General features: G+C 43.1%; 3 protein-coding genes across 12 annotated transcripts in view; 1 reads left to right on the forward strand and 2 right to left on the reverse strand.

The window, feature by feature from the left end:
- Positions 1 to 1,546: 1,546 nt before the first annotated feature.
- CPSF3 (cleavage and polyadenylation specific factor 3) lies at positions 1,547 to 28,052 on the reverse strand. Its single transcript, XM_040348629.1, has 18 exons — positions 27,886 to 28,052; positions 26,935 to 26,998; positions 24,986 to 25,083; positions 23,364 to 23,492; positions 22,205 to 22,382; positions 21,381 to 21,470; positions 20,937 to 21,087; positions 19,485 to 19,660; positions 18,857 to 19,015; positions 15,819 to 15,965; positions 15,343 to 15,495; positions 12,238 to 12,346; positions 10,234 to 10,332; positions 8,686 to 8,780; positions 8,270 to 8,357; positions 7,207 to 7,276; positions 3,593 to 3,689; positions 1,547 to 2,736 (listed from the first exon to the last, which is right to left on the reverse strand). Exons 1-18 carry the CDS (start codon positions 27,954 to 27,956, stop codon positions 2,632 to 2,634), a joined length of 2,079 nt encoding a protein of 692 aa, XP_040204563.1. The 5' UTR covers positions 27,957 to 28,052; the 3' UTR covers positions 1,547 to 2,631.
- ITGB1BP1 (integrin subunit beta 1 binding protein 1) lies at positions 28,051 to 51,109 on the forward strand. 6 transcript variants are annotated; one of them, XM_040348630.1, is made up of 8 exons: positions 28,051 to 28,153; positions 31,250 to 31,345; positions 33,008 to 33,107; positions 35,837 to 35,915; positions 41,533 to 41,669; positions 43,208 to 43,300; positions 46,655 to 46,804; positions 50,454 to 51,109. In XM_040348630.1, exons 3-8 carry the CDS (start codon positions 33,036 to 33,038, stop codon positions 50,535 to 50,537), a joined length of 615 nt encoding a protein of 204 aa, XP_040204564.1. In that variant the 5' UTR covers positions 28,051 to 28,153; positions 31,250 to 31,345; positions 33,008 to 33,035; the 3' UTR covers positions 50,538 to 51,109. The 6 variants fall into 6 exon arrangements, with proteins under 6 accessions (XP_040204564.1, XP_040204565.1, XP_040204568.1 ...); XM_040348631.1 differs by having other exon boundaries at positions 31,250 to 31,311; XM_040348634.1 differs by lacking the exon at positions 31,250 to 31,345 and having other exon boundaries at positions 28,061 to 28,153.
- An 18,071-nt stretch (positions 51,110 to 69,180) lies between these two features.
- The window catches only part of ASAP2 (ArfGAP with SH3 domain, ankyrin repeat and PH domain 2), a 344,117-nt gene continuing 341,208 nt past the window's right edge, over positions 69,181 to 72,089 (reverse strand). For all 5 annotated transcript variants that reach the window (XM_040348639.1, XM_040348637.1, XM_040348638.1 and 2 more), the window contains one exon: positions 69,181 to 69,811. In XM_040348639.1, the coding sequence (XP_040204573.1) occupies positions 69,737 to 69,811 (75 nt within the window). In that variant the 3' untranslated portion in view covers positions 69,181 to 69,736. The remainder of the gene's footprint in view (positions 69,812 to 72,089) is intronic.

Raw genomic sequence — 72,089 nt, forward strand, 5'->3', positions numbered from 1 at the left:
TATATATACATATACATATATATATATATATATACATACATACACACACACACACACATATACACACACACACACACACACACACACACACACACACGTGAGGGAGGATAAGACTGTACAGGCGTTAGGGGGGCTGAGAGTGTGCAGGTGTGAGGGGGGGCTGAAAGCGTACAGGTGTGAGGGGGGGGGCTGAGAGCGTACAGGTGTGAGGGGGGGCACAGCTCTCTCAGGGAGTTTTTATACCAAAGACATGTAGCAGAATACATTTTGGCCTACATTTATGAAGACATGTTTTAAATGTTTCTAAATTTGATATGTTTCATAGCAAAAAGTAGAAAATATTGTACTTTATTTCTTGGGAGTAGGTGTGTAAATTGGGAAGGCTTGTAGGGGCCCCATAACATTACTTTGCCCAGGGGCCTAAGATACTATTAAGATGGCCCTGACTATAGTATACTCATGTACATTGTAGAATTGATTTTATGACATGATATACAACACGTCTTAGACCCCATTCACACCTTCGCGTTTTGTCGCATGTAGCGCGACGCGAACAAACGCCAGAGGGACAAAATACAATGTTAGTCAATGGGGATGGTTCACATCTGCACGCTGATGCGCCTAACGCGCATCGCCTGTAGTCAAAAGAAGTTCCGGACCCTTTTTTGTCGCGCAATACGCGCGATATGCGCGTATTTGAGCGTTTTTGGTTTTCCATTGAAATCAATGTAAAACGCCAGATACGCGTGTATTGCGCGACAACAAGCGTTTGCTACGGGCGTTTTGTCAATAGAACTTGTCGCCCATGCAGAAGATTAAAAAAATCTACCAACATAGCAACAAGTGATGAAAAGATGATAGTTTTTCCTATTGGCTAAAAAAAAAACGTCTAAGTACAAAAACGTCGGACAACGCTGTATGCAAACGCGCATATTAGCATGAATACGCGCGAAAAAAACGCCTAAAAAAAACGCCGGAAAACGACGCTATTGCCTACGCCTAGGTGTGAATGCAGCCTTACATTATGGTCCAATGTTATGCGTTATTGTTTTTAGGAAATATTCATGATGTGTTTTGTATGTAAAGGATTACCACCATATATGTATTTACTCATTGCCAATGTTCTTTTTATTTTCTGTTATTTCTTGCCTCAAAAAAAAAACCACAAACCTACGATTTTATTTTTAAGATTAGGGATGAAAGTGCATTCCCCCTTGTGTACCTCATTTAAATTCCCAATATATACTCCCTTTGTATTCTTGACTCAAAGACCCTAAGCCAGAGAGGCAAATGAACAGGGTATTAAAACTGCAGAAATTTCCAAATGCAAGATAAACCATTATTTGTTATAGTAAAGTGACACTTTTGACCTTCAACAGATTGTCCAGACGACGTCATGGTTACAGCACTAATCTATGAGTGCATCCATTTGAGGCCCCTCATATAATTTTTGTTTTATGGAAACGTTATATTATTAATAAATAATATTGTATATCAGGATAATAAAATGGAGAAAGCAGAGCAGAAATCAAAAACACAAATGACAGACTTGTATAAAATATTTAATGTTTTGCTGATAATTATTCACAGATCAGGCATTCATAAGAAGAAATTTACAGCATGGAAGATTTTTTAAGGAATCCCATGTGGGTTTGATGGTGGGTTTTCAGCAAGCAGAGCAGTACTTATTTGAATGCACACCAGGCTGAACGAAACAAAACTTGTCTTTAACAAACATTTTAGTAACAAAAATGAAAACCACTTGGTTGTCTTATGGAAATGGAGAACATTTTTCCCCACAGACACCATGAAGTCATGCCCCTTTTTTTCCCCCCAGAGGTCACTTTTACCGTTTTGTGTCTGGCTATTTCTTACACTAGTCAGTAAGCATACCTGGTAGACAGTAGAGACAGTTTTTCTAAAACTGGTAAGGCGGAGGCAAGTTTAAATCTTGAGCGCAAATAATACAATATAGAATAATCAAACTACCCCTCCAACAACCCCCCCCTTTTTTTTCTTTCTGAGAGAATAGGCTTATAATCCCATTATATGTAAAGCAAAATCTAACACGTTCAATCTGAACTACTACAAGACACTGTATTGTATTTTTGGAACTACTTTATTAACGTGTGTGCTCATTGTGCTCATGTCCTAAGCTCTGCATTTTGAAAGCACACAGCGTGTACTGTTCTGCCCCAAATTCTTATCTACCGGTATTTTTGTGGTGGTGGTTGGGATCAGAGTGGAGGTAGAGTGAAGTATAAGCACAAGGTACCTAGTACAGGGTGGGGTGAGGGCTGTGTTTTTTTTTTTTTTTCACATTTGCTTTAACTCAATGTAAATGGGCTCAAGGACAAATATAGTATATACACTAGGAATAGGTAACCTTTGCATACTGAAGAACTATAAATTCCAGTATACTATTCCATTCTAAAGAGACACTTTGAGGGTGGAACAACCATTCATTAGAATTCAGCCTATGTACAAGTCTCTGATATCACTAAAACATGTGATATCATTTGTTTTGATGATTTACAGGATGGTTCATAAACCTCACATACATACAAAAATATGCAAGAAAAGCAAAATTTAAGTTAAAGGATTTCAAAATTAAACATAGATCATGTGACATTAAAGGTTTGCTGGGCTAAGGGCATCATATAATCTCTGTGCTGCCAACTGTACCAATTCCCGCAGTGTCTCATCTTCATCCAGTCCTTCCTCACATTCCACAGTCTATGGGGAAAAAACAACAGTGACATATTAAAATGTTTTCATTAATAAGCACATTGTTGCACAAAATCATGCAATGACTCAAATTGATTGCATAACATTTGCTTATCCTGTCCTCTGATCTCTTCCAAGTGCCCATAAACCTCCTGGTTTTAAAATGTGCATATAGTCTATTGGCCCAGATCATACATGACAATTGGGGTGGGACACTGCAGTTGTCCATTGTTTCTTATGGCTTTCCTGGCAGGCTTCTCAACTAACATCCAGCTGTGGACAGAGAGCTGTCCGAGTAATACACTGCACTGGAAGATCTTTGGCATCCACAGTGGGAATGACATAGAATTTATTATTAAAACTTCATAAAAGCATACAAATAATTCCAAAAATATATATCAAATGAGAAAAACACAAACAAGGTGTCCTGGGTTCTTGGGGTGCAATCACAAATCATATAACTTACTGCTTGGAAATGATCATGCATTTCAACACCTGCTGCCCACTAGCCCATTGTTACTGAATGGTCTGCTACAGTGGAAGCCTACTAAAATCCGATTGGCTATGAGTTTATGAACACGTGTGTGTGTATATATATATATATATATATATATATATATATACATACACACATACACACATATATATATATATATATATATATATATATATATATATATATACACACATACACACACATACACACAAATTACAGTGATTGTTTTACCAATTATATGTTTAAAAGGTATTGGGGGGTCTGTCATTTTAGTTAAGTCCACCTTAACAGAAATGACACAAAAGTACAATCCCAGAGGAGTAGTGTTTTATGAGAGAAGATATATTATTGGTTGTAAAAGTCACCTACCCTTGTTTCCACAGACAAGACAGCTGTCTTACCATCCACAGTCACGGTGATGGTGGAGTCATTGGTATTACTCACACACTCCTCACCAAACATATCCCTGATAGCAAAAGCAGAAGAAAGATACTTTTAAAATGAGGTCTATGAAAGTCCAAACTATGAATCTTATGAGATAAAAGAAACAGCAGATGATGTCATTAGAGATGAAATAAAATAATAAAACCAGTACAAAAATAGCCGTATACTGCTTTACAAACTATTTGCAATATTTTTCTTTGTTAAACCCTAATTGTAGTAGAAATGTATCACTAATTAAGAATTCAAAAGTCAGTTGGAATTTTTAGAGCCCCAAGACTACTGATGGAAAATGTGAAAATAAGTAAAAGGTACTTCATTAAGCACAGTCTGAATCCTGACCTTCCCTATAAAGACAGACCAATAATGTTTGAGAGAGAAAAAAACAACCATTTCTGTACACCGTTTTATGGGCAGCCCTCCAGCTCTAACACAGGAATTAATAGCAGCTTTCCTTTGTATGCTTCATGTGTCAGTAAACCTATAATACTTAAGCTGGTCATATAAATTTTAGTGAGTGCCCCTGCTGACACCACTCGACTTGGCAAAAGTTTAATCTTAAATCAACTTTTGTTGAAAGAGCCGGGTGAAACAATGGCAGCCAAATAATGACTATCTAGTCAGATGCAGTCACTGTTCATGTATACAGCAGCCATGAGCCCCACTGGCTGTTGAATAGAATGCCAGGTATGAGAGATTCCTTCATCCATGCTGTTTAACATGGTCGGAGGAATCTATTAGGCTTCTAATGTTTAGTCTGTGAAAGCGAATCTATACGTGTATGGCTAGCCTTAGAGCAGACACAGCTTGGCTTCCACAGATCTTCACAAAAAGTCAGGCATGAAACAAAAACACTCTGTCCACTTGGTTTAACGGATCAACGCATCTACATATCAGCAACCCTTTCGGCTTCAGAAACAACATTTTTGATCTTAAGAGTCCTTCCCAAAACTAGTGAAATGGTTAGACCTGATTTTTTTTTTTAAAGACCTAAACAAACTACAATTGTGTTTCCACTCCCTCACCGATCCCTAAGCCAGCCTAGTAGTAAAGGGTTGTATATACTTACCTTCAGGTATGTTAGGGCTTCATCCAGGGCAACCATTTTTTTCCAGAATGGAGCCATGTAGGCAGTGGGATCTATGTGCAAGTAGGGGCAGCCTTTGCCTGTACACTGATTCCACACCTGCCATGTGGCAAGTTGAAGAAGCCTGAACCTGCTGAAATACGCATAGCAGCAGCTTTGGTACTAGTCGAGGTAAGAGAGGGCGAAGTAGGGGTAGTGTTACACACCTATATTTTTTTGGATTCAGTCTGCTTTAAGCCTCTACCTAATTCACGAGGCTGCTCAGTGCTGTGTTACATACAGCAGGTTTAGCTCTGGGAATTATACAGATACATCTATTCTCAGCAGTAAGAAACAAAATTCAAGGACACAAGTTGATTTATTTTGTCTTTAGGGTGAAAAACAAACATTTCATATTTAGATGTTTGAATTTGAAGTGATTATACCTGTAAAGCCGATTTGCAGTCCACTATACTAGCCAGCTTTGTGTTGCACATACTTCTGTCACACTGCATAGCTAAAAAACGCACTTTAGTGTTTCCTGTTCTATATTTCTCTTCCTTTGGTGAAACGCAGGGCCGGTGCAAGGATTTTTGTCAACTAATGTAAAGGTGCATTTTGCCGCCCCCCCCTCCCCAGGGGGCGCACGCACACACCATATATTATATCTGTGCTCCATTAAGCTTTAATGGTTATGATGCTTAAAGTGAAGGTTTAACTTATTTATCTTTTACAGAGAAAGATAGTATAGATGGCGTTATTCTGCATTGCGTTGTATAATGTACTATTGCTGGGATTTGTAGTCCACTGTAACTTGCTGGTATTCTGCATCGCGTTGTATATAATGTACTATTGCTGGGATTTGTAGTCCTCTATAGCTGGTGGTATTCTCTATTGCGCTGTATAATGATTATACTTGCGCAATGCAGATTACCACTGACCAGTTATAGAGGAACTACAATTCCTAGCAATACATAATATAAAACACAATGCAGAATACCAGCAGCTATAGAGGAACAACAAATCCCAGCAATACATTATATAAAACACAATGCAGAATACCAGCAGTTACAGAGGACTACAAATCCCAGCAATAATACATTATACAGGCTGCTTAATATATTATTGGAGGGATTTGGTGTTTTTTTTTTTAAACAGAAAACTTTAAAACAGGTCCTCCTTACCTGTTTCTGAAGCCTTGTAAGTCGCGGCGGCGGCTCTGCGGGCGTGTGTCCGGCCTGTGTGGTGAGCGTGGCGTGGACTCATTCTTCAGATGCCGCCCACAGCGGCAGCCCACACACACTGCTGCCCCCCAGGACAAACCACCCCCCCTCCATTAGTACAGACCCCCCCCCCCCCCCCTTCATTAGTATAGACTTCCTTCATTAGCAAAATAATATAAATGTCACCGGCAGAGAGAGAGTTGATAGTAACAATCTGCTGCAGTACTATATGCACCTCCAAAAGGAAGTGAAAAAGTATGTACCAAAAAATGTTACTGCGCTGATTCACTCAAAAAATATTTTTAAACATACTGTAAAATATATTAAATTAAATCCGGTGAAAGTGTTGGAACTACGTACACAGTGTGCAAATATATCCTTAATAAATATTAGGTTACGTGCAAAATAAGCATAAGAAAAATGTGCAAATAATATTATTTTGCACATTCTTTGTACATAGTTTAGGAATAGGGCATATTTGCACATTTTTCTTATGCTTATTTTGCACGTAACCTAATATTTATTAAGGATATATTTGCACACTGTGTACATAGTTCCAACACTTTCACCGGATTTAATTTAATATATTTTACAGTATGTTTAAAAATATTTTTTGGTACATTCATTAGCAGTGCCCCAACCCTCCCACCAGCCCGCCTCCCCTCGCGACAAACCCACCTGGGTGGCAGCTGGAGAGGAGAGCCTGAGAGGACAGTGTGGGGAGCGGCGCCCGGCTGGAGAAGAAGATCGTGTCACTGAGTCTGATTGGCTGGCGGCGGAGAGAGAGGCTCACGGTGGCTGGCGCAGAGACGCCGACAAGGAGAGGAGGAGGAGGAGGGAGGGGAGCAGTGAACACTCTGGCGCTTGAGCGCCCTCACCTCTGTGGTGCCTGCGTGAACTGCACCCTGCGCAGCCGTCTCAGATCAGCCCTGATTTTTCCGCCCTGTTCCCCTGTCGGCGCTGGCGCCGTAAGGCAAGCGCCAATGTTGCCTTGCGCTAGCGCCGGCCCTGGTGAAACGCAGAGATAATGCCAATTCACTAGAGACAGAAAAGTATGGCAAACAGAACAAATACAATAGGGTTGTTACCCATCTGGCTATGCAGTGTGGCAGGAGTGTGTGAATCATCAGACCGATTGCACAGACTAACAAATCCTTCAGCAGGCAAAAAAGAGTTGCCATTCCATGCATTTAGTGGTTTGCTTGACATTGTTCTTTAAAAGAAACATGAAGCTAGCTTTTATTCATACTCACTGCAGCATGATCTCCAGTCTTTTGTAGTAGGCTTCCTTGTCAACTTCTTTACTAGGTCTGTGTGATATAGCTGTAACAACAATCATCTTTCAGAGAAACAGCCAAATCCAGTATTAACTCATATTTCATTTTCATAGATACATGACCTATTGCTTAACCAAATTTGCAGAGTCTGCCATACTGATCACTTGAGGTACATTCTTCCAGAGAACCATGCAGGGAGACGGGATTCAAATGCCAATCAGCTTTTCACCACTATACTAGCACAAAGCTGATTAAACCAATCTGAAGCAGTACACTTGTTACAAAGTCACATGCAGTTCAACATCAGGATCGTTTTCGTAACACAAAAAAAATCACAGTATAACTAAACCCAGCAGCACAAAAATGAGGGGGGTATCACCTGGGCACCTTGCACTCACAATGTAATGATGCAGAAAGCAGTGCTAATGTCATCACATGAGCACAGTTCTATGTATTACTGAGGACCCCCCAGTCTAAGAAAAAGGAAGAGGACCCAGTAGCAGCCCATGAGTAAGCTGAAGATTTCTGAAAAAGGGAAGTGTTAAAAAAAAACACGAATCCCAAAGGTTTAATGTGCCAGTCTCCTCATGAAACGACAGGCATACTCTTTATCCCTGCGCTCTTCCACAATTTTTTAAAATGTATGGATCCTCAGGTAATTTCTATGCACAACCCTCAACTTCATCTAGGCTGGTGCAAACATTTCAGGGATCTTAAAAAATGCATTGTCCTAATAAATGAGCATTTGCATATCACCCCCCCTTTATCCCACCCAAACCTTTTTTGTCAACTACTCCCTCGCTACCTATTATAAATATGTCTCTATTCATATTTTTTGTTATAAAAATATATAAAATATATATATATATATATATATATATATATATATATATATATATATATATATATATATACACATACATATATACACATACATACATACACATACACACACATATTACATATACTGCCTGGGGGAAAGCCCAGTAAAAGAGAAGGTGCAATAAACGAAGAAGAAAAAAAAAAAAGCCAGTAATACCTTTATGTGTCCGGGGGTTGGACTGCAGTTCCAGGATGACACTGGCAACAGTGTCAGCATACATGTCATTCGCTGGATTGGCCACCCACTAACAGGAAGAAATGACAAACAGATTATGGAATATTGTTTTTAGAATGCGATTAACTGTTTAAATGAAAACTTGGGCTGAGAGAAATGTTTTCTGAAAATAACAGTTGGTTGGCTATTTTAATGCACCACTGACCTGCAACAAAAGCTGCAGAAAGTGAAGTCAGAACTACTGACCTACAAACTTATTTGGAGTAGTGACTTGAACTCCATGGATCGGCATGTCTGTAATGCAATCAGCATTTTCAGAAGGAGAGGTGAGAAATGGAAGCCACCTATTATTCTCAGCACAGGTTTTCTTTAAGTAAGATTAAGTAGATGGTGCTCACCTCCAGCATCACCATGCCGTGCTCCTTTATCACAGAGATTGCTTTAAAGACTCTTAAACAGTCCTTCTCATTACCTTCCATCTCATCCACTTCTCCTGAATAGAGAAAAAATGAAAAAATAAATCTTTTGTATATCAACAAAAAATTGTAATTGGAGTCTATATAATGAGGTTAATGAATAGATAAAAGTAGAAGAGAAATGTTGTATAACACAAACATAGACTACAAAAATCTATTTTTGGTGGACTCTTGAAAAAGAATACACTGTCAGTTCACACAAGCTAAAATTACAGACATAACCAACTTTCGGATAAATATGGCTACTTCTATCACGTATTAAACTCACACACCATTGTAGAAATACACTTATCCGTATCTTCAGTCTTTTTTTTTAGAAGAAAACATTTTCTAATTCAGAGATTAGAATATTTTACCTCCTAAGAACATAACTAAAACTGATCTCTCTCTTCCTATAGAGAGGGCAGAAGTAATATCTTTTCTGGTTTTGCACATACTGTCTATCCTCCTAGGTGCAGGGCTTATAGCCTAGAGCAGGGGTCTCTAAAGTACGGCCCGCCAGGCCATTTATTCTGGTCCTGGCGTCTCTGTGTTGGCTGCTGGGACCGCAGGCATCCTAGCAGCCAATGAGGTGCTTTACTGCAGACCTGTTGCCACCTCCCGGCTCCTGCCTCGCTGTTAACCAATGTGTAATACCAGGGGGGTGGGAGTCGGGAGGTGCAGCAGGTCTGCACAGCCAGTGTAACGTTTGAGACGTGCTGGTATAGTTAAAGTACACGTGCAAGGAGGGGGGCTGTGATGGTTACACATGTGTGGGGGTGGGTTGAATGGCTCTGGATGGGGACACAAAAATTTGGGGGGAGGGCTGATGGGGACACGGATGTAAGGGGAACATGATGGGGACACGGATGTAAGGGGAACATGATGGGGACACGGATGTAAGGGGAACAAGATGGGGACACGGATGTAAGGGGAACATGATGGGGACACGGATGTAAGGGGAACATGATGGGGACACGGATGTAAGGGGAACAAGATGGGGACACGGATGTAAGGGGAACAAGATGGGGACACGGATGTAAGGGGAACAAGATGGGGACACGGATGTAAGGGGAACAAGATGGGGACACGGATGTAAGGGGAACAAGATGGGGACACGGATGTAAGGGGAACATGATGGGGACACGGATGTAAGGGGAACATGATGGGGACACGGATGTAAGGGGAACATGATGGGGACACAGCTGTAAAGCCTCACGCACACTGGAAGTTTAGCCCCACTGCATGGTGCTCCAGCGTTAAGGTGCCAGCAAAAGGATACAGGAGCACCATCCAGTCCTGCTGTCAGCAGTAAGTCAAATTCTATTCTACTCTTACTGTGGATTTATTTATAAATGACTTTTACGGCCCGCGAATATGTGTAAAATATAGAATGTGGCCCTCAAAGTAAAACGTTTGGAGACCCCTGGCCTAGAGGAATTCTGTCCCCCTAGGAAAATTAATAGAAATATAGCTGCATTCCGAACTCACCTGTGAGCTGCTGTAGCTGGTAAGATAACAGATTAAAGGGGCCAGTATATGGAATGGCTTGCGTTTGGGTGACAGTGCTCATGGCCAAGTCAGTATAACCTGTAGGGAAAAATAGGCTATTTAAATACATAACATCTTATATACCACACACTAAGCAGATATACAACAATTTCATCCAACACCCACAGTGTGCTACATCAAGTATGGGAAACTCAAAAACACTGGTTAGTAAAACCTTTAAAATTATATACAAAGATAAATACATTTCTAATGGGCATGCAATTGTGAACGTGAACTAAGAAGTGTTAATTAAATAAAAATTTTAGTCAAGAGTGTTTTTTTTTCCTCTCTCTTTCTGAAGGCTGTTGGGTTGCATTTTTTTTACTTACACCTCCAAAACATGAAATTAGTGGAAGCCTTGAATGATATAAAACCCAGCCAAAAAATTCAGCAGCACGTGGGCAGAGCTAGGTCCGGTATAGAGATTTCACCATCAGGGTAAACACAACAAATGAATGACTTTTTTTTTTTGAGACAGAGATTGCTTTCTTTTGGCAATATTTAAAGACCACTGGCATTTTTATTTTATTTATTTTAAAAATAAAAAGACCAAAAATATTGGCAAAAAAATAAAAAAGTTTCCCTTACTGTCTGTTATAATGGCTTCAAAATACAGAAAATAAAATGCCAGGATGGTACCAAACACCCCCCAAATTACCCCTTTTTGGAAAGTAGGCACAACAAGGTGATCCAATTTCTTGCCCAAATTTTCTGGAAATTTAAAAACACGCTGGTAGTGAGGCGATTAAAGCAAAGGTTGGTTGGGTCCCTGGATACAGCAGCATCATTGGTCATACACAAAGGAGATGATATTGTTAATGTACTGGTCCCTTACAGTGGAATGATGATGAAGAAGATAAAAATGGGTTAATGTTTGAATTTGCAGGATAATAGAGGTAAAGGATACAGAGAAACAGAGTGAGATCAAATGTAATGGAGGGGGAGGAGAAAAGGTTAAAAAACAGTCCCACAATCAAACCCCCTCCTATCCAGAGTCTGCTTTTTCTTTTGCTCCAGAACTAATATATGATATGATATGATCTTTCATTCATTAGTTAACCCTCATTTGTAAACAGACGTGGTGTGCTCACTTTGCGATTGCTGTGATTAGTCATCACGGCGTTACAGAGCGTCTTGGAACAGCCCTTTACACTTCTCCTTTGGAACAGGTTACAACCCTTGTATTTAGGGTGGAGCTTGTAAAATGCTCCATCTTCTGCCACCTCTACCCCCGATTCCCATCTACCTGTGACAGTGGGCAGGAATTATTTTCTCCACACTCGTCACTTTTTAAAAACAGTTTGACTATGCAGGGCTCAGCCCACACAGCCCCATCTTATATTTACAGATATTCGTTAAATCGGTTTCAGATGCAGGTCCCGGCATCTTAAAGTAAGGGAAACCAGCAGTGAATCCTTGCGGTTTCAAAGCCAGTTTTAAAGTATGAATGCGCAAGCCGTGCTGCACTTTGTGCATGGTCCTGCAGTGATGTGTTCCAGAAGGCTGCAGGTGAAGGAAGGGGGGCAGAATTTCCCATTCCGATTAGATGCGCCGTAGTGATCTGAAGTGGGAGTGGGTACCTGTCAAAACCAGGTACCTACTCCCCCCCCAAAAAAGTACCAAATGTGACCATAGGGGGGATGCAAACAAGCGGAACTTCCCCTTTTGGGTGAGGTTCCGCTTTAAGTGTAATTTAGAAATGGCACTCCAGAAAAAGGACAACCACCTTCCCGTAGTTCTTTTATAATATGGCAGTATGGAGGCGGCTAAAAGGGCAAATATCCAACTTTACATTGTACAATACAAAAATGACCTGTAAACTGAATGTTTAATAGGTTATATTCTGAAGTTTCTAATATTCTGAAGTTTCTAATATATGATGGAGGACACAGGTATTCATATATTCAGGACTACTACAAGGCAGAATTCTGCATATGTACTTACTGGAAAGGTCATTTGGAGAAAGGATGTGATAGTTAAAGTTTCTCTTAACAAGGATTCCCGAAATCCTTTGAGACTGTTCTGGTTTCTTATCTGCGAGACAGCCCATCACCTTTAAAAAAAATAAAAAAAAATAAAGTACAGTACATCTTTGCAATACATGCAAGTGTTCCAATGTTTTATCTTTATAGGCTCTGCAAAAAAACAAAAACGTACAAATGGCCACTTCCCTCACCTATAACTGGACTTTGCAGCAAAGAGCACATGGAAGGGTGAAGCATGTCAAACAAAACTAAAGAAATTCTCAGCTCAACTTACTGACCAGCCTGTAACCAAAATTGTCCTAACAGTATGTTAAAACAAATTAGGGGTTTAGTTGGCACACATTTGCAAATACATGCGCAAGCTACACGGCACCCCAGTATTATCTAATGCCAAATTTTGAGAGCCTACACAGTGGACGCACATGCATTATAATGGGATAGAGGGCAGGCAAGCCTGGAGGAAGCCCAGCGCTCCTTAAAGGCACAGGGGAGCACCCAGCACAATGGCACAGTGTCCAGTGCGTCCCCCCACCAGTATTCCACTGCCCCCACCTATAACTGGTCTTTGCAGCAAAGAGCACATGGAAGGGTGACATGTCAAAATCCAAGGTTCTGCCCACAACATTCTTACAAGGATGAAAACCCCAAGATTTACACCAAGAAAACTAAGACTTCCCAAGTGCTGTGGTAAATTTTCCTTGAAATCGCCTGCCTAGCTCTCAGCAGGGTAGGAATGACTGAAGCAGAGACTCCCCCGTCTCTCAGGATCCTGGTTTCAACAGCCATGCCATTAAAGCAGAATGCAAAGAATAGTAGATCATCCCTTGCAACAGGAAGTTGGGTCGAACCGGAAAGGGTCCAAGGGTTGTCCGCTATATGTTCACAATGTCAGGGTACCATGTTCTCTTGGGCAATGTGATCAGAACCAACAGAATTCCTTCCACTTGAACCCAGCAAAGCAGACAAGGTAGATGCTGTAATGATGGGAAGGCATAAATTAGGGAGAACTGGTCCTGGAGACTGTCAAGCTTCTGATTGAACCTAAATGCCAGAATCCACATTTAGGATTCCCTCCCATTGCAAGAATTCCTTCAACACCTCTGGGCGAAGTGTCCACAACCTGGAAGGCAGTTTTTGAGTACAGAAAAAAAAAACACTTTATAATATCTCAAAAACATGTACTGTCAAATGAAGTGTCCATGTGTCAAACAAACACCCAGTATCCAAATGAATATGGATGACCACAAGTAAAGGAACAAAATCCACTGTGTCCAAAGGGAGATAGTGCAATCCCACAAGGATAGTAAGACCACCACAATGGATTCTTCCTTGTGTGCCACACACAGGTACAAGGGGGACCCTTACCAGATATGTTGGACCTCAGGTGGCAAGGTCATAGGGGCTTTACAGGTACACCTCTGCGGGGTTTGAGTGGTGAGCCGAGATGTACAGAACTTTATATTGCCAACGGATTGGCCTGTTTTGGAGAGAGCGGTATTATTATACCCCCATCGGTAACTCCGGGAATGGAGATGAGGAGATCTGGAGGAGTCTAGCGTTCTGGACATCTCGGCTCACCACTCAAACCCTGCAGAGGTATACCTGTAAAGCCCCTATGACCTTGCCATCTGAGGTCCAACATATCTGGTAAGGGTCCCCCTTTTACCTGTGTGTGGCACACGAGGAAGAATCCATTGTGGTGGACAGCCATTTTACTCCCTGTATTCTGCACACCTATCTTACTATCCCTGTGGGATTGGACTATCTCCCTTTGGACACAGTGGATTTTGTTCCTTCACTTGTGGTCACCCATATTCATTTGGATACTGGGTGTTTGATATGACAGTATGTGTTTTTGAGATATTATAAAAGTTTTTTTTAGTATTTTTTTTCTATACTCAAAAATATGAATATTTTATTTTGTTGGTTTTGCCGTTATATGAATGGTAAAAATTGTCACTATTAGCACCTATTTTTTCACTTCAATTATTTGGTTTACACAATTAATCAGAATTTATTACTTAGCGCGACTCTATTATTCTTATATACCATCGTGGCATTGTCTGACTGAACCCCCTTTCAGGAAGGCTCTTCAAGCTGCAATGACCAAAAAACAAAAAGGGGCAAACCTAATCCCCCTAAATTTTAGAATACTGATGGGCAATGACCTTTCCTGTGGGGACCACTTTCCATGGACCAAGGGAATGTCCAGAACTTTATTCCAACCTGCCAGGCTAGCATCTGTTGTCAGGTCCCTCCAGAACAGAGGTGTCCTGGAGGGACCTCCCCATCTCCAGCTTCTGTTAGGTGATTTTCCAGAGTCTCATGATGGTGCATAACAGCATAGGAAAATCCAATGACTGTGTCCACCTGTCCCTATGCCACTAAATCATTCCATTGGAAGGGCCTGGAATTGAAACTGGGCAAAGGGCACTGCCTCAAAAAGGAGGTTAGCGACTTTTCCAGAACCCTCATGCAAAAGCGAATAGAGGGATTTGTCAGTCTTGAGTAAGATATTTGTTTGGAGGGGGGGATCATTCTTGCATTGATGGTGTTTCCAGGGTTAGACCTAAATAGTCCAACCCCTGAGTTGGGACTAGGGCTGACTTCTGCAAGTTCAGGACAGCTTGGTTTCCAAAAGAAAAGCAGATTTCTTCCTCTGAAGTAAGTCACCCAGGTAGGTACTCTACAACAGGAAAACTCAGGGAACACAGGAATAGAGCATGGACCTTGGTGAACACACTGTGCTGAGAACACGGCTTAAGAAATACACAGCACAGTGTACAGAACAGCTGTAAATTTGTAGGAACAGGCATCTCTTTTTGCATGTATCAAACTTTTTTTTATAAAATCTGTAAATTTTTTCCATCTAATTTCCCAACATGTGAGAAGACTCAGACTCGTGTGAACCTCTTGTTATGGGTGACCCAATTCCTAATAGAACTAATGACATCCTAGGAGACATCATGAAACAAACCATGCCAGTTAATTAGCTCTACAGGACACCATTACCATCACTTAAAGTAGTGTGTGGTGCTTTAGCCCACCGTGTATCATAGCTTACCTTAGCTAGCTTCTCTCCTCTGAAGTTTAGAGACACTGCCTCTGTATTTCTGGGGTTGTGAACCTCAATATCAACTTCATCATTGTCCTCATATTCCCGGATAATTGCAGCTTTAAGACGGGCCATTTCATTCTGTTCCCCGTGTACCAAGATCTGCAAAACAAAGGATTCCATTGGATGCTACATATTATGTGCCACCTATAAAAACACTTTTACTAAGGTGAATCTGTCATGGAAGTCCTGTTTGAAAAGCTTTATACTCATTATGTAATGAAGGACAAGTTCAGAGTTACCAGGTCAGATGACTGCCCTGGAAATAGTATATAGCTTGCAAGTCACAAAATTGCAGCTTCCAGTAAAAAAGTATTGATGACCGATTCCCCCTTGTATGGGTTTTGCATAATTTTTACTTGTTTAAAAATAAAATTATGCTGCCAAGGCACAGGATGTATACACTAGCATGGCGATTCACTTACCACATGGGGAGGTTTGAGGGCCCTGATGAACTCACTGGTCTGCTGGTAGTCTGTATGTGCTGAGAATGAGATGTAATCTACAGACATCTTTAGAGGCAGTTTCTGTCCAGACATGGTGGTGACTTCCTCAGGCTCAGACATGATATGCTGAGGAAAGATATTACAATAACAATCGTTATACATTTATTATTTCAAACATCTGCTTAAAATGCACAAATATGGATTGAAAATGTACTAAAAAGAGCCTAAACCTTATAACCAAAAAGGTGGTATCCACAAATGTGTATGCAAAATAAAGCATTGAGACATAAATGGATGGGGGAGGGGAATTTGCTTTGAATGTTAAAAATAAATTAGAGTTATTGGCTTGTAGTGCTCAGATGCAGTGTAGTTCCATTTTAAATGTTTATGGGAATGAAAATATGAAAATTGGTAGCGACAAACACATACAGTAGGTGTTTGTGATATTGTGTTTTTAGCACGACAGCATCGCGCTGATTCTCGGCGACGTGGTGCCGAGATCTCGCCCTCACTGGAATAGTGACAGCACATCCCAGCAAGCGCGTCATAGAAGCGACGGGAGATCCGACTTGGATTCCCGCCAATTCTACACGTGTGCGGCGTTTGTTATGAATCCTGAGGGGGAAGTCCCCGCCGGATTTTAAATAAAAATCCGGCATGGGTTCCCCCCTCAGGAGCATACCGGGCCCTTAGGTCTGTTATGGGTTGTAAGGAGAGCCCCCCTACGCCGAAAAAAACGGCGTAGGGGGTCCCCCTACAATCCATACCAGACCCGTATCCAAAGCACGCTACCCGGCCGGCCAGGAAGGGAGTGGGGACGAGCGAGCGCCCCCCCCCCCTCCTGAGCCGTACCTGGCTGCATGCCCTCAACATGGGGTGGTTGGGTGCTCTGGGGCAGGGGGGCGCACTGCGGCCCCCCCACCTCAGAGCACCCTGTCCCCATGTTGATGAGGACAGGGCCCCTTCCCGACAACCCTGGCCGTTGGTTGTCGGGGAATGCGGGCGGGAGGCTTATCGGAATCTGGGAGCCCCCTTTAATAAGGGGGCCCCCAGATACCGGCCCCCCACCCTAAGTGAATGGATATGGGGTACATTGTACCCCTACCCATTCACCTGGAGGAAAAATGTCAAAGTTAATAAACACACCACACAAGGGTTTTTAAAATAATTTATTTTTCAGCTCCGGAGGCCCCCCTGTCTTCTTTATTGGTAGGTATCACATGGGTAGGTACAGAGCATGATGGGACTGTGAGGCCTATATAGGTCCGATGCAAGGCGCGCATCCGTCATTTCAGTGAGAAGAGCCGGCGTGTCAACATCTGGAGAAGTGAAGAAGATGACGTCACAGCCCGGAAGAAGAAGAATACTTCACAGCACGGAAGAAGAAGATAGACGTTCAGCGCTGAAGGAGAAGGCACCGGACAGCTGGAGGAAGAACCGGGGTGCGTCGAGTCAACAGCGGCGAACATAGAAGGAGACCCCCGGAGAGTTGAGAAGGCCCCCCGGATAGCGGAGAAGACCCGTCGGGATAGCGGAAGAAGAAGCCCCCCCGCCGAAGACGCCGGAGGAAACCCGCTGGGGGGTGGGGGCTTTTTTAAAAGCGACCCCCCCCCGGCGGGGGAAGAGAACCAGACGGCGGCCCCCACCCACCCGAAGACGTCAAAGAAGAAGCCCCCCCTGGTAAACAGAGCTAATAAAGAAGACAGGGGGGGCCTCCGGAGCTGAAAAATAAATTATTTTAAAAACCCTTGTGTGGTGTGTTTATTAACTTTGACATTTTTCCTCCAGGTGAATGGGTAGGGGTACCATGTACCCCATATCCAATCACTTAGGGTGGGGGGCCGGTATCTGGGGGCCCCCTTATTAAAGGGGGCTCCCAGATTCCGATAAGCCTCCCGCCCACATACCCCGACAACCAACGGCCAGGGTTGTCGGGAAGGGGCCCTGTCCTCATCAACATGGGGACAGGGTGCTCTGAGGTGGGGGGGGCCGCAATGCTCCCCCCTGCCCCAGAGCACCCAACCCCCCCATGTTGAGGGCATGCAGCCTGGTACGGCTCAGGAGGGGGGGGGGGGGGCGCTCGCTCGTCCCCACTCCCTTCCTGGCCGGCCGGGTAGCGTGCTTTGGATACGGGTCTGGTATGGATTGTAGGGGGACCCCCTACGCCGTTTTTTTCGGCGTAGGGGGGCTCGCCTTACAACCCATAACAGACCTAAGGGCCCGGTATGCTCCTGAGGGGGGAACCCATGCCGGATTTTTATTTAAAATCCGGCGGGGACTTCCCCCTCAGGATTCATAACAAACGCCGCACACGTGTAGAATTGGCGGGAATCCAAGTCGGATCTCCCGTCGCTTCTATGACGGCTCTGTCTCCATCGCGGCAAGCCAGCTCGGCGCTGGCTCCCGCGATGGGGCTCGTAGGTGGTCAATCTCGCCGAGAAAGGGAGCGAGATTGACACAATATCGAGTTCACCTACTGTACACACTGGATGGACCTGTGTCTTTATTTAACCTTACCAACTATAAAGATATACTTTAAAATCACACAAAGCCTGGGAAGCAGCATATAATGGATACTGTACATACACAGTACAGTATATGCACAAAATTTGAATTCGATAACATATTAAAAATCTTTACATCTCTTCAGCGTATGTTATATGGCTTGCTCTTAGCAGTCAAAGGGTTAATAAAAATACCCACATCAGGCAACAGGGCTGATTTACTAAGAAATAGAGGTGTACCTGTGATCTTTGTATTCTTGTTTACCAATATAATATTATATAGAATAGTAAATGCACCTCAGTGTCTCTTTATAAAGACAGGCAATGCTCTCAAATGTCAGAAAGGGGTTACTTAGGCAATATGTTCTTCAAAGGGGATCTATTCCAAAATTAAATTATTTAGGAAATATGAAGTTCCAGCACAATGATATCATCATCCTCTAGCTGGAACCATATTCTAAACATAATGGCAGGCATGCCAAGTGAGCTGCTGTGCATGGTTGATGTACCCACTTTTGCCAGGGTGCCTTCTACACAGTATCCAGCGATAATGACTCCATTTCTCTTGTCCGTACACCAACTCTCAAACAGCTCGCGAGACAGACCACTCTGCATCATACCAGGGGAGGCCATGACCACACTGGGCCCGATGTCATCAAAATGATCCATGCTCTAAAAATAGAAATGCAACATACATTAATAGACGGAAATACAAATGTTGATGATTTCTAATAAGCTTCAAATAAAAATCTGAAAGTAATATTCAAAGGATCTCATGTAACAATACATTCTGTATTTTACAGGTTATCTCAGGTTACAAATATTTCTCAGCACAATTAGTGGCTGCCCCAAATACCAGTAAGTCCAGTGTTTCCTCACAAAAAACACACAATTTACCATACTGACACCACAGTCTTTAAATCAGTTTGTTTCAATTGAGCAGATTTAATGTTAGGTGGTGGTCATAAAGTTATGGCTGATTGAGATAACCTATATTTGTTTTTTGGGTTTAATTATGCTTCAAATTGGGAATGTGCATTACTTCGAGATCTTTTGAATGTTTTTTTCTCAGACACTAAAATATACACTTTAAGCCACTTGGAAAAAAATATATATATATGCATGGCTATAAATATGAAACCTTGAGATTGCTGATGTGTTTAAAGACGAAGGGGTTATTGATGTTGATCTGCTTGCGGATTTTGTCGTTCATGGCATTGACATAGGTCTGGTAGACAGCCATACATTTCTTTGCCAGGGAAGATGCATAGTAGATAGGGATGTCATGGAGCTCGGGATGGTTCTGCCAGTATTCATCTAAATGAAGAACATGCAAAAACATAAAACCGTGATTATTTTTGTTATTATAGAAATACAGAACATACATAGTACTAACACTTTAAAGTGGTTGTAAACATTTTTTTTTTCTTAAATAACAAACATGCCTATTCTTACCTGCTTTGTGCAATCGTTTTGCACAGAGCAGCCCCAATCCTATTCTTTGGTCCCTTGCCAGTGCTCCAGGCCCCTTTTCTTTATCAGGTGCCCCCACGGAAAGCCACTTTCAATGGGGACACCTGTTCCAGGCTCACTCCAGAGTGCCGCTGCTGCGTCCATTGATACAGACAATGGGACAAAGCCCCACCCGACGCTCCAGTGGCACAGCTTTTGATTGATAACAGCAGGACCCATTGGCTCCCGCTGCTATCAATTTGTCCAATGGGGAGAATGCACATCGCTGGATCGGATCAGGCTCAGGTAAGAAAGGGGAGGGGGGGAATGCAGCAATACAGAAGGTTTTTCACCAAAACGCATTAAGGTGAAAACCTTAAGGCTTTACAACCACTTTAAGAACATTCTAGTGATGCAAAAATGAACATTTATAATAGTATAGTATAAAGAGTTGATGCTGCCGACAGCATATGAGAGACTTATGACAGCTCTTTGTAAAACAATACTTAATAATGTTACATAAAAATGCTCTAATGAAGGATTTCTATCACTTGACCCTCTAAGGCAGAGGTCGCAAAACTTTCTAAACAAAGAGTCAGTTTACGATCCTTCAGATTTTAGGGGGGGCCAGACTGTGGCTACTGGGAGTAGAAATGGTCCAGATGGCAGTGGGAAAAAATAACGCCCCATCATTTGTTTCATTGAGAGGAATTGTGGCCTATCATTGGTGTCATTGAGAGGAATTGTGACCCATCGTTTGTGCCATTGGGTCCTGTTAGTGTCATTTGGGAGAACTTGCGTCCCGACGTTGGGGTAATATTATGCCCCGTTGTTGGTTTCAATGGCTAAAATAGTGTCCCAAAGGCCAGATAAAAGTAATCAAAGGGCAATCTGGCCCCCAAGCCGATTCCCTTTTTTATTTTCTGTTGGCAAACACAGAAAATAACACTGTATACATAATTGTTCTTGGTCAGTGAGAAATAATGTATCGAACCTAGAGTGTCAGTATAACAGTCAAGCAACAGGCATTTTCAGAAGGCCAACAAAGGCAGCCCCTGTAATATTCCTCAGGCAGAGTTTTAGGACCATTTTTATTATTTGATATTTCCTCTTTAATATAATTATTGAATCTCTGCCTTACCCAATATCAACAGAAGCTCCTGTGCTCTCCCCAGAGCAAACACAGGGATAAGGGCTCGTCCTCCTCGGTTTACAATATCATGCACAGTGTTACAGAAACGTGCTTCCCTCTCCTCGCGCTTTTCATGTATGTGTGTGCCATATGTAGATTCCTGAAGACAGACACAAAGGGTCTTAGCATTCTTGTATAGTAATGAAAAAGTCAAAAATTGTAAACCCACCAAGGCCCATAAAGTAATGAAAGATGCACAGTAATTATGCCATTAGTAACTTATGTCACTGTAACGCTAAAATCTGGCCGGCCACTTTGTCCCTGCTACGACAGCAGATATTCTCCTAATCATATTTCCAATAATCATGGTCAAGCACACCTATTTGTTTACACAAAAACACGTCAGACAAGTTACGATTAACCCACCAAGAAATAAAATAAAGCAATACATACAATAATGAGAATATCTGGCTTGATATTTGGGATTTCAGCTGCCATTAGATGTCTGTCCTCTTGTCTGGAGAAATCACCAGTGTATAGCAACTAGAAAATCAGAGGAATTAAAAAAACTTTGAAAACAATTTACTAGAACATAGAAGACACTGTTGTGATTATATTCCTTTACATCTGAATGAGAGATTAAAGGAGGAGTAAAACATGCACAAGAAGCGATTACATTTGGAGACAACATAGCTCATAGCTGGGCACATTATAAACATAAGACTGTCGGCTGTACAATTTGAAAGTTTAAAATAAAATGGAAAATCAGGACCAGATACATTCCTACCCGCCAATATGCCATCTGAATTAAGAATGCACTTTAGCATCTACAAATGCTAGCTGCAAATAAGGAGTTCTTGTTGTAGTCTGATATAATTGTCTTGTGTGGGGCACAGTCTGACCTGGACAGAAAAGCATATTTTCTAACCAGTAAGGGAAACTACAGTTATATTGTTAAGTCTTAAAAGAAAACTATTTTCAGAGACATGATTTTGTTATCCACTACCTTTGAAGGGGCAGACCAATACCCCAAACTGTGGATTGAATCCCTTTTTAGAAACAGCATGAAAATGCAAGAGAATGAGAATTGCCAAAACCCTGTATAGTGCCGTTACTCCAAAGAAAGAATATTTGAAGGAAAAACTTCCACTAGTACTCCAATAGATAAATAGTGGTTACTGCTGCAAGGTAGCCTAGGGTTTGAAAATATTCATTAACAAAAAATTAATAAAAAAAAGTCTTCCAAACACACAGCTTTCCTGCAACAAATTACTCACTTTGACACCTGCAATTTCTATCATAAACATAGCAGCTCCCAAAACATGGCCAGCATGGTAACACCAGAATTTAATTCCAGCTACTTCTTTCACTTCATGGAAATTGATGGTCTCAATTTTGTCCATGCTTTCCTCCAAGTCAGTCTCTGTATACAGCATGTCATCTGCAGAAATATTACTGAAAGACAAAAAAAGTGGACATTTCCATGAATAAAATATGACACTGCATTGTAAGTCAGCAGTATATTGTCTCATAAAATCATCAATTTTATCACTAAACAATTATCCCAGTTACATTTCCCTTCTAGGTTGACATGTCATCAGCCTGAGACAGAAAGGAGAGAGTCTCCTTCTCCTCTAACAATCCAATGCAACATTGTTAGTTTATAGTAAGTCACAAGTGAGAATTGCATTCATTTGTATACGTAGAACACACAAGAACCGAAGTACCGTGTGTTTGTGTGTAGAAATTTAAATAAAATATTTTTTATATATATATATATATATATATATATATATATATACACACACACATATATATATATACATATATACACACACACACACACACACACACACATTATATATATTATATATATATATATATACACACACATAAACACACTGACTGTGTGAGCTTGTGTCACATTCTTATCTTTAAAGGGTTAGTTTACCTTTTCAGAAAAAAAGTAAAAAGATGAATCAACACTATACACCCATCCTACTCCCCCCCCCCCCCATACTTATCCCCACTTTGCTCTGAAGCGTTTCTGAGATAAATAAGAGCAATGCTCTGTGCCAGTGCTGATCAATAAAAATTGCTCTGATCGTTTTTGTAAACGCTGCAGAGAGAAGAGGCAGACGAGTGTGAATTTCAAATTCCAAGACCGCTGCTGCAGCTGTATGGGCACTGACAGTTCATTAACCACAGAGGAAAGTACAGGGAGGGGTGGGGAGGATGTATGGCTTTAGTTTGCCTTTTCATTTTTATTATTTTATGTTCAAAATAATAAGCAAAATATAAATCTTAAAAAGTCAGTGCTCCCCAATCGGGATATTTCAGTTGTTGATGATTCTGTTTTAGCTGGCATCCACAGACATAAAGCTGTAACCTACCTTGTATTGCTAAAAAAAAGTATATAGTAATGGTGTAAATTACCTGACTTTTACGTAATCAGAAAGAAGCCATCGGTATATCGCCTTAGTGGCATGTGTCATAAAAGTTCTGCCTTTAAAGCTGGTCTTCTGGAGGAACCAAGGTAGAGCTCCACAATGATCCAAATGGAAACTAGCAAGGGACAGAAATAAACATTACCATTATTTGAACAATGATTTTCTTGACCCAATTAAACACCAACATCATGTATACAAACAAATTAAATATAACTGTACTTTTAGTTCATCTGTTTGAATCAGGACCCAAAACCCTCTCCCAGCAGCACTTCGTACTTCACCGATATTTGCTGTATTGCACACTTGGTGCGGCATAGCCTCCTTTTTGACATGAAAACACAATAGAAATTTCTTTAGCGTGAGACACAAACCAGTGCCACTTTGCACAATGCAGCATAGGTTTTGCTGCTCATTTGTTCCAACTCATATATTTAATGTACGCCAAAAGAAGTGAACTCACAGTATACAACTCTATTTTATTTTAAAAGTGGCAAAAGGGAAACTAATTTAAAAGCTGTCAAACCTTAAGACCATTCCATGTGTAACATAAAGGGTGTATGTTACATGGAAAACAGACAAAAAGTCAGACAGCAATTAAAGTGACTGAAAAGGCAGATTTTTTGTATCTTAATGCATTCTACTCATTAAGATAAAAAAAAAAACTGTGTGTAACAGCCCCTCTATTACTTACCCAAGCCCATCTCGATCCAGTAATGTTGCAAGAGAGACTCGGCTGTTCGGCACAGTCCGCCCTCATTGGCTGAGACAGCAGTGAAGCGCCATTGGCTCTCACTGCTGTCAAAGTCAGTGAGTCAATGAGTAGAGACAGGGGTGGGGCCGGCCCACGGCTCTGTGTCTGAATGGACACAGGGAGCTGCAGCTCGGGGAAGGAGGGAAGGAAGGAAGGAAGGAAGGAAGGAAAGAAAGAAAGAAAGAAAGAAAGAAAGAAAGAAAGAAAGAAAGAAAGAAAGAAAGAAAGAAAGAAAGAAAGAAAGAAAGAAAGAAAGAAAGAAAGAAAGAAAGAAAGAAAGAAAGAAAGAAAGAAAGTAGGTCTGGGCTGCTAGCAGGTAAGTTTAATGCCGTTTGTTATTTTTCACACACAAAAAAAAAAGAGACTTTAGTATCACTTTAAATGAGTTTGCCTTTGGCTCATTTGAAATAAATTAGAGTTGTATGCTGTGAGTACACTAGAAGTATTTTCTTAAGGCGTACTCTTCTTTAATTTCTTTAATATTCTCCCAGCTGGGCTTTGCTCCTGCCACACATGTATGGTACGGTGTCCATTCATGCCACTTGAAAGCCCATACATACCTACTTCTGGCATTGAAATTCCATAAGAATGAGCAATGCAGTGTAAAAACACAGACTTATGACAACTACATATTTGTAGAATGCACCTAGCTACCACAGGACGTCAACTTTCTAATCCTTTAGTGCTCATGCATAAGGCCCTCAATGTCTACTCATCTATGAATCTCCCAATTTAGAATTATGGTGGTTGACCTTTGTTTGGTTCCTGAGAAGAAAACTGTTCATGAGAACACAAACTTAAACGTATGTTTTATTTATATTCCAACCCAATGGGCTCACCAATAATATTTTACTTACTGACTAATTAGAAGTAAATCAATCTCTGCAGGATCAATCAAATCAATATATGGGAGGGCATCCATTCCTTCTAAGCCAGGGTGAATACCACAGTCCAGCTAAAGGAAACAAAATAATTAGCAGCTTAAAAAGATGAGCACTATATAGTTGAAACGATGGCATATTTTCTCAGGAATCTTTTTGCAACATGGCATTGTTATAACTAAATTATTATTAAAGAGTAACTCCACTTTTGTTGAAAAAAACAAAAACAAAACACACCCCTTTGGGTGATCTGTGTACCTTGCAGGGATATTAACAAACTTTGTTGCAGATTCCTACCTTTTGCTATTCTGAAGAAATAGCGGTTTGTCTGTGTCCATGTGTGAATCTTTATGGGAGTGATTTTATAATTCTCAGCTGTTACACCTGCAGGACTCTAATGAGGAAAGTGACATGGTCTGCATTCCTTTAGATATGATTTCTCTTTAGGAGTATCTCATCGAAAATTAAATTTTTGTTGCGGGTGATGCCAAAATCCTACTAGTATGATACTGCAGACTTCTGAGAAAATCCGTGAGCCAATCACACAACGCCTCCAGGTAGCCATATTGCATTCCCAGCTCAAGCTGGTTTTGTTTGACATGCGTTGCCCTTCCATGTGCTCCTTGCTGCAAAGGCCAGTTATAGGTGCGTTTGTAGCCATATTACATTTTTACAGAAATTTACAGTGTTACAAACTGAAAAGTAAAGGACATTTCTAATAACATTAAATTACAATATGAATCGCAATTGTATACGCTATATTATTTATTTTCAATAATTTTTATCCAATGAAAGTGGAGTTACCATTTATATAATAATTACTACATATGCATACAAAAACAAAAGAGAATGAGAGTTCGTGTAAGACATATACATTCTAAATCTGTTTTATTGTATGGAAGAAATGATTCGAATATGGGTTTGGTGACAAGCTTCTGCTTCTACAAAATCCCAGAAAGTCTTGCTACACACTAGCTAGGTATATGCAAAGACTGGATACCACGGATATGCAAGATATGCAGTCCTTATGAACCTTCAATTTAAAACTGCTAAATACATTCCAGGTACATTAAAACAAAGGTGGGCAAAGTCATAAGCCTCGTACACACGACCAGTTTTCTCGGCAAGAACCAGCAAGAAAATTGCTGGCAGAGCTTTCTTGCTGAGAAAACCGTTCGTGTGTACGAGGCTTTGAGGTTTCTCGTCAGGAAATCTGGCCAGAATCTCGACTAGAAAAATAGAGAACCTGCGCTCTATTTTCTCGTCAGCCTGTTTCCCGCCGAGAAACCCGAGCGTCTGTATACTTACCTGTTGCCGTGGAAACCCATGCATGCTCAAAATCACTTTAGACGCATGCGCGGTATCTTCCACGGCATAGGTAGGGTGAAGCAAGATGGCGGTGACGGCATCGAATGTGACGAGCGCATGCTCGTTGTACGCGATGACGTCACTGCGTTCTTTCCTTTCAAGAGAACCACGTTTTTTTTTAAAAGATCAGTGTGTACACGCGGGCGGCAAGAGATTCTTGCCAAGAATCTCGTTGGGAAAAACAACGTTTTTTTCCTGAAGAGATTCTTGCCCGTGTGTACGAGGCCACACAGTTCATTTTCTTTAGAAAAAAGCCAAAGCCTGAGTAGAAATACTGTTCCCTTGCCAGTGTTCTTTATAAAAAAAGATCCTTCTTACTCTCTGTGATTAGACTCTGTAGGGGAAATGAGGCCACTGCCTCCCCACAGACAGCAAGGGCAGCCCTGTGCCCACTTTAGAAAGAAAACCAATTGTAAGGCATTAAACACCATTTGTTTAGACACATCTGGAATGCTTTTAGCCGTTTAAACTAAAGGTTCAATAGGGCTTTAAAGAATGGTATGCCATAGACCTCACAATTTTTAAAAACATACAGCCCCCCCAATTATTTTACTTACCATAATTTTTCTTCCTTTGAATTCTAAAATAATACATGATCTTCCAACTTCTTGTCCAGCTCCCCTGTGCAAAAAAAATATATTTAAACAGAAGATATTTGATAAAATAGTGGACAATGACTTATTTGTATATTATGTACTTAGACAGACTAGATCACATTCTAGGGTTGCTTGGTCTAAGGCTGTGTTCTCCAAACTGCGGGCCCAACGACACCAACGATGGGGCAAAATCTCCCTCCCGCTGACACCAACGATGGGGCACAATCTCCCTCCCGCTGACACCAACGATGGGGCACAATTTCCCTCCCGCTGACACCAACGATGGGGCACAATTTCCCTCCCGCTGACACCAACGATGGGGCACAATCTCCCTCCCGCTGACACCACGATGAGGCACAATTTCCCTCCCGCTGACACCAACGATGGGGCACAATCTCCCTCCCACTGACACCAACGATGGGGCACAATCTCTCTCCCACTGACACCAATGATGGGGCACAATTCCTCCCACTTTCTCAAATAATGGGGCACAATTCCTCCCATTGACACAAAGATGGGGCATTGTCTCTCCCGAAGACGTTGGGACCTTTTCTACTCCTAATGGCCACAGTCTGCCCCCACCCCCCAAAGTCTGATGGACAGTAAACTGGCCCACTGTTTAGAAAGTTTAGAGACCCCTGGATTAAGGAATACTAAAACTAGCAAGAACAACGTTCAAGAGTGACACAGTCTGTACAACACAGTCTAGGATACGACTATGCAGTACAGAGCACAGTATTGAAGGGGTAAAGAGCACAGTATTGAGGGTAGAGTCAGTGTACAGAGCACAGTATAGAGGGGTAAAGACTAGAGCACAGTATAGAGGGGTACAGTCAGTGTACAGAGCACCGTATAGAGGGGTAAAGAGCACAGTATTGGGGGTACAGTCAGTACACAGTATGTCGGACATACAGGGGTCTGATAAGAAGCTGGTCGCTCTCCTCCGCCGGGACCGCTCCGTCTGCTTTCCTCTTCACAGACATCTTTTACATTCAGTCAGTTTACCACTCAGTCAGCCTTTCTTCCGCCTGTGTGCTGCTCCTATCAGCTACTTCCGGCGCACTGAGTCCGCACAGTACATGTTCCGCTGTGTCCCTGTATAGATGGTTCCGCTGTGTCCCTGTATAGATGGTTCCGCTGTGTCCCTGTATAAAAGGTTCCGCTGTGTTGAGAATGACAGGTAGGTGATGTCCGGATGGGGGTGTGTAGTGGAGATAGTGGTGTTGGGGGTCTCACACTCTCCCGGTCCCTGGATTGCTCTATTTCCTGTATAGTTTGATTTGAGTGGGTACTGTATACAGATCCCTCCTCCAGTGTCTGGTTGTGTGATCTTTCTGTATACATCATGATGATAGTAGAGAAAATAACTGTCCTTGTCATTCTGTTCATTATGTGTTCTGGAAGTTGTCCCATATGGAGGATGATCAGGGAGTCATTATTCACAGACCTGTAGATTACCATACATGCCTCATTATAATGGTTATATCTGCATCAGGCTGATCCAAAATGACTGGATGGGGGATGGGGATGATTGTAGTATTGTCATTGGGGGTATATCTGTGGCTGTGTAGGGTGGGGTGATTGAAGTCGTGCCGTCTGTGTGTGAACCGGGTCTGGGTCTAAAGTGAAGGAAATCTTGCTTGTCACCAGAATTAGTGTCCCCACTCCCCTAACTCAAAATTAGAGATGTTCTTTCACTTTCGGTAATAACAGGACAAATAGAGAGGGTGAGCACAGAAACCAAAAAAAGTGACAGGGGTTCTAATCCCTCTCCACCCTATTGTGCAAGCTCTATATGTATTTTCTCTTTCCAAGTAAATTTATAGCTAACATGTCATGCTTTAAAATTGCGCACGCTCATGGAATGGCAACAAACTTTGGTACTTACAAATCTGCATAGGCGAAGCTTTATTTTTTTTTACAGGTTACCTGTTTAGAGTTACAAGGAGGTCTAGGGCTAGAATTATTGCTCTTGCTCTGACAATCACGGCGATACCTCACATGTGTGGATTTAACAATGTTTACATATGCGGGCAAGACTTACATATGTGTTCATTTCTGCGCGCAAGCACGGAGGGATGGAGTGCTTTAAAAAAAAAAATCTTTTTTTTTAACTTTTTTATTTTTACACTGTCTTTTATTTTTTTGATCACTTTTATACCTATTGCAAGTAGGGATTGGCCGATTATCGCCTTCCATTTTCTGAAAAATCGGTATCGGCCTCAAACTAGACCGATATTACCGATTATTGCTTCAAGGGGTTTTACCGGGTGATGCCTGGGAGGCTGCAGGCATCACCCCAAGTACCGTTGTTTAAATCGGAAGGACGGCTTTATTGTAATAACAACTGATGCGGCTCAGCAGCTGCTCGGCTGTTATTATAAGCAATGGGAGGGGATGTCCCGCTGCCTTCCGCCACTCGCTCGGGATCTCCCATCCCATCGGGAGGCCCGAGATACAAGCTGGCACATCCGCCGGTCGGGTGCCCCAAGACCCGAACAAAGCCGATGCTTCGCTCAGGTCTCTGATCTAGTAATCCAGAAGCGATGTCGTGACATTCCTTCCCAGATAACTGGCATCTTAAAGGTGCCAGTTTTAAAAAGAAAGTATTAAAAAACGCTGATCTTGACGTTTGGATACTAAGTGCAAAGGAGGGGTTTGGGGTCTTATAGACCCCAGATCTCTCCATAAAGAGTACCTGTCACTGCCTATTACTGTCACAAGGGATGTTTACATTCCTTGTGACAGCAATTACAGTGATTTAAAACATTAAAATGTACAATGACAGTGTAACAAAATAAATATTTAAATTACAAAATATGGGCCAAAAATATTGGCTATTGGCAGGAGAGGTGGCAGAAATATCGGTATCGTATCGGCACCGAAAAAACGATATCGGTTGATCCTTAATTGCAAGAAATGTAAACATCCCTTGTAAAAGAAACACGCATGACCAGTTGTCTTTATTGCGAGATCTGGGGAAGAAGAAAAAAAATCAACATTTTGACTTCAATCATTTGTTTATGCCCGAGAACCGGGAAATGACGTCAGGGGTCATTCCAGTCCTCCAAGGGCATAGAGCCGAGTGGGGGCCATCTTGCCCTCACTTGACCTTCTGCCCAGCAAACGGCCGTACCGGAACGCTTCCGGGTTTACCGACGGCTCCGGTAAGCTCAGATATGTCTGGAAAGTGGCGGAAAGGGGGCACCTATAAAAGTGATCTGCCTGTGTGACCACTTTTATTTTGTAGAGAATCACCCTCCGTAAATAACGATACTGGGGTTATGGCATAACACTGGTATTTAAAGGGGTTGTAAAGGTAAAATTTTTTTTCCCTAAATGGCTTCCTTTACCTTAGTGCAGTCCTCCTTCACTTACCTCATCCTTCCATTTTGCTTTTAAATGTCCTTATTTCTTCTGAGAAATCCTCACTTCCTGTTCTTCTGTCTGTAACTACACACAGTAATGCAAGGCTATCTCTCTGGTGTGGAGTGTCGTGCTCGCCCCCTCCCTTGGACTACAGGAGAGTCAGGACGCTCTCTACGTTGCAGATAGAGAAAGGAGCTGTGTGTTAGTGGGCGTCCTGACTCTCCTGTAGTCCAAGGGAGGGGGCGAGCACGACACTCCACACCAGGGAGAAAGCCTTGCATTACGGTGTGTAGTTACAGACAGAAGAACAGGAAGTGAGGATTTCTCAGAAGACATTTAAAAGCAAAATGGAAGGATGAGGTAAGTGAAGGCGGACTGCACTAAGGTAAAGGAAGCTATTTAGGGAAAAAACATTTTTACCTTTACAACCCCTTTAATGTCAAAGCCATGATGTGTATTCACTATGGGCAGTCGGAAATTAGTTAAAACCAACCAATTGAGTAAAAATCAATCATGGAAACAAGTCCACGTTTATCTTCATTGAAGAGACCCCGTCTCCAGACTATTCTGTTCAACAAAAACAATTCGATGTATTTTATGCAGGTTATTTACCTGTAACATCCTCTCTTTTGTAGACATCCAGGGACTGCTACTGAGCCATTTTAGATATGATGTCAGCAGACCCAGAAAACTTAGAGCTTTTGAGAGGGTGGGGGGAGGGGTGTAGGAGCTGGGCCAGCACAGAGAGAAAAGGTTGTGTTGTGCTAGCTAATTGACTTTTCTGTTTTAGTAAAATTTTCTAGCAACTTCAGAGGCACATTGCAAGTGAATAGAACCAAATGTATGAAATAAAATAAAAAAATGCAGCAGGTAACCATTGAAAATACTTGATTTTCTGTCATTCTAGGCATACCTGTTTTGGACTAGAGATTGGAAGTATTGAAGCAGAAGGGTCAGCATGACAGCCAGGCAAGCAATGCAGCCTTCAGATGTCTCAGAAAAGGTTTCCATTAAGGGAGGGATCCACAACTGACACTCTGATGTTGGGGAACCACACGTCTCTTCTTCCCTAGTGAAACTGCTGTAGTGTAAGGTGGTCGTCTGTAGTCTGCTTTTCTCAAGAAGTGACTAAATTTGTATAAAAAAACCACAACAAAAAAGGCAGGAACCATCCTCATCTTTGATGCAAGCAGTGGGCTGGCACTTGGGAGGAGTTATCTCAACATGTCTTGATGGTCCAATGTCAGTCTGGAGGAGTAAGCATGTCTAAGTAGGATGTATTTGCTTGCAAATCACCATAGGTAACGGCCACATGTGATGGTGAGCCTCTGTGATTGAAAGAACTGACAACCAATGAATGAAAGGGAGGAAGTCTCCACTCAAATTCATCCCAAAGGTGTTCTATCAGGTTTAAGTCAGGACTCTGTGCAGGCCGGTCAAGTTCCTCCACCCCAAACTCGCTCATCCATGTCTTTATGGACCTTGCTTTGTGCACTTTCCAAATCATTTGATGGAGGTGAGGGGGGGGATTGTGATGTTGGGATGTATTTCAAAGATTGACTTGGCCCCTTAGTTAAGGCGTCAGCCTTTGTGGGAACAGCTTGGGGATGGCTCCTTCCTGTTCCAATATGACTGCACCAGTGCACAAAGCAAGGTCCATAAAGACATGGATAAGCGAGTTTGGGGTGAAGGCACTTGACTGGCCTGCACAGAGTCCTGACCTCAACCTGATAGAACACCTTTGGGATGAATTAGAGTGAAGACTGCGACCCAGGCCTTCTCTCCAACATCAGTGCCTGACCTCACAAATGTGCTTCCTAAAAGAATGGTCAGACATTCCTATAGACACACTCCTAAACCTTGTGGACAGCCTTCCCAGAAGATTTAAATCTGTTATAGCTGCAAAGGGTGGGCCAACACAATACTGAACCCTACAGACTAAAGGCCTGTACACACGATCGGATTTTCCGATGGGAATTCTATGATGGTAGACTGTTGTCGGAAAATCCGACCGTTTTCTATGCTCCATCGGACAATTGTCGGATTTCCTGCCACCAAATTTTGGATAGCATGCTTTAAAATTTTCCGACAACAAATGTGTGTTGTCGGATTATCCAATCGTGTGTAGAGAAGTCATTCGGAAAAAAATCCATAGTACAAACACACATGCTCAGAAGCAATGCTAACTATAAAACGACATTAGCAGAAGTTGCCCAAAGGGTGGCGCTAAAGAGCTGAAAAAAAAGTATCGTGTTTGTTGGCCAACAATTCTTTGCCATTTGTATGCAAGACAAGTTTATGGCCAAAAGTCCCATGCTTTGTCCATGGAAAAATCAGATTGTGTGTATCAGGCTTGAGACTGGGATGCCATTAAAGTTCATGTGCGTTTAAAGGCAAATGTCCCAATACTTTTGACAATATAGTGCATATAAATGACATTTCTAGGGTACTGTAGACCATGGGTCTTCAAACTACGGCCCTCCAGGTGTTCAGGAACTACAATTCCCATCATGCCTAGTCATGTCTGTGAATGTCAGAGTTTTGCAATGCCTCATGGGATTTGTAGTTCTGCAACAGCTGGAGGGCCGCAGTTTGAGGATCCCTGCTGTAGACAATGATGAATGGAACAGTTTTCATGAAACATCACCCTGTTCTTCTCCCTCAGGACGCCCGGATGGAATTGAGATAAGAGAATGTTCCGCAAGGGGAAAAAACGACACAGCAGCAGCAGTTCTCAGAGCAGTGAGATCAGTACGAAGAGTAAGGTGTGTACCCTTCATATACCAAAGGAGGTCTGCTACTAGGTCACATCTATTCATGTATATAGGCTTTACTATAGATTTACCTTTACCAGTCAGGTAAACATTGCCTACAACTTGGAAGCTGCTGACTCAGCAGAGGTTATTGGTTGTAGATATGTTTGACATATTTGTATTCATATCTTAACCACTTGCGTACCAGTCTGTACATACCCCTTTAAAACCAGGCCTTTTTTTTTTTTTTTAAGATTTCAGTGCTGTGATAGTTTTCCTGACCATGCTTTAATTCTGTGCCCAAATAAATTTTATTTCACTTTTTTAGCAGTACCAGTCTGCACATACCCCAGACCTTTTGGATTACAGTGCTGTGATAGTTTGCCTGACAATTACCCATTCAATACCAGGATTATTTTTTTAGATTTCGGTGCTGTAATAGTTTGACTGACAACTACTCCATCCTTTAACTCTGTAACCAAATGAACTTTTACATCATTTTTTTTTAAACAGATCTCTCCTTTGATGGTATTTAATAACCACCTTTCTGTTTCTTACTTTATTAGGGAACAAGATCAAACATTTTGAAAAAAAAATAGGTTAAAGCGGGGTTCCAACCACAATTAGCATTTTTTAAATGTATGTCCTTTCATCCTGCGTTTTTATAATATAAATCCGGTCACTTATTTTACAATCCGCCGCCGCTCCGCATAGTTATTCAAAAAAGATAGTTTATAAAACGATGTCCACACCGTTGTCATTTTGCTTGTGGGCATTGTGAAGCCTACAAGTATTTACTTCCTGGAAGTCTTGGATAGGGAGTGATAATTGGGTAGCGCACTGCATCCTGGGAAATGATGACACACATTTCCCAGGAGCATTAGAGGGAGATGATGTCAGGATCATAGGTGATTCCAAAGGCAGATTTCGTGGGACTGCATAGCAACAGGCATTTCCAGATGAGTAAAAAAAAATGTTTATTTTTTTATTTTTTAGGTCTAATAAGAACAATAATGAAAAACATTTTTAATGTGTAGGATAATAAAGGCGAAGGTAATACAGAGACAGGATGGGGATGCGATGTTCAAGAGAGGAGGAGGGGGGTTAAATCATGTTTAAAATACCATCCCTTTATACAATTTAATAAACCCCCATCTTGAATCTGCTGCTGCCTACATCCCTAGGTTTCTCTGTACATATTTCTCCTTCCTCTGTTGTGAGTAAAAGGAAAGGGAGGGTTCTGAAATGTAAACAGTAGTGCTGTTTACATTTGTGATAACTGGGATTAGCTAACACAAGGCACAGAGCCACTCTGATTGGCTCTGTGTATTTTTCCTATGATCTGTCCTGCTTGTTCACAGTGTGATCATAGGTGTTTTTCATATGTTGGGTAAAAGGAATTCACAGCTGGTAAAAGGAATATCTTTTAAAATGTAATGAAACAGATGAAACCATTCATTCAGTGAGCTACTAATGTTATCCAGCAAGCCTGCTATGGTAAAACTGTTTGCATTTTAAAGTTACATTTTTAATTTTACAGTAGATAGTTATCAGCCTCCCAGCTTGGTACTTTAGTTTTTGTCCATGCTTTGCTGTACTGCTCCAGGCCAATTCTGGCTTGCACATGCTTGTTATGGCAGAGCACACACTACAAGCTGCCTGCCACCTACAGCCCGATATAACAGAAACCCACCAATCAGAGTCAAAGCTGCCTTGGAAATTTGAATATGATTGGGCATGCATAAAGCAAGTGGGGTATCGTGCCGCACAGACCTCAGGAAGTACACTCAGTGTTTGCTGCAGGTAATCGCAGAGATTGAGGCTGACTTACTAAAGGAGTAGAGAATCTTCATGAAATAATCTGTAGCTGTGTTCGCTTTAAATACCAAATACCCAAATATGTGCAGATGAAATAAACAAGAATTTTCTTCTCACAAGATCGGATAATTGCGGTGAAGCTACAGTTTATTGTGTGAACTCTTAGTAAATCTGAATTTGCTCTTAAAGGGTTTGTAAAGGAATTTTTTTTTGTTTATCTTAATTGCTTCCTTTACCATAATACAGTGCTGTTTTCATGTCCTCATTGTTCGTTTTTGCTCTCAAGTTGCTGTAATTCTTCTCTGATCTCCACACTTCCTGGTTGTCGGTTTCCTGATAACCACAGTACTGGGAGCTTTCTCTCTGTGGTCACTAACTTCAAGGAGGTGTGATTACTGTGTGTCTAAAACCCCTCAGCACCAATCAGTTTCATTTTCCAAACCATCACTGCCCTGTATTGGCTCTGTACAGCACAGAGGCAGCAAACAACATGCACCAACTAAACTAGAAACTACAGGTACATTATATGATTGATTTTTTATTTATTTTTAATCGTTTTTAAAAGGAATTAGTTAACTATTATGTCTCTATAGCCTGTAAACAGTCATTTCAGCAAAAAATTTTTTTTATTTACAACTCCTTTTAAATACAGTTGCCTTCAGTCAGAATCCACACAGGGTCACTAATGGCGCACTTTCTGTAGACTGTGCTGTGTGACCTTCTGTCTCTCTGTGGCCTGTATCACCTACAAACACACAAACCTCCAAGGTTCCATCTGGTTGTTGGCTGTGAGAATCTTCTCAGTTCTGACATCAGGCTTGTTTTTTTTTCCAAAGCTTACTTCTAAAGTTATGGGTTGCCATTTAATTGGCAGTTAGAATGTACACAGTGACTGTTGTAATGGTAAATGTTATGTCTCCTAGTCTGTAGATTCCAGTCTTGGTGGCCTTTCCAGATCCAGCACAGTGGCTAGCCTGGACACAGATTCTACCAAGAGCTATGGTGAGTTCCTTTCTTAATACTTTTATGCAGTGGAAGCTGGTGCTCCAATTTTTTTTGGGGGGGAGCAAACAAATGAATAAAAAAAAAAAAAACATCAACTGCAGCCTTACTGTGCCCATCAAACGCAGCCACTGTGCCATCAATTGTCGCCACTGTGCCCATCTCTGGGTTGTACTCTGACAACGCCTAAATCTACTCTACAGCTCACTGCTTCAGTTTCCCCACAAATCACTTGTTTACTAACTGATATCAGTATGGATGTCACACAATCTTTTAAAAAAAATAAAATAAAAAATGAGCCCATATTCCTGTGTCGCAGATTTTTCCATCCAGGCCAATAGCACAACTATTAGTGCCTCCCCCCCTTATATAAGGGTAATAAGGGCAGCCATCAGAAATTGCGGGGCCCCTTAGATAGCATTAGGTCTGTTCCCATCCCCCCCCCCCCCCCCAGCCTGACCACCAACACTGCCGTCCCACCGAATCCACCCACTAGCTATGCCACCAAGTCCTTCAGTGCACACACTTTTATTTTAACACTCGTACAACATCATATATGAGAATGCACAGTGTATTATAATTCATCAGTGCTTTTTTCAAGGTTTAACAGTAGGAACATTTATTTTGCCCAAGATAGACATCCCAATCCAGCAGCTATACGCTCGCAGCTGGTCCCAGCTCTTGTGCAGCAGACACGAGGTGTGCACATGCAGAAATTTGCCAGAGGTGGCAGCAATGAGCCCTATGTCAGCTCAATGACACAGAGCAGCACTCATACAGAAAGCCAGCACAGCCACGGAGCTCTCCGGCACCCGCCCCTGCCTTCTCCCATCTGGCTGGGCCCATATAGACACTCGGGTCCCTTACAGGTGTATAGGCTGTACCCCCTGATGGCGGCCCTGGGTGTAATCCTAGACTTGCACCTCTCTTTCTGGCCACACATGCAATTGTTGGCAAATCTTTCCACCTTAAAGCGGAGGTCCACCCTAAAAAAAAAAAATAGCCAAAAAGGCTACAACAAAACAGAAGTGGCTGTTACTAGGCAGATCGTCCTAATCTTCACTTCCTTCTCCGCGGTGGTCTTCTTTCTTCTCCTTGCGCTGCCTCCTGGGAAATGGGGAGCAGTGTCTTCTGGGACCTTGTGTGTGTCCCGGGAGATATCCTTCCATTCACATAGCTCCGCGCGGCTCGCCCATGCGCAGTAGGAAATCGGGCAGTGAAGCCGCAATGCTTCACTTCCTGATTCCCCCACCGAGGATGGCGGCGGGGGGCAGTCGAGACCCGAGCGATTGCTCAGCTTCGGCTTCCAACATCGCAGGCACCCTGGACAGGCAAGTGTCCTTAGGTCAGCAGCTACAGTGTTTGTAGCTGCTGACTTTTAATATTTTTATTTTATTTTTTTAAGCCGGAACTCCGTTTTAACCTCTCCAAAATATGTCCCAAAATATGTCCCAATCCACCCCACAATTCTTAAGAAACCACAGCCCAAAGCTTCTGATTCACTCCCTTGTTACCTTTCACCTTGACTATTGCAGCTCGCTCCTCATTGGCTTACCTCTAGACAAACTTTCCCCCCTTCAGTCTTTCATAAATGCTGCTGTCAGTATAAATCATGCATACTATATATAATACTGACATGCACACAGATAAGCTGATATAAATGTGATCCTTTTCACAGGTATGTCTAAAAAAAAAAAATACTACAAATTCTTTCCTTTAGTAAATTAAATAATTGCACCGTACTGTAGTATATGGCTGTATAGACCACTTTATAAATGTGCATCACCTTACCCTGAAGTACCAATTGACACAGATATTTATTAAAAGGATATAATTAAATGTGTATAAATACTAAAAATGTTTCCTCCTGTCCGTTGTATATGTGGACAATTATTTCAAAATATCAACAAAATAAATGAATGATATATTCCATGTACTTTACTGTTTAACCGATTCCTGAACGCCGCATGCCGATATACGTCGGCAGAATGGCACGGGCAGGCAAATGGGTGTACGTGTACATCCCTTTGAATTTGCCCCCTAGCGGGAGCGAGCGCGGGTCTCGCGAACTCAATGTTCGCCTGCGATTGCAGTGAGGAGGGGGAGATGACTATGTAACTATGTAAACAAGTCATTTCCCTGTTCTGCCTAGACACATGACAGAGATCTACTGCTTCCAGTGATCGGAAGCAGTGATTGCTGTCATGTCAGTTATAGCCCATCCCCCCCACAGTTAGAATCACTCCCTAGGACACATTTAACCCCTTGATCGCCCCCTAGTGTTTAACCCCTTCCCTGCCAGTGTAATTTATACAATTATCAGTGGCTATTTATAGCACGATCTCTGTATAAATGACAATGGTCCCAAAATAACGTCAAAAGTGTCCAATGTGTCCGCCATAATGTCGCTGTCACAATAAAAATCCAGATCGCCACCATTACTAGTAAAAAAATATTATTAATAAAAATGCCATAAATCTATCCCCTATTTTGTAGACGCTATAACTTTTGCGCAAACCAATCAATATACGCTTATTGCGATTTTTTTTTTACCAAAAATATGTAGAAGAATACGTATCGGGCTAAACTGAGGGAAAAAAAATATTTTTTTATATATATTTTTGGGGGATATTTAAAAAGTAAAAAATATTGCTTTTTTTTTCAAAAACGGTCATTCTTTTTTTTGTTTATAGCGCAAAAAATAAAACCTGCAGAGGTGATCAAATACCCCCAAAATAAAGCTCTATTTGTGGTAAAAAAAAAAGGACGTCACTTTTGTTTGGGTACAATGTTGCACGACCGCGCAATTGTCAGCTAAAGCGACGCAGTGCAAAAAAATGCTCTGGTCAGGAAGGGGGTAAATTCTTCCGGGGCTGAAGTGGTTAATGAACTATGAGAAGTGTCCCTTGTAGTACACATAGGGGGAGATTTACGAAAGCCTGGTTCCCACCTATCCAGATTGCAGTTTGCGTATTCCAGGTGCATTTTTCATTTTTCAATACACGCATTTGAGCCATTGAAGTCTATGGAACCAAAAAACAGAAAAAAGTCCCTGGCCCTTTCCATAAAATGCACAGATGTAAACTACATCCATAGGAAACCATGTTAAATGGATTGTAGTGAGTTTCTGCAAAACTGAAAATGCACAAAAAAATCCATAGGTGTGAACCAGACTTAAAACTGGAGTATGCAAAAAAATCTGTTGCAGCTCTGCATAGAAACCAATCAGCTTTCAAGTCTTATTGTGAAAGCTTAACGTGTTACTAAACCCAGTGTTATGAAAATCTGTGCCAACAGCTTATAAATCTTCTTTTTGCATTAAAATACTGCCACTATATACCCTTTTGGCTGATCTGTTTAAACTGCACAGTTTCTCCAGTGCTGAGAGTTCGGGTAGGAGGAGATTTTCACTACAGCCTGTATACACGCCCACATGTGTGATGCAAATATCATGTGACCTGGCTAGTTCAGCTCAACAAGGAAATATTCTCTACAGCATTAAAGTGGTTGTACACCCTGTAAAACTACTTTTCCCTACAGGTAAGCCTATAATAAGGCTTACCTGTAGGTACTGGAATTATTTCCTAAACCTCTACAGTTTAGGAGATATTCGCCATATACGCCAGCACCGACATAATCGGCGCATGCGCACTGAAGAAAGGGCACAATCCGTGCCTTTTTTTATGGTGCTTGTGCCGTGACCGTCTGCTCCCGCGCGCATGCTGTTTAGATAGACAGACCATCCAGCCAATAGCAGAGCCGGTGTCCACGCCCCCGGAAGGAAGAGGGATTGAAGATGGACACGATTAGACAGCGGGGACATCGCAGGCTTCTTCTGTAAGTGGCACATAGTGGGCTAGTATGCGATTCATACTAGACCATTATGCTTTTACATTGCAGGGAACAAAGAGGAAGTAAAAACCCATCAGGGTTTACTTCCTCTTTAACCACTTGAGACCCGCGCTATTGACAAAAGACGTCAACAGCGCGGCTCTCAAGTGCCAAGTGGACGTCTTTTTAAAAGCATTACCCGCGCGCGCCACTGGGTGGCGCGCAGCGGGTAAACACTGTCCCGGCGCATCGCTGAAGAGCCGATGCGTGTACCTGGCGGCCGCGATGTCCGCCGGGTACACGCGATCGGCGGTGACACAGCAGGTGACAGCAGGGACGTGAAGCTCTGTGTGTAAACACAGATCTCCACGTGCTGTCAGAGGAGAGGAGACCGATCTGTGTCCCTTGTACATAGGTTACCTCCCCCAGTCAGCCCCCTCCCCCCACACAGTTAGAACACACCCAGGGAATACATTTAACCCCTTCCTCACCCCCTAGTGTTAACTCCTTCCCTGCCAGTCACATCTATACAGTAATTAGTGCATTTTTATAGCACTGATCGATGTATAAATGTGAATGGTCCCAAATTTGTGTCAAGTGTCCGATATGTCTGCCGCAATATCGCAGTCCCAATAAAAATCGCAGATCGCCGCCATTACTAGTAAAAAAAAAAAATCGTAAAAAAAAATCATAATTCTGTCCCCTATTTTGTAGGCGCTATAACTTTTGCGCAAACCAGTCGCTTATTGCGATTTTTTTTTTTTTACAAGAATACGTAGAAAAATATGTATCGACCTTAACTGAGAGAAAAAATAGTTTTTAAAAAAAAAAATGGGATATTTATTATAGCAACAAGTAAAAAATATATATATTTTTTTTAAATTGTCGCTCTTTTTTTGTTTATAGCGCAAAAAATAAAAACCGCAGAGGTGATCAAATACCACCAAAAAAAAGCTCTATTTGTGGGGAAAAAGGGACGTCAATTTTGTTTGGGAGACACGTCGCACGACCGCGCAAATGTCAGTTAAAGCGACGCAGTGTCGGAAGCTGAAATTTTGCCTGGGCACGAAGGGGGTTTATGTGCCCAGTAAGCAAGTAGTTAAAGACAGAACTGAGCATGTGCGGGTTGGCTACCCTGCCTGTGTTAGCTGGCCTTCCCCAGATAGACAGTACAGGAGGGAATGATCTGTGCATACAGGATAAAACAGACTTTTTACACAATAGATGATTAACCCCTTAAATTCCACAGTGAGTATAACAAGCATGCTATGCTGCATATACAGACTGATTTTTACTGTTGTGGGTTTAGTAACACTTTAATTGAACACGCTGATTGGCTACCGTGCACGGCTGCACCAGATTGTACACTATGCAGTTTTAGTAAGTCTCCCCTATTGCATTGCATATGAGGGTGTGTAGTTTTATTATAGGAACAGGTTCTATATACTCCATCATATTCTACTGGCTGTGTAAATGAATATAAATGATCACTGTTGGGAGAAATTCAGGCTGGTATTTGCTCTGCTTTGATGTATATGTTTAATCATTTCCGGTCTAAGCTTTCCTTCCCACCCCTAACATTGCTGAGTATAGATGTACATATCTTACAAAACAAGCAGACAGGAAGTGCACTTCCTCTCATCTCTACAGAGGTTGTTCTGTAACCCGCGATGCAGACCGTCCAAGACAAGACCGCGTCACACAATAGAAGTAACTGAGAATTATTACTGAGTACTGTACTAATGATCCTTCCACCCTTCATCTCTTTCCTGTCTGCTGCCCACAGGACAAACCACCGGTAATTCTGATCCGTGTGCCGAGTTCAGAGTGAAGTATGTGGGATCCATTGAAAGAGTGCAGCCCGAGGAGAACAAACCTCTACAGGGGCCTTTGGATCTCATCAATTACATTGATGTTGCACAGGTAATGAACTGACCAATTGAAGGAGACGGAAAGCAAGAAAAGGTGCCAGAGAGGGGATGGTATGCGTGAGGATATGATGAAACTTAAAGGGGTTGTAAAGGTAAAATTTATTTTTTCCTAAATAGCCTCCTTTACCTTAGTGCAGTCCTCCTTCACTTGCCTCATCCTTCCATTTTGCTTTTAAATGTCCTTATTTCTTCTGAGAAATCCTCACTTCCTGTTCTTCTGTCTGTAACTCCACACAGTAATGCGAGGGTTTCTCCCTGGTGTGGAGTGTCGTCCTTGCCCCCTCCCTTGGACTACTGGAGAGTCAGGACGCTCTATACATTGCAGATAGAGAAAGGAGCTGTGTGTTAGTGGGCGTCCTGACTCTCCTGTAGTCCAAGGGAGGGGGCGAGCACTACACTCCACACCAGGGAGAAATCCTTGCATTACTGTGTGGAGTTACAGACAGAAGAACAGGAAGTGAGGATTTCTCAGAAGAAATAAGGACATTTAAAAGCAAAATGGAAGGATGAGGTAAGTGAAGGAGGACTGCACTAAGGTAAAGGAAGCTATTTAGGGAAGAAAAAATTGTACCTTTACAACCCCTTTAGGGAGCACATGTATTAACAAGGAGAAGGTGTATAGGGAAAAATGTATTATTACAAAAGATTTATCTAGCGCCAACAGTTTGCACAGTGCTTTTTTTTTTTGGAAGTTTGATGTCTGTCTGACTTGAAGTGTCTGAAAAAACAATGAAATTTCTATTATTTGTACGCTTTTGGTCTGGTAAATATACCATTGAAAGGGTTTTGTTGGATACGTTCGATAAGTGCCAAAAATACATGTTACACAAAGAGGACTTATTGAGGAGATCTGGCTGGGGGGGGCAGGGGGGGTGATGAGTAAAGGGCTGTGTTCTTTGTAATCCATCAGAAATGATGCAGGTGCAAAGTTAGCAATATGAGATGTGATAACCACCTGCAAAAATAATTCATTTTGAAACTGGAAGTGAAGATTTTAATTTGGATAGTTGATAAAATGATAGCATATTTGTGAAAATAAAGCCTCGTACACACGATCGGATTTTCCGCAGGCAAAGCGTCAGACTTTTGTCCGAAGGGCGTTGGCCAGGAACTTGTCTTGCATACAAAACGGCACACTATTGTCAGCCAACAAACACAAACGTAGTGACGTAATTTGTGAAATTTCAGCTCTTGAGCGCCACCCTTTGGGCACCTTCTGCTAATGTCGCGTTTGGTGAGCATTGATTCCGAGCATGCGTGTTTGTACTTTGGACGTTTGTCTGATGGACTACACACAATTGGAAAATCTGACAACAGACCGTTGTCCACGGAAAATTTATAAGCCTGTCATCCAACATTTGTCGGTGGAAAATCTGACAACAATTGTCTGATGGAGCGTACAAACGGTCGGATTTTCGGCCAACATCCAATCATGTGTACGAGGCTTTAGAATTCATCACGTACCTGCTCAGTTTAGAGAAATGAAATCTGCAGTCATCTTTGAATAATGTTTCTATTATCCTTTTTCAGCAAGATGGAAAACTTCCCTTTGTACCCTCAGATGAAGACTTCATCATGGTTGTCTCAAAATATGGTGTTAAAGTAACTACCTCTGATCAGTATGTAAGTAGCATGCCTTTATTGTCTTTTTTCTTTTACAGTCACATTTGGTTTGTCACATTTAGTATTATATACTGTAAAGCCTCGTACACACGTACGGGATTCCCGGCGGTAAAAAGTCTGCCGGGAAAACCAAAGACCTGCTCGGTGACTTTTTCCCCCTACACACGACCGGGCAGGAAAACTGCCATGAGAGCTTTGGTCGGGAATCCAGGAATCCAGATCTCCAGGTGTGTATGTTGTAATCAGTAAATAAACATATGATTAGGTGTAGCTGTACTCTTATTATAAAGCAGGTACAGTTGAACCTCGGATTACTAGCATAATCTGTTCCAGGAGAATGCTCGTAATCCAAAGTAACTCACATATCAAAGAGTTTTCCCATTGAAGTGAATGGAAACGAAAATAATTTGTTCCGCATTGACTTCAATGGGATGCAATACCGCATGCGGTCAGAGGCGGGGGGCGCCAGAGAGCGCCGAAAAGGCCCGAGGACACTTCGGCTTGTTTACTGCGCCCCCATACCTCAGGCCAAATGAGGTACTGCAGGCCAATGTTTGGCTTTTCTTGACTCCTGCGCCCCCGTACCTCAGGCCAAATTAGGTACTGCAGGCCTATTTTCGGCTCTTCTTGGCTTATGCGCCCCCAGTGTACCTCAGGCCAAATGAGGTTCTGCAGGCCTATTTAGCTTGAATTCTGCTAGTCTTGCGAGTCAACACTCGCAAACAGAGTCAGAATTAAAAAAAAAAAAAGTTGCTCGCAAATGAAAACGCTCTCAAACCAAGTTACTTTTAAACCAAGGTTCCACTGTATGTTAGCCAGGTCTCCATTCCATTCAAAAAAAGGAAAATAAGTTTTTTAATTTGAGTACAGCTATGAAAGATTATAGAGAGAGAGGAAAACCTCAGGAAGGGAGCATGAACATTTTTTTTTTATTATTAAATTCTTTTTATGTAAAACTTTCAGAATTACATACAAAGTAACCATACAGAGAGAAAAAAAAGAACAAAAAAAATGGGCATGTTTTAATTAGAATATACTGTAGATGTGTATTACTAGCTGTGAAAAAAATAAATAGGGAACAAGACTATTATAAAATGGTGAAAACAAAGAAGTGCTAAAAAGGGAAGGAGGGTCAAGACTTACTACTGGGAATAGATGAAGAATAGTTTACAATGTACCAGGGTGGATTTGATTTAAATCAATAGTAAAAAGGCTTGATTTAAATCATAATTTTTAAAAGAGCAACTGTCATCTCTATCTTGCAGCGGCTCCTCTGACCCGCTGTTGACTCACCGACAGTCCCTTTAATGGGATGGCTAGTAATGCGGTGACACAACAAGGCGAGGAACGTGGTGGCAGCAGGTGAGTGGATGCCCGCTAACAGGCACTGCCATGATGGATCTTAAATGACAGGTGCTCTTTAAAGTGGAGTTCCACCCACAATTGGAACTTCCGCTTAAACCACTCCATATTTGGCATGTCATTTTTATTTTGGGGGGAGGGGGCTTCAGTAGGAGTGGGACTTCCTGTCCCACTTCCTCCTTCCGTCCAGGGACCACTTAGGCAATACGTCATATGGCCTACGGCGGCCCCTCCCTGTAGGCGATCGCCTGGGACACGTGACAGGTCCCAGGCGATCGCCTGACCACTCGCAGAGCGCTGCTCGCGCATTCCCAGCGAGTGCCCGGCCGTGAAGCCGCTGTCACGGCCGGGTGCCCACAGTGTGAATGGAGGCGCCGGCGGAAAGAGGGGGGGGGGGGGAGAGGAGCGTAGCGCCGCTGGATCGTGGAGCAGGTAAGTGTCTGTTTATTAAAAGCCAGCAGCTACACTTTTTGTAGCTGCTGACTTTTAATAAACATAACAAAAGCCTGGAACTCCCCTTTAAATGTAAGGACTGATTCTTGCTGGTATTTAGAATCTTTAATATTTGCAAACAAAACAAAGGTTTCCTATTTAGATTACTAAGCTGCCAGGTTAGTGAACCCGTGATATCAGAACCGATTCATACAGTTTTTATTGTACATATATTTGCAAAACAATGGGATAAAGAAACACTCCTGAAGGTTTATCTCATGGGCACTGTGTAATCGTATGAATGCAGTGCATGTTATCTCAACTTGCGTTGGATTCATTGAATGAGTTTACCAAAAATGTAAATATTGCAGAATATTCAGCCTCATGCTACATAACTAAGCTCCATTTCATGCTGAATAAACAAAATTGTTAAAATATCTTAAATAGAAAACGATCTTTAGATCGATTTTTACTCCAAAAGCATTTTATTAAAATAAATTTGATAAACAAAAATCGATTGAAATAAAAAAAATATTATTTATTTTTATAAAACAAACATTGTTGTATATCCACCCTGCAATGTACAATGTCTGAAAACATCTAGTCCATCATATTACAACACTGTGGGCCAGATTCAAGAAGCAATTGCGCCCGTGTAACCATAGGTTACACGGCGCAATTGCTTACTTGCTCCGGCGTAGCGAATGCTCCTGATTCAGGAACATTGCTACGCCGACTGCAGCCTAAAATCTGCGCGGCATAAGGCTCTTATGCCACGCAGATTTTAGGCTGCATTCTAGCGAAAACCGCTAGGGGGCGCTCCCATTGTGATCTGTGTATAGTATGCAAATTGCATACTAACACCGATTCACAAACTTGCGCGGGCCCTGCGTACGAAATTACGTAATTTGCGTATGTCGGGTTTCGCGTAACGTTACACATCCTAATAGCAGGCGCAGCCAATGCTATAGGGTGGCCACGTTCCCGCGTCGCGACGTTCAAATTTTACGTCGTTTGCGTAAGTGGATCGTGAATGGCGCTGGACGCCATTCACGTTCACTTTGAAGCAAATGACGTCCTTGCGACGTCATTTGCCGCAATGCATGTCGGGAAAGTTTCCCGACGGAGCATGCGCCCCCGGCGGGATCATTTACATTAGGCGCCCTCACGCCGGGCAAGTTAACACAGCGCCCCCGCAATTTACAGAGCTTCTGCTCCGTGAATCGCGGGCAGCGCAGAAAATTTGCGCAGGGCAAAAACGCTGCCCTGTGCCTGTGTAAGAAAGTCGCAGATTCTTACTGAATCTGGGCCTGAGTCTTTTAACAATCTACTAAAGTTTTACTGAAGAATACCTGTCAGAACAAACCGCACGGGAACTGTCAAATCCAATTGGCAACCAATTCAATTCCAGCAGAACTTTTCTAGTGCAGCTTAGAAAATGATAGCTGCTATCTGATTGGTTGTCACAGGCAACGCCTTCACTTTTTCCCTCTAGCAGCTGTATTTCCTTGGTAATTTCTGAAGATGTATCATGTTTTTTGTTATATTTCCCCAATTCAGGATGTGTTACACAGGCACCCCCTCTATCTCATTGTGTCCATGGTGTGCTACGATGATGGACTGGTGGCAGGAAAGAGCTTGTTGGCCCTGAAGACCAAAGATGCCAGCGAGGAGCAGTATAGCCTGTGGGTGTATCAGTGCAGCACTCTGGTAAGTAATTCTACAAATAGTCTGAAGCACTTTTGAGTGGTAGGAATCGCCACACGAATCACCACACCAGTCCATGAACACAGTCCAGGCAATCACAGTTCTATAGTGCTTCTTTTTCACCTAAATCTCCCCCACCCCTTAAGCATAGTATCTGTATTAACCACTTAAGACCCGGACCAATATGCAGGTAAAGGACCTGGCCAGTTTTTGCGATTTGGCACTGCATCGCTTTAACTGACAATTGAGCGGTCGTGCGACGTGGCTCCCAAACAAAATTGGCGTCCTATTTTTTTCCCACAAATAGAGCATTCTTTCGGTGGTATTTGATCACCTCTGCGGTTTTTATTTTTTGCGCTATAAACAAAAATAGAGCGACAATTTTGAAAAAAAATCAATAGTTTTTACTTTTTGCTGTAATAAATATCCCCCAAAAATATATAAAAAAACATTTATTTTTCTCAGTTTAGGCCGATATGTATTCTTCTACCTATTTTTGGTAAAAAAAAAAAAATCGCAATAAGCGTTTAACGATTGGTTTCTTGCAAAATGTATAGCATTTACAAAATAGGGGATAGTTTTATGGAATTTGTATTTATATATATTTTTTTTACTACTAATAGCAGCGATTAGCGATTTTTTTTCGTGACTGCGACATTATGGCGGACAATTTTGACACATTTTTGGGACCATTGTCATTTTTACAGCAAAAAATGCTATAAAAATGCATTATATACTGTGAAATTTACAGTGCAGTTAACCACTAGGGGGCGCTGTAGGGGTTATGTGTGACCTCATATGTGTTTCTAACTGTAGGGGGGCGGGGCTGGACATGTGACATCACTGATCGCCTTTCCCTATATCAGGGAACAGACGATCAGTGACGGCACCACTGTGAAGAACGGGGAAGGTGTGTTTACACACACCCTTCCCCGTTCTTCAGCTCCTGTGACCGATCGAGGGACACCGGCAGCGATCGGGTCTGCGGGTCCCACGGCTGCGGTCACGGAGCTTAGGACCGGGTCGTGGGCGCGCGACCCACGGCTGGGCACTTAAAGAGGACGTACAGGTACGTGCCTGTGCCCAGCCGTGCCATTCTGCCGACGTAAATGAGTAGGAGGCGACCCACTGTATATATACGTCCACAGAATGGCACAGCTGGGCAGATGGACGTACCGGCACGTCCTGTACATCTACCCAGCCGTGGGTCGCGGGCCCGTGACCCGGTCCGAAGCTGCGGACCCGATTGCCGCTGGGGTCCCGCAATCGGTCCCCGGAACTGAAGAACGGGGAGAGCCGCGTGTAAACACAGCTTCCCTGTGCTTCACTGTGGCAGCTGCATTGATCGTGTCATCCCCTTTATAGGGAGACACAATCGATGACGTCACTCCTACAGCCACACCCCCTACAGTTGTAAACACACATTAGGTGAAACATAACCACAGGGGGCGCTGAAGGGGTTAACTCCCAAACTGCAACTGTCATTTCCACAATAAAGAATGCATTTTAAATGCATTTTTTGCTGTGAAAATGACAATGGTCCCAAAAATGTGTCAAAATTGTGTGAAGTGTCCGCCATAATGTCGCAGTCACAACAAAAATCGCTGATCACCGCCATTAGTAGTAAAAAAAAAAAAAAAAAAATTAATAAAAATGCAATAAAACTATCCCCTATTTTGTAAACGCTATAAATTTTGCGCAAACCAACCGATAAACGCTTTTTTTTTTTTTTTACCAAAAATATGTAGGATACGTATCGGCCTAAACTGAGGAAAAAAATAATTGTTTTATATATTTTTGGAGGATATTTATTATAGTAAAAAATATTGAATTATTTTCAAAATTGTCACTCTATTTTTGTTTATAGCACAAAAAATAAAAACCGCAGAAGTGATCAAATACCACCAAAAGAAAGCTCTATTTGTGGGGAAAAAAGGACGCTAATTTTGTTTGGGAGCCACGTCGCACGACCGCGCAATTGTCAGTTAAAGCGACGCAGTCCCGAATCGCAAAAAGGGGCCTGGTCCTTTACCTGCATTTTGGTCCGGGCTTAAGTGGTTACAAATGGGTCCAAACGGCCTCTATACTGTATATCAGAGTTTTGTGACACACAGGTTTATTTACTAAAACTGGAGAATGCAAAATCTAATGCAGCTCTGCATAGAAACCAATCAACTTTTAGTTTTTTTTTGTCAAAGCCTAATTGTGCAAGCTGAAGTTAGAAGCCGATTGGCTACCAGGCACAGCTACACCAGATTTTGCACTCTCCAGTTTTAGTAAATCAACCCCAATGGTATCCATGGGCCATTTCTCTTGTTCATTTGCCGATCAGGAGCTTCTCTGTCCCCCTGCCTCTGGGCACTCACCGAGCAGGCCTGGATTGCCCCATGGTTCTGCATAACTGGCTAGATGCTGGAGTCCTATTGCTGGCCCATTATTCCCCTTCCTGTAAATCTTAAAATTTTGAAGGCATCGGGAAACAAACTTGGGATAGTTATAGATCTTGGATGTTAATCGCCTTTCTGATCACAAGCTTTGCAAAAAGCAATTTTTAGTAATATATATACATGGATGGCCTTAGCGGAAAACCCCTCTGAAAATGCTAGCTGTCTGGCTATTGTGACAATCCATTAGCTTTGGTACTTATAGCAGACCTTCACTCTGACTGTATGTACAAAGAACTTTTTTCCACTACTATTCTAGTCTGCTCTGTCCCGTCTCCTTTTTCGGCTGGGCAAGACAGACGTGTCCCTGTTCTTACTGCCCATGGGGATATCCTTGTCACATATCCTAGGAGGCTGCAGTGGCAGGAACACACAGCAGCCGGAGGGGGCAGACCTGGTTGTGCATCATGGGGGGGGCATCACTGCAAGAACCTAATAGACACAGCCAGCTGGCTGATGATGTAGGAAGAGAAGATGGCAGTGCAGGACCCTGCATGTGTTGGTGGATCACAGCAGACAACGCTGAATCACTGGAGAGGTAGGTTTATTTAGGATACCACCGGGGCCGATCCTAGGGTCACAGGCAGCTGGGGTGCAGAAATATTTCTGGTGCCCCCACATGGGCGTGGTCATTTTTACTAACTCCTCCCGTTTACAAATGTTTCTATGGCAATGACTCAACCACAGAGATGCTCCCCCACAAAGTCTTCATTAATCTGGGATCCTTACGTGATCTCTTAACAATAAACAAAATACAGGAAGAGAAGCAGAGTACTTTATTGGGACCTGGAGAGGGGCCTCTCTGATGGACACAGAGAGGGCTTCTGTTAGAAAGACCCCCAGACATACTACAGACATGATACAGGAGACAGTCAGAGACTGCAGACATAGTACAGGAGATGGTCAGAGACTGCACACATTGTAAAGGAGATGGTCAGAGACACAAACAAGGAGAAAAGGAGGGAGCGGAGAACTCTGCCACTTTGGCGCCCCCACCTCTGCAGGCGCCTGGGTGCAAAGCACCCGGTGCACCCTGCCTAGGATCGGCTCTGGATACCACAGCAAAAGAGGCAAATGGGGGGGGGGGGGGAGAAACACATGCACGGAGGTATGTATAGTATTTGTGTCCTTTAGATCTGTTTAGTATGCTGTAAGTGTAGGAGTGTATGTTAATGACACTAATGTGCTCCATTGTTTCCACTATACAGGAACACGCACAGGCCATCTGTAAGATTCTCTCCACAGCCTTTGACTCTGTTCTCACCGAAAAGACTCGAGTGCCAGCAGAATAATCCTCTTCTGCGCTCACCAAATGTGCCTTCTGTCCAGAGACGCCTTCCCACCTTCATCAAGGCAGATCCCTACTGAGAATATCAGACACATGTACATTCTATATATGACAAAGCTTGGTCTGTTACTATAATCCAGTAACACCAATGGACTAATAACATGGGAGTAGAATTGTCAATACACATTGACGAAAGGTACACTCACTGCATGTACGAATGAAATCACACAGGTACGATGGAAGATCTTTATCCTGGGATCATACCGCCATTTTATATACACAGGGAATGGACTGTATGCTCATTTTGGGAGGCCTTAGACTTTCACTTTTCACATTTATAGGTACATTTTTGCTGCTCTGATTATTCTAGTGGACACAGTGTATTTATTTATATATTCGTATTATATATATATATAGTACTGATAAAAGGTAGAGTTGGAAGGTATAATCCAGCAGCAACAGATATTTCAGTTATGAGTGGTTAAAGGAGAGTTACATCATCTGCTACCTTTATTATATGTCACAGGCTGCAGTTCATTGCAAAGGCTTGTGTTTTTTTTTTTTTTTTTTAAATAACAAACATGTTATACTTACCTCCTCTGTGCAGTTGGTTTTGCACAGAGCAGCCCAGATCCTCCTGTTCTCGGGTCCCTCTTTGCTGCTTTAAGTCCCTCCCTCCTTTGAGTGCCCCTCAGCCAGCAGGTTGCTACAGGGGGTCACCCAAGCTGAGTCAGAGGTCTGTGTATCCATTCAGACACAGAGCCCTGACCTGGCCCCCCCCCTATTGGCTGACTGACTTTGATTGACAGCTGCGGGAGCCAATAGCGCCACTGCTCTGTCTCAAATCAGGAGGCGTGTACTGGATGGCTGAGGGGATCATCGACCTAGTTCGAGAGAGAAGGCGCTCAGGTAGGTAATCAGGGGGTTCTGGGGAGGCTGCTACACACAAAAGGTTTTTTATGTTAATGCATTAAGATAAAAAAAAAAACTGCCTTTAAGGGAGGATGTGGCCCTTGTAATGGATGTTTAATTAACAAGTCACATCCAGTGGGAGGAGCTAGGGGGTAATAGATGGAAATCTTTATATACACTAAATTACCAAAAGTATTAGAACACCTGCGTTTACACACACATGAACTTTAATGGCATCCCAGTCTTAGTCTGTAGGGTTCAATATTGAGTTGGCCCATCCTTTGCAGCTATAACAGCTTCAACTCTTCTGGGAAGGCTGTCTACAAAGTTTAGGAGTGTGTCTATGGGAATGTTTGACCATTCTTCCCGAAGCGATTTGTTAGGTCAGGCACTGAGATGGATGAGAAGGCCTGGCCTGCAATTTCTGCTCTTATTCATCCCAAAGGTGTTCATTGGGTTGATGTCAGGACTCTGTGCGTCCCAGTCAAGTTCCTCCACCCTAAACTTGCTCATCCATGTCTTTATGGACCTTGTTTATGCACTGGTGCGCAGTCATGTTGGAACAGGAAGAGGCCATCGCCAAACTGTTCCCACAAAGTTGGGAGCATGAAATTGTCCCAAATGTCTTGGTATGCCGATGCCTTAAGCCGCGTACACACGGTCGATCCATCCGATGAGAATGGTCCGACGGACCGTGTTCATCGGTTCACTGCTGAAGCAGACTGATGGTCTGATGTGCGTACACACCATCGTTCCAAAAACCGATCGGGTCAGAACACGGTGACGTAAAACACACGACATGCTGAAAAAAACTACGTTCAATGCTTCCAAGCATGCGTCGACTTGATTCTGAGCATGCGCGGGTTTTGAACCAATGCTTTTGTGTACGACCCATCGGTCAGCGGTCCATCGGTTCGATTTTAAAGCAAGTTCTCTAATTTGTCCGAAGAACAAAAGAACGATACGGCGTACACACGGACGGTTTGGACCGATGAAACTGAACTTCGGTCCGTTTTCATCAGTTTGGTCCGATGGTGTGTACGCCTTAAGCATTTCTTTCACTGGAACAAACTAACTGGCCCAACCCCTGAAAACCAACCCCACACCATAATCCCCCCTCCACCAAATGATTTGACCCAGTGCACAAGACAAGGTCCATAAATACATGGATGACTTAGTTTGGGGTGGAGGAACTTGACTTGAGGCAAGCGTCACAATTTTTTTGGTAATGTAGTGTATATATAACCATTCTAAAAAGTTATACCCCATGGAAAATGTTTATTTTTTTTCAACATATGTGAACATTCAAACGGTGCCTAAAGGTGATACACATATAAAACCATAAGTGCAATTTGTATTTTTATTTATTCATCAAAAATGTCAAAATATGTAATTGTGTACTGTGGATAAAGTAAGTACACTGTGGCCTCAGTAGCGGATATTGCCCCCTGTAGCAGAAACAATTTCTTGCAGGTGTTTTGCAACGTTGCCCACCAACATTTATTCTTTGACAGTTTTTACAACTGCTCCATCCATTTAGTTTCAAGATGTTTATGGGTTTCCTTGTATAAACTGCCTGTTTTAGATCCCCTCCCCTCAACATTTCAGTGCGATTTAATTTAGGGCTTTGACTAAACCAGTCCATATTCCTCACTTTTTGAGCCATTCCTCCATGGATTTGTTAGTGTCAATCAAATTGTGTTTTTTTAAAATAACAAACATGTTATACTTACCTCCACTGCTCAGCTTGTTTTGCACAGAGTGGCCCCGAACCTGGTCTTCTGGGGTCCCTTGGCGGCTGTCTCGGCTCCTCCCCAGAAGAACTAACCACCTTCATGCAAGTGAGCTTGCATGGTGGTTAGTTCTTGCGGGCGCGCTCCTGTAATAAAGCTGGCGGTTATAGCTGCTCACTGTATCACTAGCCCCAGTGCGCCGCGTCATTGGATGTGATTGACAGCAGCGTGAGCCAATGGCTGCACTGCTTTAAATCAACCAATGAATAAGCCAAGAAGCCAGCGTTCATGGCGCGGGACTTTCGAGGGGTCAGGTTAGTAAACAGAGGGACTGGGAGGCTGCTAATCCTCTGATGCAATGCATTAAGGTGAAAAAACATATCTATATTTATGGGTTTGAAATGGTGATATATTTACCTTTTCACTGTAACTGATCTGTATTTTCATTAGAGTATTAGAATGAATACACTATGCCAGTTTTATGCCATTTGTTGAAGTATTTAACCTTTATCTTTAGCCACAGTGTGATCTAATGTTTGCCTGTTTAACTATGTTGACAATGTCACCAATTTTGATATAAATCTTTCTGCAATTTTTATAAATCTTCAAATGTTTTTTTGAAACCTATGCTACTTCCTTTGGTACTAGACATGTAATCCATATTACTCATGTATTGCTGTGGCATTAATCTGAATACACACCTATTATACACACAGGGCTCGACAAAATCCGGGCACCACATTGTGACCTGGCGCCAGCGTCCGCCGGTATTTGAGGCTACAGCTTTGCGGCCTCAATTACCGCCCACCGCGATCGTGCGGCGGGGGTGCACGGAGGCACAGGATCCTGTGTCTCTGTGCGCCCCCCCACCGCGCGATCATGGCGGGCCTGCGGCTTTGCGAACTCCCAAGCTTCCTTCTGTGACCTGGCGCCATCTGGTGGTGGCCGTTGGCATTACAAGTAAAACAGAAGTTCTAATGTGTTTTTTTTTCACTGCCATCTCCTTCCCTCTAATTGGAACCCCCAAACATTATATATATTTTTTATTCTAACACCCTAGAGAATTCTGGGTGTTGTCTTATTTTTTTATTAAAAAAAGTGTATTTTTCCCCCAAAAAAGTGCACCTGTAAGACTGCTGCGCAAATACGGTGTGACCAAGTATTGCAACAACAATAGAATTAGAACCCCCAAATATTATATATATATTTTTTATTCTAAGAGAAGGAGATTGTTGGGCAATGAAAACAGGCAGGGAAGCTCCATTAGCATTGCTGGTTGTCTTGAAATACCAACGGCCACCACAAGAGGACGCAAGATTCCAGAAAGCATCATAGGCCTGCAGAAGGCCACAACCTCAATTACCGGCCGGTGCGATCGCGCGTGGGGGGCGCACGGAGACAGGTTTACCCAGATAGGCCGCTAATTCTAGTCGCAATTGCGACCTGGCGCCCGAGTTAGTTGAGCCCTGCTGTAATGAATAGGAATAGTGAACATGAGAGTTCACTAAAAGAGCATAAAACAAATCTGACAGTAAGCAGTGGGGACCTAATTAAAATCTGCTTGTGAAATGTAAAATACAAATAAAAGCGGAGGTCGTAGTAGAGCCTCTACACATGTTATTTTCCTATGTTGCAGAGTTTGGTACATAAAAGACATTTTTATACTGTATGAGGCAAAATCTGTTTTATGTTGCTGTATGTTTAATGGACAGAACTATAGGAATGGTCATTGGCTGTTTTAAAAGTTTCTATACTTTACTACTACTTAAAGTGGAACTCATCCATAAAAGTTTCATTCACGGCACGTGCCGGAAATGTAACACGCTTATTGGTTATGCTCTTAACCAAACTGTCAAACCAGGGGAAAAAAGTGTGGGAACTCCCACCCAAAATTCACTCCGCCACCCAAAAAAAAAAAGTTCTTTCTAAATCCCGCGATAACTCGCGGCAGACCTCCGCAATGTCTCCTGGGGACAATGACAAAAGCCGCACACTACCTGATGAATCCATATACAGGAAGCGGCCAGTAACAAAGAATTACTAAGGTTCGCCTGCCCCTGACAGTGACTCGAGCTGGGAATCCCCGCTTAGTGAAGGATTGGCTCGGCCGGCTCGGCTGCTCTAGTCCTGCAAAGGGAGTTCCTGCTGTGAAAAAAGTGCAGGAACTCCGTTCCCACAGGACTTGAGCCCTGTGTCAAACCATCTAATGGCTGGGGAAAAATGTATATAGAACATATACATCTGATCCCTTCTGTATTAAATTATATTGTAACTGTACTGTTTGCCCCGTGTTGTAAAGCGCTGTGCAAACTGTTGGCGCAATATAAATCCTGTAAAATAATACACAGTTGCGTTTTAAGTGAGTAAAGCTCAAAATCCTTATATATAGCTTTTATTTCTATACATGCAATGCATTGGGGACACGGCACAGTCTATTCCAAATCAGAACATGAAGAAAAATGTTTAAAATTTTCTAATTACTTTACAGAAAGTGAAGAAAAAGGAATATTAGACTTTTCCAAAAAATATTTTTCTTCACAAACGCAAACATTTACTGTATAAACTGAAAAATGCTTGAAGATTTCGCTTTCCTGTGAATCACTGCGCTAATATTGAGTTTTATAAGCACTGTTCCCGAGAACTACTTCACATCTGTGTTGCATGGAGTCCACCAACTTCTGCCACCTGTGAACCGATATTCCAGCCCAGGATGGTTGCACTACATTCCACAAATTCTCTGCATTTCTTGGATTTACCTCAGACTGCATTTTTCATGTCACCCTACAAGTTTTCCATTGGATTAAGGTTCAGGATTGGGCTGGCCACGCCATAACTTTAATCGCGTTGGTCTAGAACCAAGATGCGGCTCGCTTACTGGTGTGTTTGGGGTCTTTGTCTTGTTGAAACACCCATTTCAAGGGCATTTCCTCTTCACAATAAGGCAACATGACCTCTTCAATTATTTTAATGTAGTCAAACTGATCCATAATTCCCGGTATGTGATAAATAGGCCCAACACCATAGTGTGAGAAACATGCCTTTATCTTCAGTGTCCTGTGGCTTGAATTCAGTGTTTGTGGGTCGTCTGACAAACGGTCTGCAGCCCCTATTCCCAAAAAGAACAATCTTGCTTTCCTGACGCATTCATGGCAGCACACACTGGGTTGTGACTCCGCCCCCACAACCTGACAGGATTGGTTAGCTATAAATTTGAAGGGGAGACGCCCCGCACCATTCTCTTTTTTTATCCTCACCTGACAGATTGGACGAACAAGCAAGAAGCATGCCTCTTACCGCAGATCGCCCCAGCAGGTTCAGCCTCTCCTGTTTGGAAGTCCCTCCTGTACAGTCTCTAAATGAGCTTTATGGTGGGAACCCCCGTTCTGGTGGTCTCAGGGGCTCTGGAATTATACTGGCATCTGTAGCAAGCTTTAAAGAAGCTTCAAATCTCGCAGTGGTCCCCACTTTCGCTCTGTCTTTCCTTCCAGTGCAGTGTGTGCTTCCACAGAGGTATTTGTATCATTACATTTGCCACCTAAGGTTAGTCCGTTTTGTACCTTTGCCTGCCTGTTGTTTTTTTCTCAGCTCTGCTGAGCCCTGTGGTTCCTCTGACACCCCATACTCTCGGGGTCACCGCCGCGTACCCCTCAGCGCTCTGCGCATGCACGCAGCTCAGTGATGATGCCGCCGGTCTCCTCTGCCCTCTTCCAAATGGCGGCGCCGTTTAAAAAAAAAAAAAAAAAAGGAAACAGTCCTATCGCTCTGTAGTTCTGGCTGCAGTCCTGCTGCTCTGCTCTACTCAGAGTGAAGATTGCACCAGGTGTGTGCAGGCTCGTCCCAGTTCAGCCTGGGCCAATTGATTACACAAAAAAAAAAGACATAGGAACAAATAGGATAGAAGATATAATACATTTATATATTAATTTATAACATATTGTAGGAGAAAGTATATCCATAATTAAACAATTAATATAATCCAAAAAATAAAAAATAAAATAAGGATAGATATATGTATATAAAATTATTATATTTAATAAATAGAAATGTTGGGGGGGGACATATTGTAATGTTTTCCCTTCTCTCTTTTTTCCCACCTTTCCGGGCTGTCTCCCTGCTATCCTCATGGGGGCCACTGCCCTCGCAGACCACCATCAGCTGACCAGGTATATAGGCCGTCCAGAAGGTGGTAAGTAGAGAAGAGACAAAAAAGAGAGCTTGGCCACTGACGCTACAGTTTTGGTAGCCCTATCGGGTCAAAAGACGCAAGTTTGCGGCACAGAGGGAGATTCTAGCCATGCTTCCGGCAGAAGGCGCAAGAAGTCACTCAAGGTTACCCTCTTGCTTTCTTCAATCAAGGCATAGCCGCTCGCGTCACAGCCACTCCTGTCATAGTCGGTTCCACCGCAGACGATTACCTTCATCCCAGATGGAGCTATCTTACCCGCACCACAGCAAATGTTTGCAAAATATGCGGGGCGCCAGCCTTGCCAGGGGAATTGGCCTGCCGCTCGTGCTTCATTGAAGTAACCAAGGATTCGGAGGCCAGAGTATATACTGAGCTCCTAGGAGAATCGCACAGGGATCAATTGTGGGCGATCCTTCCCCAAGCACATCGCCCAGCACCCGGCCGTTACGCCAGGCTGCAAAAACCCTCTCTAAGAATGAGGAGTGTGAGCAGGCGTCGGACTGTCTCTTCTTTAGTTGAACCATTTGCCCATTCAGTCGAGGAAGCGATCGGCTGGGAAGAGGTTATGGCAGAACCTCTGAAGGTTCAGAAATATTTCCTGGTGCTGAAAAGGGGGTCCTGAATCATTTCCCTTCATCAAAGAGCTGGAAAACCTCATAAAGGATGAGTGGGGGAGATCGCATAAGCGGCCCAGTATGAGCAACAAGTTTGCAGATTGTACCCCTTGTGGGAGTCTAGGATCAATTCTTTGATCAATGCAACTACGGTCGATTCATCTTTAATGCGACTCGCTAGAGACGTTTCTCTACCGATTGAAGATGCAGTTACCATCCGGGACGTTCTTGATCGTGAAATCAATATAGAACTGAAGGAAGCCTGCTCCACGACAGGAGACGCTAGTAGGCCGGCTATCACCACGGCGGCAGTAGCTAAAACTATCGCTGCATGGGCGGCTAACGTTGAGAATTCCATTCTAGAAGGAGCCGACCAGGGGAAGATATTCTCCTCCCTGCAGGGAAATTAAGTTGGCTTACGGCTCCTGAGGGGGCGACTTCATGACTGGGAAGAGCCTTATGGCTGAGACCCTGGATAGCGGAGACAGCATCAAAATCTACTGGTGCAAAACTCCATATGGCGGCTCAAGTGTATTTGGCACAAAGATGGACTTGGCCATCTCCAAGGTTACCGGGGGAAAATCCGGGCTGATTCCCTCCGATAGGAGACCAGAGCCCCAGAAGGGCCCCGCTTAGACGCGATCTTCCTGTCAAGTACAGGGATGCTAGATCCTACCGTCCCGGCAGGAAATTTAGGAGGGACTGGAAGACTCGACCCTCCTTCATGTATTTACAGTAAGCCAAGGCTATCACAGCCGGGGAACAGCAGAAGTCCTTTTTGAGGGTCCGTCTGCCCACCCAGCTCAGGTGGGCACCAGACTCAAGAGATTCGCTCGGATATGGGCAACTCGTATAACAGATTCATGGACACTATCCTCTATCAAGACCGGTCACAATTGGAAATTCATGGGCACATTGCCAGGGAACACATTCCAGCCTACCAAGTACCTCCGCACCAGAAAGGGAGGGGGTTTTATTCCCCTTTATTTCTGGTACAAAAAAAAAAAAAAAACAGGGGATCTACGTCCAGTCCTGGACCTAAAGAGGTTCAACAGACGATCAAAATAGAGGCCCTCAGATTGGAAAAGCCTTCAGTCCATTTTGTTGACAGTGGACGTGGGAGACTGGATGCTATCTCCTAGATTTTTCGGACGTTTACCTTCACGTCCCGATCATCCCGCCTTCCAGAGGTCCCTTCGGTTCTCAATCTATCAATCTCATTTCCAATTTTGGTGCCCCCCATTCGGCATCGCCTCAGCACCCAGAGCATTCAGCAAGTCAGGGTGTTCCTAGGGGCAGAATAATATACCAGGTTGTACCGGGTGCAACTCCCTCGAGAGGCTGAAGCCCTTACTCCAGAAGGTACAGAATCTGCTATCATCCAGACGTCTACTGTCAGAGCCTGCCTCAGTACCCGGGGGTCCATGTCAGCATCCATATCTTTGATACAGTGACCCCTGTGACACATGCAAGTCTTACAGAACTCCTTTCTCAGGCAGTGGAATGGAACATCAATACTCCAAACCATTCACATCCCGAACTGGGTAAAGCAATTAGTATGGTGGTGGACACACCCGTCCAACCTCAGGGAGTCCATTCCAATAGTTCCCCCAAGTCCAGAAGTAGTAACATCGGACGCCAGCCAGGGGGGATGGGGTCCACACCATCTAGACCAAGTAGCCCAAGGACAGTGGCACTTTCGGGCTCAGGGCATAGTGTCAAATATTTTAGCGCTCAGAGCAGCCTTTCAGGCTCTCCTGGCCGTTGCGCCTCTTCTAGAGGGGAAGAGTGTCCTGATCAGGATGGACAACAAGTAGCGGTGTCATGTATCCAGATACAGGGGGGCATCAGGAGTCGCACGCTTCAAGAGGAAGTTTGCCCATATTGGAAAGGGCACAAGTGCACCTGTTAGATCTATGGGCAGTGTACGTCCCGGCAACACAGAATTCGTTGGCCAACTACCTAAGCCGAGATACACTTTCAAACAACGAATGGTCCCTGAACCAACAGGTATTCTCCATTCTTACGAAAACTTGTGGAATACCAGAAGTCGACCTAGCGGCCACGCCAAAGAACTCCAAGTGTCAGAGGTTCCTGTCCAGAGCCCACTTTCCATCAGCCGAAGGGACAAACTGCCTAGCTCTTCCATGGAGCTTCGAGCTGGGGTACATTTTTCTTCCAACTTCTCGGATTACAAGATTCCTGTCCCGACTTCGGAGGTCCTCAGCCACGGTTATTGTACTAATACCGTTCCGACCGAGGAGGCCATGGTTTACGACCCTGCTACAACTAGGTACGCGGCCTCCAATACATCTTCCAGTAACCTGGGATCTCATACATCAGAGGCAATTCTTCCATCCAGTCCAGAGAAGCTGCATTTGCCAGCTTGGAAGTTGAGAGGGCTAGGTATGGGGAACTAGGATACTCTCAGGAGGTAATATCAACCTTATTACAAGCTCTAAGGAGCTCCACTGATGTCACCTATACTAGGATCTGGGAGAGGTTTGTGTCGTCGCAGCAAAGAGATTGGAATCCCATCTCAAATTCTTGAATTTCTTCAGTCAGGGCTTAACAAGGGCCCGAGCCCGGGTACCCTGAAGGTGCAAGTATCCGCCCTTTCAGCCATGACGGGTACTAGATGGGCTCTTCATCATCCGGTCACTCTGTTCCTCAGGGCCTGCGTAAGATCAGACCACCTAGGAGGCCAGCCTTTCCAACAGGGCATCTCTGTGTAGTACTCGAGGCCCTGTCCAATCCACCCTTTTCTCCATTCAACTTAGTCTCACCGTGGAACCTAGCTCTGAAGATGGCTTCCCGTATTGTGATCACCTCAGCTAAGAGGACGTCGGAGATACAAGCACTTATGGCTACGGAACCCCTATTTAGTGTTCTCCCCTGACAGAGTGGTTCTGAAGCCCTCAGACCATTTTTATCCAAGGGTAACTTCCTCCTTTCATTATAACCAGGACATCGTCCTTCCATCTTTTACTAATGAGAGGGGCGAGTCCCATGCCTAGGATGTCAAACCTACCATCTCCAGTTACTTCACAGCTACATCTCAGGAAGACGGATTCTGTCTTAATTATCCCACACGGGAGCAGACGAGGTCAGCCAGCTACCTCCCGTACCATTACCTCTTGGTTGTTAGTGCTATCGCGGAGACCTATTCCATCCAGCAACTTACGACTCCTAAAGAGCATTAGGGCTCATTCGACAGGGGCAGTGGCCACTTCTTGGGCAGCATATTGCGAGATTTCACCGGAAACCATAGGCAGAGCAGCAACTTGGTCTTCCCAACACATCTTAATTTCTCACTACAGAGTGGATTCTGCTCTCCTGGCTACCGTCGACTTTGGCAGATCTGTTCTTAGAGCCAATTCCTCAGCACTATAGAGAATAAATATTACTGTTTTCTTGCACCCTCCCGACTGGCGAGTTATTTCCCAGTGTGTGCTGCCATGAATGCGTCAGGAAAACGGAAAATTGTATACTCACCTTTCCGTAATTTTCCTTTCCTGACGCATCTTCATGGCAGCACACAGATGCCCGCCCTATTGTTTTATGATGATATATACAGAGAATGGTGCGGGGCGTCTCCCCTTCAAATTTATAGCTAACCAATCCTGTCAGGTTGTGGGGGCGGAGTCACAACCCAGTGTGTGCTGCCATGAAGATGCGTCAGGAAAGGAAAATTACGGAAAGGTGAGTATACAATTTTCCGTTTTCATCAGTCCACAAAATGTTGGCCATTTCTCTTAGGCCAGCCAATGTGCAAATTGTAACCTCCTTAGCATGTAGTTTTTTTCAACAATTGGAGTTTGTGGGGGCTTCTTGCTGATAGCTTGGCTTCACATAGGGTTCTTCTAATTGTTACAGTACTCACAGGTAAGGTTAGACCTTCTTTAGTCACCCTGATCTGATCATTGGCCAAGCCTTATTTTTGGCCATTCTTCGATCTATTAGAATGGTAGTTTTTTGTTTTCTTCCATGTTTTTCTGGTTTTGGTTGTCATTTTAAAGCATTTGAGATAATGTTAGCTGAGCAGCCTATCAGTTTCTGTACTTCTTTAGATGTTTTCCCCTCTCCAATCAACATTTTAATCAAAAGTAAGCTGTTCTTTACAATGTCTGGAACGACCCATTTTACTCAGATTTCCAGAGAGAAATGCACTATACCCAGCATGTACAACATTTGCTGCCTTCATCCTTAACCACTTGCCGCCCGCCAATGACAGATTGATGTCGGCAAAGTGGTTGTAGAATCCTGACCGGACGTCATATGACGTCCTCAGGATTCTGAGCCGCTGCGCGCCCCCGGGGGCGCGCATCGCAGCGATCGTTGTTGCAGGGTGTCAGTCTGACACCCCGCAACACCGACCTCGGTAAAGAGTCTCTTTACCACGTGATCAGCCGTGTCCAACCACGGCTGATCACGATGTAAACAGGAAGAGCCGTTGACGGCTCTTCCTCACTCGCGTCTGACAGACGCGAGTAGAGGAGAGCCGAACGGCTGCTCTCCTGACAGGGGGGGGGTTCGCGCTGATTGTTTATCAGCGCAGCCCCCCCTCGGATCGCCACATGGATCACCAGGGAAGCCCACCCTGGACCACCAGGGAAGGGCAAACTGAAAAAAATGCCCCAAAAAAATAAATAAAAAAAATGCTAAAAGGCTGAAAAAAAAACAAAAAAAAAATAAAAGATGCCAATCAGTGCCCACAAATGGGCACTGACTGGCAACATAGGTGCCGCCCCACAGTGTCCATCAGTGCCACCCCACAGTGTCCATCAGTGCCACCCCCACAGTGCCCATCCATGCCCAGTGCCCACCTATCAATGTCCATCAGTGCCGCCCATGTGTGCCCATCAGTGCCGCCCATGTGTGCCCATCAGTGCCGCCCATGTGTACTCAGTGCCGCCTATGTGTGCCCATCAGTGCCACCTATGTGTGCCCATCAGTGCCGCCAATCAGTGCCACCTTATCTGTGCCCGTCAGTACTACCTCATCGATGTCCATCAGTGCCATCTCATCAGTGCCGCCATATCAGTGCCCGTAATTGAAAGAGAAAACTTACTTATTTACCAAAAAATTAACAGAAAAAAATAAAAACAATTTTTTTTTTCTAAATTTTTAGTCTTTTTTTAGTTGTTGCGCAAAAAAAAAAAAATCGCAGAGGTCATCAAATACCACCAAAAGAAAGCTCTATTTGTGGGGAAAAAAGGACACCAATTTTGCTTGGGTACAATGTAGCATGACCGCGCAATTGCCATTCAAAGTGCGACAGTGCTGAAAGCTGAAAATTGGCTTGGGCGGGAAGGTACGTAAGTGCCCAGTATGGAAGTGGTTAAACAAGGACCACCTGTGTGACATCTGTTTTATCACAGACTGAATGACCTCACTAATTGAACTCCACACAGCTATTATTTTAAACACGTCCCTTTTAATTAATGACTCAATTACGCAGAATCAGCAGCATGCATGTAATGACTGTTGGTTTTCTACTACTAGTAAATTATTTGCCAAGTAGAAATATAATTTATACCAAAAACAGTACTGTAATTGATCTGGTTAGTGATGTTGGACTGCTATTATTTAACACAGTTGTATCTTATCCTTTCTTTGTATTTGGCTGTTTGTTTGAATCCAAACACCATCATGCAACACTTGTGAATACTTACCTGGAACAAGTGACATGATAGTATCTTCTTGGGGGTGGTTAGACAAAATGTATTGTTGTCCCTTTCACCACTGCCACCTTGTACACTTGAGTGACAAGTGAATCAGGAGTAGATGGTATTTTCACCACGTAGGCAGCGATGGAAGGCAACAACTAAACACTGTCACCCCCCCCCCCCCCCCCCAAATAAAAATCTGAACCAACCAAAAAAGATATGATAGTTTGGGATTATACAGCTTTGTTCTATAGGGCGATTGTTGAGTATGTTGTGAAATACTTAAGTCTTATCTTTCTGCGGTCATTTTATTTGCCTTACATCTATTAATATAAGGTCACAAATATTTATTCTAAATGAAGTGGATTTAAAAATAAAATACTTATTTTGGATTTTGACACTATTATGAAACAAGAAGGTGGTTTGCAGAAATTAAGCCTTTGTGGGGTTTTTTTTCTTTGCCATCGCATCATCAACCTTGAGCATATTAAATATACAGAGGAATGCGTCATTAAAATTCAAGCAACTCATTTGGTGTTAAAGGAATCATAGCAGATTTCCATATGCTGAAATATTGAAGAAAAACAAAAACTCCCTCTTTAATGGCCACGGCAGGCACAGGAAATCCGATTTAACAATGGTATATAGGACAGCATTTCTAGCTGTGGCCATCATGAGTAAGGCCAGATGATATATGTAGCATTTACTTCCGGAATCCATCTTCACTTAGCTCAGGCAGGCTGGAGGGTGTGCCTAGCTTAGAAAGTCCCCTCCTCCAAGTGAAGAAAAAAAAATATGGAAAAGAAAATATTGCAAGTAAGCGCAGTATTGTGCTTTTACCTGCAATTTTTAAGCCCAACTCCAAGTAATTATTATTGCAGTGGGGGCTGCGCCAACTCTGCATGGGTTAACTGCTCATTTTGACTAGGGAAGAGGAGAAGCTTCCTTACTTACGGAACCTCCACTCCTCCAGCAGATGGTGCTCCCCCATGCTTCAGCGATGGACTATCCCTCTGTGTTCTCACATTCATTTCAGAGCTATGGCCCCTCATTGGTGTTAATGACGTCAGGATTTTAGGCAGCCCATAGACCAGGGGTGCCCAACCTTTTGAAGCGCAAGGGCCACTTAAGCGACTTGGTAACTGGTCACAAGCCACAATAAACAGAGCAGGCGGATGGTAGGTCCATGTTTGCTTTGCATATGCAGAGCGAACACGGACACAGCCCAATATACTCTTTTTTTGCGGATCAGATTGGAGGTAGGACACAAGTCGGTTTACATCTGCCACTCAAAGGTGAATGGAGGGTCCTATTGGGTCGGACTGACCATGTGAAAGGGGCCCAAAGCTGCTTTTTACATTGATGCCCTGCGGTTTACCAACGCAGTGTACCTTTGGCTTTCATGCACTTTGCAATAGACTTCTATTATATTCTTCAGGTTTGATGCATTTTCAGAAAGTTCACCAAACTCGCAGGTAATAACAGAAGTCTATGGCTCAGTGCAGGTAACCCGCAGGTGCAATGCGCTCATCTGCGGGTCACTTTGAAAGCAGCCCAGTAACCACTGCAGAACAGATATGCCCATATATACACTTTGATTTTAGTAATAAACTGACCTTTAATAAAAGTATTCTATTCTATGCCATCCCAGAGCAGGAGGTCGCGGGCCACATCAGAGGGCTCCATGGGCCACATATGGCCCCCAGGCCACTGGTTGGGCACCCCTGCCATAGACGATGCAAATATTTTTCCTGCAACCCGAAAGTTCACACTATTCCCCCATCATCACAATATTGACAGGGGAAAGCATCCATATAGCAGTCGCTTGCGATAATCAGAAGCAAATTTGGCAGGCTGGTTGTACACAAGTTGATCAACTGTTCGAATCTCAGCCGGTTCAGCAGGAACGTTAATTGGCCAACCCTAGACTGGTGGAGCATGGGGGAAGAAGATGCTGTGGGGACCGGTTGAAAAGCGGAAGATCCATTAAGCAAATCTGCTTTTCTTTGTCGCCTAGATCTAAATGATTAAAACAGGTGCATCCGAGCTACTACCTCCTATGCAATGCCTGGTGAGCATCAAGAACACAGTACTCAGCCTGTGAAGGCTATGTAAACTTCCATATAGTTCATGCAAAAAGGGAGAAAGGATGGTGCCACGGAAGTCGGCTAAAACATTGTTTTATTAATGCATGTGAATAGCAGTAAAAAAGAAATCCAATGTGTTTCAGCCGTCAGGCCATGATTAAGGCCTGATGGCCAAAACGCATTGGTTTTCTTTTTGACTGCTATTCACATGCAATAATAAAACAATGTTTTAGCCGACTTCCGTGGCACAAGCCTTTCTCCCTTATTGCATAGATCGAAATGACCATTTAACCCTTGCAGTGCGAGCACAGCTCCACTGCAATGGATAACTTTATCGTTTCCAAGAGTTTGACTTTAAAGCTGGTGACAGGGTCTCTTTACGCCTATCCATTTTTAGGTGCAAGGCTAGGCATATGTTTAGGTATAACTGGCTAAAGTTTTCGAGTACACCCAAAGAAATGGAATAAAGAAGAGGTTAAGCATACCACATAAAACCCATCCTAAAGTAGAACTGTGTCAGACTATGGGCATTTAAGTATTTACATATTCCTAACAATCGGTTAATAATGTTTAAAATGACCCCTCATTGACAGTGCATCTGCAGGCACTGTGAAATAATTCATTCTCACTCATAGCAAAACGTACCGTTTCAAAGTGAGTATGCAAAATAACCCAGTGAATCACACCTGATATGCATACTTCTTCCAGGTCAGTGAAACGGAACGTACTGATGGTATGAAGGAAGTCAGAATGACATCTTATGGGAACCTGTGCAGTACAACAGTCCAGATCTCATATGTCCTCTAATTTGACATGGCTATAATATAATATCAGCCTATAACATCTGGCTACATTTGCACTATACACTAGAGGTTCTGGACATAAAACTGGTCGGAGGGGGCAAAAAGCAATGATTTGCAAGGCTCTGGCCACTATCCAGAAATCATTTTATTTTTGGGATGTGTGCTGTAGGAAGATGTGTGAATGCCTTCTGTCAAAGTTTTTTTATGCCATCGGTGCTTGAAGGAGAAATGCTTTTAGATATGAAAGACATAATTGAGAGGCTCATATTACCGGTAGTTGCATAGAAAAGCTCAATTTGCAGACGATATACAATGACAGGGAAGTCACTGAGCAGTTCACCAGATGTATCGAGATCAGATCTCCATGCAGGCACTACTGGTCTGTCTGACACCAATAATAAAACTTCCAAGAATGCCCAGTGCTCTCAGTGAGGCATGTGGTTTTCCAAGACTGCCCACAGAAAGACCTTGTACCAATAATGGGAGGAGATGAGACAGCTTCTGTCTGCCCTATCATTAGAACATCAGCAATATTACCATTTGTGCATAAGTCGGAAAATTGATATATCCATGAATACAGTGTGTATCTTTTATAACTGCCTGGGAGTTCAGATTTAATACAATAAATGTAAATACACAGTGCAGCGCTAATATTAATAAGTCCATATATCAAAACACCAATATGTGAGGTCTTCAGTGGTGCCGGATAACATTCATGCAGGTGACTCCGTGGGTAAACCTCCACCAATAGAAAAAATGGCCTCTCACCTCCCAGCGTGGACCCTTGGTTACAGAGGGTCATACACGCTTTCCCTTACAGGGTATATTGAAGTATTGGCAGTCAGCAAGGATGGTGAGAAATCCTGACATGCTCCTCCCGGTATAATGGACGGGTGCTCAAACTTCAGATAAAGGAGAGGGAAAGCAATCTCCGGAGACACAAGGTGAAGCACTGAAACCTAGTGCTTGGTGAACATGTGTGTGCACCGAGTCAGTGATAGCTGCGGGTGACGTCACGGGACTTCCGTCGGTCCGTACGCGTTACGTCCCGGGGGGCGGGACTTTGTCAGCGCATACGGAAATAACGGCGACACCCAATTTATATAACGCAAGCCAGTGGCCATGATAACAAGTAGCCGCATCACATGGTGTAACACTAAGGCGGAGCAACACTTATCCGGAAAAGCCCCGGAAGTGTCCCCATATACCTAAAATAAGCTAGAGACGCCCGCTGCCAAACAGCTTGTAAGGACACATCACCTATTAAATCAATTAGCTTTTATACATAAGATAAGTTAAAACAGTAAGAAAAAACAAGAAGAAATTACTCTTGCCCAAAGAGCAACATAATCCAATATCAAATATGGGATTGAATAAAACTACAAAATTTCTAAGGACATATAAATATGAAATCACATGACGTAATCCACGGCCATCCTTTACAATGCCATAATTGTGAATAAATTAACAATCAAATATATAACAATTTAATGTCAAAAATCAACCTTTAATCCAGCAGGAATGAAAACCTTAGTCTCATGTATCCAGTACGATTCCCTACAGCCAAGTTGGTGTATACAATTTCCCCCCAGCGTAGCCGTAGGGAATCACACTGGATACATGAGACCAAGGTTTTAATTCCTGCTGGATTAAAATGTTAATTTTGACATTTAATTGTTTTTTATCTGACCTTTAATTTATTAACAATTATGGCATTGTAAAGGATGGCCGTGGACTACGTCATGTGATTTCATATTCATATGTCCTTAGAAATCTAGTAGTTTTATTCAATCACATATTTGATATTGGGTTATGTTGCTCTTTAAAGCAAGAGGAAATTCTTCTTGTTTTTTATTGTTAATGTTTTAACTTATCTTATGTATAAAAAAAAGCCAATTGATTTAATAGGTGATGTGTCCTTGCAAGCTGTTTGGCAGCAGGCGTCTCTAGCTTATTTTAGGTATATGGAGACACTTTCGGGGCTCTTCCGGCTCCCTGTTATCATGGCAACTGGCTTGCGCTATATAAATCAAGTGTCGATGTTATTACCGTATCCGCTGACAAAGTCCTGCTCCCTGGGATGTAACTCGTACGGATAGACGGAAGTCACGTGACGTCATCCGTGGCCATCGCTGGCTTAATGCACACATGCATGTTCACCAAGCACTGGGTTTCAGTGTTCCACTTTGTGGCTCCGGAGATTGCTTTACTCCTCCTTTATCGGAAGTCTGAGCACTCGCCCAGTATACCGGGAGGAGCGTGTCAAGATTTCTCATCATCCTTGCTGACTGCCGATACTTCAATATACCCTGTAACGGAATGCGTGTATGACCCTCTGTAACCAAGGGTTCATGCTGGGAGTTGAGAGGACATTTTTTCTATTGATGGTTTACCCACAGAGTCACCTGCATGAATGTTATCCGGCACCACTGAAGACACCACATATTGGTGTTTTGATATATGGACTTATTAATATTAGCACTGCACTGTCTATTTACATTATACTTAATGGGATTTGAATATTTGACCCTTGGTGTTCAGCAGCTTAAAGAGGGTTATTGGATGTATTGCGCTGGTTGTTTTCTTTTCTATATGTTAATACAAGAAATGACTCGAAAATCTAAAATGATCACTCCAAATTCAAAGTAGGCAGCATAAAGGTTTATTCGATTTGTCTGGTTATTTTTTTAGCAAATCACACAGAGCTAAACGATTAGTTCCATAAAAAAGTAAAGTTATTATATAGAAAAACATTTTTTCCCCTAAGAGTTGTTAACCCATTAGCTGCAGATGAGTCTATAGTGCATTGCCCTGCAATGTATTTAAATTCCTCTTTAACAAGGAGTGGGATCTATGGACAGAGACACCATTACTAAACCATTAATCATAGAAAGTCAGGGTCATATAAAAGATCCTGGGAGTTTAAGACTGCAGAAATCTCTAGAGTTCAACAAGAATATCTACATCCGATTGGCAACAAACTTCCGTACAGGAACAATAAATATACACTGAAGTGGGAGTCTCGGCAAAAGCCTCTCCTCTGTACCTCTGACAGCAGGAGTGTGGAAAGGTAATGAACAGAGGTAAGAGATCAGCTGCCAGTCATGGAACGTGGCTCTAGCGCTTCAATATTCTCTATGGCGCTGGAGGTCCTCTGCTCAGCTGGACTCAGACATAGGTCCTCGTAGTCCCGGATGGCTTATTCTACAAAGAAGTGTACAAAGGACACAGGAAATGCACCTCGTCGTGATGGCTCGCCATCTATATGTCCAATCTGTGAAGTAAATTTAGATATAAAATAAGTCTGTGCCAAACAATACAATCCTACTAGATGAAGTAACATGGGTGGCTAAAAACTACCGTAATTCCAGACATTGATTTAAAGTGTTTTTTTTTTATTTTATTATTTTTTAAAAGACTGTGGGGCAGATCCACAGAGCGAGTACGCCGGCGTATCTACTGATACGCCGGCGTACTTTCAAATTACCCGCGTCGTATCTCTGTTTTGAATCCTCAAACCAAGATACGACGGCATCTGGGTTAGATCTGACAGGCGTACGTCTTCGGATCTAAGATGCAATTCTTTGGCGTCCGCTGGGTGGCGTTCACGTAGTTTTCCGTGTCGAGTATGCAAATTAGCTATTTCCGACGATCCACGAACGTACGAGCGGCCGTCGCATTCTTTTATGTCGTTTCCGTTCGGCTTTTTCCGGCGTATAGTTAAAGCTGCTATTTCGTGGCCTATAGGTACACCAGCTATGTTAAGTATGGCCGTCGTTCCCGCATTTAATTTGAATTTTTTTTTTTCGTTTGCGTAAGTCGTCCGTGAATCGGGATGGACGTAATTTACATCCACGTCAAAACAATGACGTCCTTGCGACGTCATTTAGCGCAATGCACGGCGGGAAATTTAGGAACAGAGCATGCGCAGTTCGTTCGGCGCCGGGACATGCTTCATTTAAATGAAACACGCCCCCTACTCGCCGCATTTGAATTCCGCGCCGTTACGCCGCTTGAGATACACTACGCCGCTGTAACTTACGGCGCAAAATCTTTATGGATTCGATTTAAAGCCAGGTAAGGTACGGCGGTGTAGCGTATCTCTGACACGCTGCGCGGGTGCAGATCTCTGTGGATCTGCCCCTGTATGCATAACGTTTTCCCCCAGGTGTCTTTGTTCCAGTCCATTACATCATGAGGCCTCTTCCTTGTTCAATAGTCCTGAATGTTGCAGACAATGCATTCTCTGCAGCATCCTCTTGTGGGTCCAGGGCATCCTGATGACGTGCCCACAGGGGGAAACCCATTATGTTTTTGGTTCATTTGTATGGAGTTGAACGATGACCAGCTTCAATCACCCCAGAAAAGACCCTGGATAACAGAGGCAGGCATCATTGGACAGTGCTTGAGTGTATGGGCAGCTTCTTGTACCACTGAGTTCACCAGCTTGAAAAAAATAAAATTGGACATACAAGGGTGGATTTACTAAAACTGGAGAGTGCAAAATCGGGTACAGCTCTGCATAGAAACCAATCAGTTTCCAGGTTGTTGTTTTTCCAAAGCTTAAAAGATAAGTTCACATAAAAGCTGACAGTCGCAAAGGATGTCGGGACATTTAGTTCATTCATGCATGGAGCGCTGAATCACAAATGTGTGGGCTTCATGGAAGAAGGGGAGGGGGGAAATCGAACAGCGGCTGCAGCACTGGGAACATGTTACCAAAGGTGAACTTATCCTTTAATTGAACAAGCTGAAGTTAGAAGCCGATTGGTTTCTATGCAGAGCTGCACCAGATTTTGCACTCTCCAGTTTTAGTAAATCAACCCCAAAGTGTCCGATGCCATATTTAAAGCGGTGGTTCACCCTCAGTGACACGATTTTACCATCGAGACAGGCATTGTAGCGCGAGCTACAGTATGCCTGTCCCGATTTTTTTACCCCCGTACTCACTGTGTACTCGTACATTATAGATTTCGGCTCCCGCGGGGAATGGGCGTGCCTATGGAGAGGGAGGATGATTGACGGCCGGCCCTGGCACGTCACTCTCCCCGAAGACAGCCGGAGTAGGTCTCGGCTCTTCACGGCGCCTGTGCACAGGCTATGCGCAGGCGCCGTGAAGAGCCAAGACTATTTCGGCTATTTCCGGAGAAGCGTGACGCGCCAGAGCCGGCCGTCAATCATCCTCCGTCTCCATAGGCACGCCCATTCCCCGAGGGGAGTCGGTATCTTCGATGTACGAGTACACGGTGAGTACGGGGATAAAAAAAATCGGGACAGGCATACTGTAGCTCGCGCTACAATGCCTGATTTTATGGTAGAAGAAAAAAAAAATTTTTTTTTTTGGGTTCATAGGGTGAACCCCCGCTTTAACACTATATGCATGTAAATTAACATTTCCATGTGTGTCAGCATACAGATCTAATGTAGCCTATTAGCTGCCCCTAGACAATATGTAAATATGAACCACTGATTACACTTGATATTTACATGTCGGCCTTGAATGGCCACCTGTGTCCTAACAACCAAGGACATTAGACAGCCAGAGCTGTCTG

This window comes from Rana temporaria, chromosome 4 (assembly GCF_905171775.1).
Source record: "Rana temporaria chromosome 4, aRanTem1.1, whole genome shotgun sequence".
Taxonomy (NCBI): domain Eukaryota; kingdom Metazoa; phylum Chordata; class Amphibia; order Anura; family Ranidae; genus Rana; species Rana temporaria.

Excerpts from the sequence above, each read along its gene's own strand:
- ITGB1BP1 (XM_040348630.1), top strand. The coding sequence starts at position 33,036 with ATGTTCCGCAAGGGGAAAAAACGACACAGCAGCAGCAGTTCTCAGAGC. Across the intron at positions 33,108-35,836 it reads AGATCAGTACGAAGAGTAAG|TCTGTAGATTCCAGTCTTGG; the intron begins GTGTGTACCCTT and ends TATGTCTCCTAG. Across the intron at positions 35,916-41,532 it reads AGATTCTACCAAGAGCTATG|GACAAACCACCGGTAATTCT; the intron begins GTGAGTTCCTTT and ends TGCTGCCCACAG.
- CPSF3 (XM_040348629.1), bottom strand. The coding sequence starts at position 27,956 with ATGTCTGTGAAGAGGAAAGCAGACGGAGCGGTCCCGGCGGAGGAGAGC. Across the intron at positions 15,496-15,818 it reads CCCTCAAACCTCCCCATGTG|ATCTTGGTACACGGGGAACA; the intron begins GTAAGTGAATCG and ends TTTGTTTTGCAG. Across the intron at positions 8,358-8,685 it reads ACGGCATGGTGATGCTGGAG|TGGGTGGCCAATCCAGCGAA; the intron begins GTGAGCACCATC and ends TCTTCCTGTTAG.